General features: G+C 44.9%; 2 protein-coding genes across 3 annotated transcripts; both read right to left on the bottom strand.

Moving 5' to 3' along the window:
- Positions 1 to 20,818: 20,818 nt before the first annotated feature.
- On the bottom strand, positions 20,819 to 23,560 carry LOC127347480 (uncharacterized). Its single transcript, XM_071829207.1, has 3 exons — positions 23,172 to 23,560; positions 22,694 to 23,094; positions 20,819 to 20,933 (listed from the first exon to the last, which is right to left on the bottom strand). The coding sequence occupies exons 1-3, from the start codon at positions 23,421 to 23,423 to the stop codon at positions 20,819 to 20,821; spliced, it is 768 nt and encodes a 255-aa protein (XP_071685308.1). The 5' UTR covers positions 23,424 to 23,560.
- Positions 23,561 to 57,736: 34,176 nt separating this feature from the next.
- LOC127294848 (probable magnesium transporter NIPA4) lies at positions 57,737 to 63,196 on the bottom strand. Of its 2 annotated transcripts, none has more exons than XM_051324745.2 (9): positions 62,904 to 63,196; positions 61,482 to 61,538; positions 60,738 to 60,828; positions 60,483 to 60,643; positions 60,285 to 60,412; positions 60,037 to 60,174; positions 59,077 to 59,169; positions 58,565 to 58,670; positions 57,737 to 58,477 (listed from the first exon to the last, which is right to left on the bottom strand). In XM_051324745.2, the coding sequence occupies exons 1-9, from the start codon at positions 63,058 to 63,060 to the stop codon at positions 58,287 to 58,289; spliced, it is 1,122 nt and encodes a 373-aa protein (XP_051180705.1). In that variant the 5' UTR covers positions 63,061 to 63,196; the 3' UTR covers positions 57,737 to 58,286. The 2 variants fall into 2 exon arrangements, with proteins under 2 accessions (XP_051180705.1, XP_051180706.1); XM_051324746.2 differs by lacking the exon at positions 62,904 to 63,196 and adding an exon at positions 61,699 to 61,717.
- Between the last annotated feature and the right edge of the window lie 8,893 nt (positions 63,197 to 72,089).

The raw sequence follows: 72,089 nt of genomic DNA, 5'->3' as shown, positions 1-72,089 counted from the left end.
ATCAGCTTCTGAACCTTTTGGCTCGAAGGGTGTATAACTGTCCCTACATCCACTCCACTCTTGATGAACCCGCCCAGAATCCTTGATCCAGAGAGGTAGCCTTGCGATGATTCAGAGTCCAGCAAGTCGGCCGCGTACTTGATCAATGACGTAGTCTTGATGGATTTAGGGTTCGTCCAGCAGTTTGACCGGCTGACGTAGAGGTATGATGAAACTAATCTTCTCCTAAACTTCTCTGGCAACTCAAATACTCCTACCTTATTGAATGAAGCGACTAGGTGTGGTCCCGCAAAGGTTGATATGAGCCATAAAAAGTATAACGCACCCTGGAAGATAACTAGAGAATAAAATATGTCAATTGCTGGCATCAGGTTTGTTTTGGTGCTGTCTCCGTGTATGCCAAAATCACGTTGTCTCATGCGCCACAAAGAAATCCCGGCACATATTAAAGATCCAGCCAAGAATATTGTTGAAATGGCATATAAGACAGGATACACCAAGACTATAAGTGGGAGATACGCAATAATGGGTACGTTCATTTCAAATATAGTCTCAACGGAAATCTTCAGAATTTCTGAAGAGAAATTAAGTATCGGCCCTCCGTTCCCCCATTCGTTTAACATCCTGTGAACACGTGGCATAGCAAATCAATAATCAATTTCGTAATAGGCCCCTCGCTAGAAAATTACCGTAGTTAAACATTGCACACCGCCACATAATTTGTAGGTATTTACTGTCTTGTCTTATCTTTTAATAGGCCTGTGATGAAGTTAAGTTCATTTTTTGCAGATTGATTTTTATTTTCAAACCTTGAAAGCACTGCACTAGGATAGTGTAAGTCACTACAGGAATGGCGACGTACGCCGAGGGCCGTGGCATACGCCGACGGCCAAATGTCGGGGCCGTCGGCGTATGGCCCGGCACGGCCAGCCAGCGAGTCTCACCCTCGGCGTATCGTTGCCGTCGGCGTAGCGAAGTCTACGCCGAGGGCAGCCCTCGGCATATGTTTGGCCCTAGGCGTAGACAGGGCTACGCCGACGGCCACCCTCGGCGTAGATTATTTGTCAAATTTGTCTAATTTTGTAAAAATCATAACTAATTCATATGATGTCAGAAAAATGCGTATAAGGTATCAAAATGTTCAGAAAAACATCCTCTATCCGTTTATGTCAAAATCATGCATATTTGAATCATGTATATCATGTTAATATAGTAACAATTCAAACACTTTCTTATATGTCATCGGGTTCCCGTTTTGGCCAGATGGCGATTTAAATGAAGTCAGAAAATCCCGCGGAGCCGCATGGCGTCATTTTATGTGTCCTAGTAACCACTCCAAAAGACGGAATTGGGATACGGCAGTTATTTTGGAACACCCTTCACAAACAGGGCTATCAAGTCCGGAGTTCTATGACTTTTAGGGGAAATGAGTAGGAAACGGTCTGTGACACCGCATAGTTTGTCGGAACGAGGCCATATTTGGCACGTGCGTGGTCCCTGGGATTGGAAGCAATGCCCCGGAAGCGGATTTCCAATCCGACCCATGGCCGATGGTTTTTTCATTTTCGGGGTGCCGAAACGGGTTTTTTTTGTGAACCAGCTACATGAGGCGTATTTTTGTATTGCGCGAGACCTCCGCGTAGTAGTAGGACACCGCCTCCGCACCACATATCACATGTCATATGTGCGTGCTAGCTATCTGGGAATCTCTGCGGCTTCCTGCTGTGTCCCGCTGAATCCGCTGGAAAGTGACCGGATTTGAACTAGGGGTACACTTTCCGTCGCTCAATAAATTCTGGGAAAAATGTTTTTAGGTCTACAACTCATCACTTTATGTGCTAAATTTTTTTCCGTTTAGCACGATGGTGAACGGGTGCACCAGCGCGCCCGGTACGGCCATACCGCATCTCCGTGGGGGCCCGTTTTGGCCAGATGGCGATTTAAATGAAGTCAGAAAATCCCTTGGAGCCGCATGGCGTCATTTTATGTGTCCTAGTAACCACTCCAAAAGACGGAATTGGGATACGGCAGTTATTTTGGAACACCCTTCACAAACAGGGCTATCAAGTCCGGAGTTCTATGGCTTTTAGGGCAAATGAGTAGGAAACGGTCCGTGACACCGCATAGTTTGTCGGAACGAGGCCATATTTGGCATGTGCGTGGTCCCTGGGATGGGAAGCAATGCCCCGGAAGCGGATTTCCAATCCGACCCATGGCCGATGGTTTTTTCATTTTCGGGGTGCCGAAACGGGTTTTTTTTGTGAACCAGCTACATGAGGCGTATTTTTGTATTGCGCGAGACCTCCGCGTAGTAGTAGGACACCGCCTCCGCACCACATATCACATGTCATATGTGCGTGCTAGCTATCTGGGAATTTCTGCGGCTTCCTGCTGTGTCCCGCTGAATCCGCTGGAAAGTGACCGGATTTGAACTAGGGGTACACTTTCCGTCGCTCAATAAATTCCGGGAAAAATATTTTTAGGTCTACAACACATCAATTTATGTGCTAAATTTTTTCCGTTTAGCGCGATGGTGAACGGGTGCACCAGCGCGCCCGGTACAGCCATACCGCATCTCCGTGGGGCCCGTTTTGGCCAGATGGCAATTTAAACTAAGTTAGAAAATCCCTTGGAGCCACATGGCGTCATTTTATGTGTCCTAGTAACCACTCCAAAAATTGGAATTAGGATACGACAATTATTTTGGAAAACTCTTCACAAACAGAGCTATCACGTCCGGAGTTCTATGGCTTTTAGGGCAAATGAGTAGGAAACGGCCTGTGACACCGCATAGTTTGTCGGAACGACGCCATATTTGGCACATGCGTGGTCCCTGGGAAGGAAGGCATGGCCCCGGGAGCGGATTTCCAATCCAACCCATGGGCGGTGGTTTTTTTCATTTTCGGGGTGCCAAAACGAGTTTTTTTGTGAAGCAGCTACATGAGGCGTATTTTAGTATTGCGCGAGACCTCCGTGTAGTGGTAGGACACCGCCTCCGCACCACATATCACATGCCATATGTGCGTGCTAGCTATCTGGAAATCCCTGCGGCTTCCTGCGGTGTCCCGCCGAATCCGCTGGAAACTGACCGGATTTGAACTAGGGGTACACTTTCCGTCGCTCAATAAATTCCGCGAAAAATGTTTTTAGGTCTATAACACATCACTTTATGTGCTAATTTTTTTCCGTTTAGCATGTTGGCGAACGGTGCACCAGCGCGTCCGGTATGGCCATTTCGCATCTCCCGAGGGGGCCGTTTTGGCCAGATGGCAAGCTGGACGTCATATTTGGATTACTCTAATTTTTAGGTTCAAATTATGATATGGATGTTATATTTAGATTCCTCTCATTTTTCTGATCGATTTAGACATATTATTTGTGGAATTTCAATTTTTCGATTTAAAGATACTAATTATTCCATATTAAATAGAAAAAACCAAAAAATAAAATTATTTTATTGTTATTTGAATTCAATATTATTATTCATTTTTACTTATATATTCATTGTTGTTTACTTAAGTAATTTTTTGGAATTCAAAAATAAAGAGTTGTGACATCACGGTCCAAGGGTTAATAGGGTTGATAGACTATTATTATCAGTAAGGTGTCAATTCTTTAAGGGAAGCTCATCCGAATGGAACCAAGAAGTTAAGCGTGCTGAGGTTGGAGTAGTGTGAGGATGGGTGACCGGCTGAGAAGTTAAACCATGATTGTAATTTGACCTAGGATTAAGTGTACTTAGAGCTAAAAGTGTATGGGTGAAAGATAAACAAGTAAAAAAAAGAAAAAAAAATGGTGTAAAAAAAATCAAAATTGGAAAAAATTTAAAACTCTATGTCGACGGCAAAGCCCTCGGCATATAAAAAAAAATATTTTTTTTTCGAATTTGTTTTTTAAATTTTTTTTGGAAAAATGAAAATTCAAATTTTTAAAATTTGTATGCCGATGGTTTTGCCATCGGCGTAGCGTGCTACGCCGAGGGCCGGGCTACGCCGACGGTAATATTGTCTATGCCGAGGGACCTAAACGCCGACGCCATACGTCGAGGGCTGCCGTCGGCGTAGCCTACGCCGAGGGCCAGACGTGGCTACGCCGAGGGCAGCTGGCTGTCGGCGTATGCGTCCATTCCTATAGTGAGTGTTCCTCAGATATTTTAGAAAGAAGTCCAAATAACCCGGAAATCTATTTTAGCTCATAAGTGTAGATGCACCTATTACTGAAAAAACATATTTCAAAATATCTAAAAAAATTGAAAATAAATCCGGGGTGTACTTCCACATATTCTATGCATGTACACAAAGTGTCACGAAAAAAGATTATTTTCTATGGCCTGTGCAAAGAAGACAATTTCCGATGCTACAAAAAAGTTTTTTACGAGACATTTATTTGTCTTTTTTTACATAGGCCACATAAAATATTTTTTTCATGCAAAGCTTTTATGAGGTAACATAGGATGTTCGGATGCACGATTAGGAATTTTATTAGATTTTTTTAACATGTTGAAATAAATTTAAATTTTACTTTTGCTAATAGTTGTAGCTACACCTATGAGCCAAAACGCCTTGTCCCCGAATAACCCCCTAAGTATTGGGTTTGGGATAGAGAACCTCTCTAAGTTTAAAATAGAACATTTAACCCCCTAGTTATGCAATACCAGCCAATTAACCCCTTCACACGATGAGAGCAGTTTCGTTCTGCGGTATCGCTGACGTGGACAGTTGTTTGAGCCACGATTAGAGAATTACTTAGACACCTAAAAAATGTGGAGGTCAAACAAAAATGACCGTACATGCGGGCTTTCTGTCTTGGATTCTTGATCAGCAATCCTTGTTTACTCTTGTAGATGTGACGTGGGATCAAGTTTTGAAATAGTGCGCCATTTCTTCGGTAGTAGCCCTATAGCATATTTTGATAGTCTACCCTAATTTTGCTCGCTATTACGGTATTTGCGAAATAGCACGTTACATCGCGCTAAAACATCATAGCGTTAGCTCGCTATGTTTTACATCCTATTGGTATAAGGGTTTGAGTTTTCCTTGTTAAGAGAAGAAGAAATTTATTTTTATTTGTTGTGGTGATAAACGCCAATCTATTGATTCATGTTCTGAATCGAAAGATAATACCGATAATACTGAGAATTCTTAATAAATAATGTATAGTATGTTGTTACCTCGTGAAATAATGATGTAAGGCTTTAAAAAATTGGAGAACTATTTTTGGACAGAAATATGTCGTTTTTGGACTGTGATCATTTATTTTCTGGTGCTTTTTCTGAAAACACTAGAAATATAGCACCATATTAACACGATAATATAGCTTACATAGCATTTGAAGGATGCCTCCGCTATTTCTTTAGCACGTTATTTTAAACCTTATGTTGGATACAGCTGCAACTGGTTCACACCATGTTCAGGCGGCATGGAGGTCATCGACGTCAAGAACAAGCCCACCATGTTCCCCAACGGCTCGGTCAAGAAGGTGAAGCTTGGGGCGGTCTGAGTTGGTGCCGTCTGCAGTGGTGGTGGTGCCCAGGTACCGGAAGAGAACCATGTGGCCAGCATGGGCAGGCAACGCCCTCAACGGCTTCGGGGAGTTCATGCCGTCGCTGGAGGTCAACCTCGCCGACCCGTCCTCTTTCAAATGCGCTGCCTGCGGCTGCCACCGCAACTCCAACTGCCGCCTGATGGTGGAGGAGTCGTCGCCCGCATAGTCGGCGCAGCCCCTGGTCGCTAGAGTGCGTCACGCGGCAGATCGGGCGTCGACTTCTTTGACGGTGCTTGGCTCGAGGCGACCAAAAGATGGCGATGCCAGTGCTTGGCTGGAGTTGCAGGCGTGCAGATCCGGCGGAGGATCCGATTAATTTTTTTCATCTTACTTTAGGGTGTTTTGTCGAAATGTGCGTTGCTAAGTTGCAATTTTGTTTTGTTCTCAACTGCTCTCTGTAAAGGCCTTGTTTTGTTTTGAACAAGTCTCTGACAAGTTGGAGTAGATCCTGACCACGACCACGCTCACGGGTCGAGTCGACCGGCCCTGCTTTTTTTCTAGAAAAATGCAAAATTTTATTTATTTAGTTTTTTGAGGGAAAAAATTCAAAAAAGTTCAGTAACAGCTTGCATACTGGTACATACGCGACTCCCACTGTTAGCAAGCGCGCGTTTGCATATGCGATAGGTACTTTCAGTCCTGGGCACGCGAGCCGTAGGTTTTTCCAACTAGCGTCGGTGATGTCTTTGGCAGTTTTTTTTTTTTGTTACAATAGCATAAATTGTTGTTGCGTGGTCCCCGGCGAATCTCTGGCAAAGGCAATCTTTTGTTTGTTTCATGGGCAACCGATTTTTTTACTACACTGAAGCGAAAAAGCGAGATGTTTTTTTTTTTGCTACATAAAGGCAAATCCGGGTTTGAGGCAAAACTGAAACAAATAAACTAATCTAATAGCTTAGAATGTTTAATCGAACGGCTGAGGATCCAAGGGCTGGGGAATCTAATCCACCAAAGAGGACGGACGCTCAGGAGTGTCCATCCAAAAAAATTATAATTTGGAAGAGAGGAAGTAACTGTTTTCATAATTACTTCATCCGTTTACCTAAATATAAACGTTTTAGAAACTATTTAGTTTGCAAAAAGGTCTCATGTTAGGATAGAGAGGAAGTATTATTTACGCATTGAAAGCGGTTTTCGATTTCATAATTTGATGCTACAAGATGGTTTTTTTTTTTTTTTTGACACGGAACAAGATGGTATTTCAATCGCGTCTAATGTATCCTGTCATCTGAGAACAGCAACATATTGTTTTAAAAATCGTTTGTTACTTTATTCAATTCTATTACTCACTCTGCCTAAAAATAGATACCTCATTTTTATCCAGATAGTGTACTTAGGTAGAACTAAAATGTGTCTATATATATATATCCACATCAGCTATGGGTTAATATATATGGATAGGAGGGAGTAAAAATTTCCACTCCTATGTGAGGGTCTGACTGAGAAGTATTTGGTACCGCCGTGTCCGTCAACGAGTTAAACATTATAGAGCGAAAACGGGATAAAAAAACGCACGAAAGAACTTGCAGACAAGAGACCGTCCACCAGATGGAGATAATATGGAGATAGGACATTACTGACCTTGCTGCTTGCATCATGCTAATGACTGTGATGCACCAAAAATCCTTCTTCCGCAACGTGGTGACGAAACCACCCAGGAGGACTACCGTCGACCACATAAGCGCCAGGTAGCCTATGCCGGTTACAGCCATCAGAAGGTATGCCTGCATGAAAGCACATCGATTGAGCGATCTCTCTTTCCGCTGTAGCTCTTTCCGCCATAGCTCTTTCTCCTGCGTCATTATTGGACCCTCGCCGCTGTTCCTCTGACTATCGGCAGCTCGGGCGCCGCTGGCCATCCTCCTCTGCGGTCCACCCAACAAATAACAACTGGCGAATCTTGATCTGTAATCGACAGTGAGTGGTCTTGCGGCCTAGTTAGGGCATCTCCAACCGGGCGACCCAAACGGACGCGCTGGGCCGTCCGTTGGGGTCGCCGCCAGGACACGCGGACAGCGCCCCGCGTCCGCGTGTCCGTTTGGGTCGCGCGCTACGCCCAACGCGGCGACCCAAAGAGACGCCACGTGGTTCGTCTTCCTTGCGCTGACGGCTGCGCCATGGCGAGCCTCGACGGACGACCATGGTGGACGGTGGAACGCGCGGGAAAGATCCCGCGCGCAACAAGGTTCCCGCGCGCGCGAAAACGACATTGGCGCGCGCTCGCGCCCAAGTTTCCCGCCAGACCGCCGGCTTTAAAAGACGGCGGCGGTCTCACACAGACCGCCAGACCTTCCTCTCCCACTCCACCTTCTCCGGCGGCCACTCCACCTTCTCCGTCGCCATGCCGCGCACCCTGCAGGCCACATGGGCCAAGCTCTCCCTCGCCGCCGGGCCGGGTTCCCGCGGACGGTGGAGGAGGAGCGCGCGGACTCGCGGTGGGTCGCCGACGACGAGGCGCTCCGCGTCGGCTGCGAGGCGGCGGCACGAAGGCCGGTGACGCGGAGATGGTGGAGGCGGCCGCGGAGGGCGGCACGAGACCGCGGACGGGCGGTACGAGGCCGCGGAGGAGGGGCGGCCGCCGCGGAGGAGCCCGTCAACGAGGAGGACCTCGCGGCGGCGAACATCAACGCCGCCATCGAGGAGCGACTCGCCGACCTCACGCGCGTGACGAAGGAGCACGAGGGCATCCGGCGGGCCGGCCGCCGCCGCTTGGGCGACCTCCTCGGCCGGAAGAACGAGCTGCTCGCTATGCGAGCAGCCCGTCACCTCATCCAGATGCCGTCCCCGAGCGGCGCGCCCGGGAGGATGCCGAGTCGGCGGAGCGCGGCCGGCAAGAGCGCATGCGCCGGCGGCAGGAGAACCACGAGGCCCGGGGCCCCGCCCGCGTCCGCATTGAGGCGCGCACCGCCGTGGAACGCGCCGCTCTGCGGGGAGGTGGAGCTATGCGGGAAGCGGATGATTCCGCCGCAGAGGCGGAGCGCGAGCGCGCCGAGGTGCGCGGACGGAAAGGAGGAGGATGACGGCCTCCTTCCAAGCTGCCGCCGCCCGCGCCGCCGCCGACGCGCCACCCAGCCCGTAGTAAGCTGGAGTGGAATCCTCACGCGTACAGGCCGCCCGCGTCGAGTGAAATCCACGGCCCCGACGGCGAGCCGGCGAGGAGTCGCCGGCGAGGCCGCCGGCCCCGTACGTATTTAGAATAGAAGTAGTAGCTAAAAAAAATGTAATGAGTTCTTTTTAATGAAAAATATTATTTATTCCTATGACACGCGGGCCGGGCGGACAAGGGCGGACGCGAGCGACCAGCCTTTCGCGTCATGCGACGCAAACCCGGCCAAGATTTGGGCCGGGTTTGCGTCGATCCGGACGCCGCGGGCATCCGTTTTAGGGATGGGTCCGCGCGCTGGGCCGGGTTTTTGTCCGGTTGGACCCATCCGGACGCGCGGGCGCGGGATGGGTCGCCCGGTTGGAGATGCCCTTAGGATGCCATAGCTTCCGCGGGTGCAGAGCTGCCCGCCATGAACATTTAGGCAGGACGGGATCTAATCATGCATGCTCTGGGAGATCCAAAGGCAGCGCCTTCTCAGATGGTGCTGCTGGTTTGTTTTATTATTAGTACAGCTGGCATTGTGATTTATATAATGGCGACGACTACCCATCCCTTCTATGACTAGTAAGATTGCACTTGCAACGCACGACTAACAAAAAATATAGCCATATAAGAAAAAAATTGGGAGTATTTCCTCAAAACATCCTAAAAGGAAATGTGGTCTGCATGGCAAGACATGGAAGAATCACAATAATTTAAACGAAAAATGTTTTATCAAGAGTACGTGTGTCCTATTTTCGTTTTTTGACGATTTTGAATTTTCGTTTTGAAAATCGTCAAAAAATTTAAAATAAAAAATATACATGTTGCCAACGAATCATGTTGTAAGTTCGAAAAAATTTCAATCAAAAATACTTTGTATTTTGGACGCAACGAAAAAGACAAATTTGACAAAATTTTCAAATCACTTGATTGAAGCCGTTGGATGGAGAATGTCCGGCGGATGCGAGTCCAGTCACGACGTGACCGGCCTACAGCCAGTCAGTGAATCCCCGTCCACGGAACTGGATCCGTTTGACGAAAGGAAATGACCAAAAATCCGTGGAAAAAGATTCCAGACCTTAATTTTCTTTTTTGGTTTGCTACTTCTCAGTGATCAAAAATTATCTTAGAGCTCGGCTCACTTCAAAGACATATGTAAGAGCAAGATTAATAGTGTAGCCGGCAGTCGGCTATAACAGTTTGCCACATTATCTATAGTTAACTTATATAGCTAGTATGTACAATAGTAAGCTATAAAAGTGTACTATTTTTATAATACATGGTCTACCTTTTAGTCCAATATAGTGTCTAGGAGCACGTGCTAGAGCTGACTATTGCATAAGAGCCCACTTTTCCTTCTCTCTCTTAATCTCTCCCCTCCAACTGAGCAAATATATAATATTTTATCTCTTATAGCTAGCTGACTAGACCTTATTGTACTTGCTCTAAGTTGCAAGTTGGTTAGAGCATCTCCACCGGCGCGCCCCTGATAGTCGCCGGCAGAGGCGCCGACACTGCGGTTTGGGGGCGCGGGCATTGCATGCTCTATTTGGGCCGGGTGTTGTTCCAACACCGGCGCTCCCAAACGGACGGCCCCGATGGATGATTTGAATTAAAATCTCAAATAAAAGCATAGAGATTCAAATAAAGATGAGGAACTTTCCACAAACTAATACATAATTCGGAACATGGTTTACACAAACTAAGACATAGTTTGGAACATGGTTTCCACAAACTAATACATAGTTTGAACCATGGTTAACACAAATTAAAACATTGGAAAATGAGAAAAACTAACTAGTGTTGGTATCGTAGATTTCGTGTGTTTGCTGCCAAGAAAGAACACTCCCAGGTGCTCCCTGTCATCCATACACCTTGACGCTCTTTAACGCCGGCACGGAGAGCTAGGCGCGATGAGACGGTTCGATGCGCGTCTACGGAAATTACACTGCCGCTGCGTGTCAATAACTTCCATCGCGAGGTAGGCGACGGTTAGGTTAAAATTGCATGTGCCGCTAACGCGTTGGTCCCACCACTCCCCGCTTGATGGGATTCGTAGCATAGAAAATAAAAAATTTCCTACCGCAAGAACGAAAACCAAGCCAAGATCTAATCTAGTAGACGGTAGCAACGAGGAGATGATGAGACTAACCCTCGAAGATTCGCAAAGCTTAACGAGATTAGATCTCGGGGTGGATGTAGACGATCACTTGCCGCTTGCAAAAGCGCGTAGAAGATCTTGATCTCGACGGTGCCACAATCGGGCAGCACCTCCGTACTCGGTCACACGTTCGGTGTTGATGAAGACGACGTCCTTCTCCCCGTTCCAGCGGGCAGCGGAAGTAGTAGATCCTCCTCGGAATCCCGGCAGCACGGCGGCGTGGTGGCGGTGGTGGTGGAGAACTCCGGCAGGGCTTCGCCTAAGCGTATGCGGGAGTTGTGGTGGAGGAGGAGGCGGCTAGGGTTTGGGCGCCGGCCAAAGGGGGCGGCCAGCTTGTGGTCTTGGGGTGGCCGGCCCCCTCCCCTTGCCCCTCCTTATATAGGTGGAAGCCCCAATCCTTGTCTCCCAAGTCTTCGAATAAGACCCCAACACCAAAGCTACCTTTGGTGGGAAACCTACCTAAGGAGGGAGTCCTACTCAAGGTGGGACTCCCACCTTTCCATGAGGTGGGGTGGCCGGCCACCTATGGTGGAGCCCACCTGGGACTCCTTCCCTTAGGGTTTGGCCGGCCAGGGTTGTGGAGTCCCTCCGCCTTCCATAGTGCGTTTCTTCCGGACTCTTCTAGAACCTTCCATAAATGCACCGGATCATTTCCAAACTTGGAATATGACTTCCTATATATGAATCTCATTCTCCGGACCATTCCGGAACTCCTCGTGATATCCTGGATCTCATCCGAGACTCCGAACAAAACTTCGAACTCCATTCCATATTCCATATCTACTCAAACGACATCAAACCTTAAGTGTGTCACCCTACGGTTCGCGAACTATGCGGACATGGTTTAGACTTATCTCCAACCAATAACCAATAGCGGGATCTGGAGATCCATAATGGCTCCCACATATTCAACGATGACTTAGTGATCGAATGAACCATTTACATACGATACCGATTCCCTTTGTCACGCGATATTTTACTTGTCCGAGGTATGATCATCGGTATCTCTATACCTCGTTCAACCTCGTCTCATGACAAGTACTCTTTACTCGTACCGTGGTATGTAGTCTCTTATGAACCATTCATATGTTTGCAAACTAATTAGACGACATTCCATCGAGAGGGCCCAGAGTATATCTATCCGTCATCGGGATGGACAAATCCCACTGTTGATCCATATGCCTCAACTCATACTTTCCGGATACCTAATCCCACCTTTATAACCACCCATTTACGCAGTGACGTTTGATGTAATCAAAGTACCCTTCCGGCATAAGTGATTTACATGATCTCATGGTCGAAAGGACTTGGTAACTATGTATCGAAAGCTTATAGCAAATGAACTTAATGACGTGATCTTATGCTACGCTTAATTGGGTGTGTCCATTACATCATTCACATAATGGCATAACCTTGTTATTAATAACATCCAATGTTCATGATCATGAAATGATGATCATCTATTAATCAACAAGCTAGTTATACAAGAGGCTTACTAGGGACTTCTTGTTGTTTACATAACACACATGTATCAATGTTTCGGTTAATACAATTATAGCAAGGTATATAAACATTAATCATAAACACAAAGATATATAATAACCAATTTATTATTGCCTCTTGGGCATATCTCCAACAGTCTCTCACTTGCACTAGAGTCAATAATCTAGATTACATTGTAAGGTACCTAACACCCATGGCATTCTGGTGTTGGTCATGCTTTGCCCTAGGGAGAGCTTTAGTCAACGGATCTGCTACATTCAGATCAGTGTGTACTTTGCAAATCTTTACTTCTCCATCTTCGATGTACTCGCGAATCGAATGAAAACGCAGCTTGATATGCTTCAACTTCTTGTGTGACCTTGGTTCTTGTGCATTGGCGATGGCACCCATGTTGTCACAATAAATGACTAGTGGGTCCAATGCACTAGGAACCACAACAACCTCGACAATGAACCTCTTCATCCATACCGCTTCCGATGAAGCCTCCGAAGCCGCTATGTATTCTGATTCTGTTGAAGACTTCGCCACCGTGCACTGCTTGGAGCTGCACCAGCTTACCGCAGCATCATTCAATATAAACACATAACCAGACTGAGACTTAGAGTCATCAGGATCAGTGTTCCAACTTGCATCGGTGTAACTGGTTACAACGAGCTCTTGGTCACTGCCATAACAAAGAAACATATCCTTAGTTCTTTTCAAATACTTCAGGATATTCTTGACCGTTGTCCAGTGTTCCATTCCTGGATCACTTTGATATCTGCTAGTCAAACTAACAACATGTGCTATATCCGGTCTAGTACACAGCATGGCATACATGATAGAGCCTACTGCCGAGGCATAGGGGATCTGATTCATCCTCTCTCTTTCTTCTGCTGTAGCCGGACCTTGAGTCTTACTCAAGACCTTACCTGGCAACATCGGTAAGAATCCTTTCTTACTTTCATCCATTCTAAACTTCTTTAAAATCTTGTCCAGGTATGTACTTTGTGAAAGCCCTATTAGGCGTCTTGATCTATCTCTATAAATCTTGATGCCTAAAATGTACGCTGCTTCACCGAGGTCCTTCATTGAAAAACACTTATTCAAATAACCTTTTACACTGCTTAATAGTTCTATATCATTCCCAATCAATAATATGTCATCTACATATAATATCAGGAATGCTACAGAGCTCCCACTCACTTTCTTGTAAATACATGCCTCTCCATGGCACTGTATAAACCCGAAGTCTTTGATCACTTTATCAAAGCGTCGGTTCCAACTGCTGGATGCTTGCTTCAGTCCATAAATGGAACGGTGAAGTTTGCATACCATGTTAGCATTTTTAGGATCGACAAAACCTTTGGGTTGTACCATATACAACTCTTCCTCAGTGTCACCATTAAGGAACTCCGTTTTGACATCCATCTGCCAAATCTCATAATCGAAAAATGCAGCTATTGCTAACAAAATCCTCACAGACTTTAGTTTCGCTACAGGTGAGAAAGTCTCATCGTAGTCAACACCTTGAATTTGTCGGAAACCCTTTGCGACAAGTCGAGCTTTATAGACAGTAACATTACCATCAGCATCTGTTTTTCTCTTGAAGATCCATTTATTCTCGACAGCCTTTCGAATTTCATACATGGATCCCATTTCGAATTTCATGGCTTCTTGCCATTTGTTGGAATATTTGCTCATCATCGCTTCTTCATACGTCGCAGGGTCCTCATCATTGTTGTCCACAATCATGACATTTAGACAAGGATCATACCAGTCTGGAGTGGTACGTTCCCTTGTTGATCTGCGAGGTTCAGTAGCTACCTCGCTCGAAGTTTCATGATCATTATCATTAGCTTCCTCTGTTACCGGTGCGGGCGGCACATGAACATCTTCCGGTACTGCGCTACTCTGATCAACGAGAGAAGGTTCAGTAACCTCGTCGAGTTCTACTTTTCTTCCAGTCACTTCTTTAGTGAGAAACTCTTTTTCAAGAAAAGTTCCGTTCTTGGCAACAAAGATTTTGCCTTCGGATCTGTGATAGAAAGTATACCCTATAGTTTCCTTAGGGTATCCTATGAAGACGCATTTCTCCGCTTTGGGTTCTAGCTTGTCCGGTTGTAACTTTTTTACATAGGCTTCGCAACCCCAAACTTTAAGGAACGACAGCTTAGGTTTCTTATTAAACCACAATTCATACGGTGTCGTTGCAACGGATTTCGATGGTGCCCTATTTAAAGTGAATGCAGCTGTCTCTAATGCATAACCCCAAAACGATAATGGCAAATCAGTAAGAGACATCATAGAACGAACCATATCTAAGAGAGTTCGATTACGACGTTCGGACACACCATTGCGTTGTGGTGTTCCCGGCGGTGTCAACTGTGAAAGTATTTCGCATTTCTTTAAATGCATGCCAAACTCATAACTCAGATATTCGCCTCCGCGATCAGAACGCAGAAACTTGATCTTCTTGTTACGTTGATTTTCTACTTCACTTTGGATTTCCTTAAACTTCTGGAAAGTTTTGGATTTATGTTTCATGAAATAGATATACCCATATCTACTCAGGTCATCTGTGAAGGTTAGAACATAACGATAACCACCGCGCGAGGCTACACTCATTGGTCCGCACACATCGGTATGTATGATTTCCAATAAGTCTGTAGCTCACTCCATAATACCAGAGAATGGAGTCTTAGTCATTTTTCCCATTAGACATGCTTCGCATCTGTCAAGTGACTCAAAGTCAAGTGACTCAAGTAGTCCATCGGAATGGAGTTTCTTCATGCGTTTCACTCCAATATGACCAAGACGACAGTGCCACATATAAGTAGAATTATCATTCAATTTAATTCGCTTAGCATCAATGTTATGAACATGTGTATCACTACTATCGAGACTTAATAGAAATATACCATTCTTCTCAGGCGCATGACCATAAAAGATATTATTCATAAAAATAGAACAACCATTATTCTCAGACTTAAATGAATAACCGTCTTGCATTAAACACGATCCAGATATAATGTTCATGCTCAACGCAGGCACCAAATAACAATTATTGAGGTCTAAAACTAATCCCGATGGTAGATGTAGAGGGAGCGTGCCGACAGCGATCACATCGACCTTGGATCCATTTCCAGCGCGCATCGTCACTTCATCCCTCGATAGGCTTCATTTATTCCGTAGTTCCTGTTTCGAGTTACAAATGTGAGCAACCGAACCAGTATCAAATACCCAGGCACTAGTACGAGAACCAGTGAGATAAACATCTATAACATGTATATCAGATATACCTTTCTTCTTCTTGACAAGGCCGCTCTTCAGATCAGTCAAGTACTTGGGGCAATTCCGCTTCCAGTGCCCCTTCCCATTGTAGTAATAGCAGTCAGTATCAGGTTTAGGGCCACCCTTAGGCTTCTCAGGAGGAGCGGCAGGTTTCTTGCCGCCCTTCTTGAGGTCCTTCTTAGGTTTGCCCTGCTTCTTGAACTTGGTGGTCTTATTGACCATCAACACTTGGTGCTCTTTCTGTATCTCAATCTCAGCAGATTTTAGCATGGAGAAGAGTTCAGGTAACTCCTTATTCATGTTCTGCATATTGTAGTTCATCACGAAGTTCTTGTAACTTGGTGGCAGTGATTGGAGAACACGATGAATACCCAGCTGGTTGGGGATGATAATCCCCAAGTCGCTGAGCTTCTTCGCGTGTCCGGACATAGCGAACACGTGCTCACTAACGGAGCTTCCCTCTTCCATCATGCAGCCAAAGAACTGCTTCGAGGCCTCATAGCTCTCCACAGCCGCATGAGTTTCAAAGATAACTTTGAGCTCATTGATCATATCACAGGGGTCATGGTGCTCAAAACGCTTTTGGAGCTCTGCCTCTAGGCTGCATAGGATGGCACACTGAACTTGAGAGTACACTTTAGTCCGATTCTCGAAAGCATTCCTTTCTTCCTCGGACACTGCAGGAGGTGGTGGGGGACCTAGCGGTGCATCAAGCACATATTGCAGATTTCCGCCATTGAGGAAGATCCTCACATGACGGAACCAGTCGGTGAAGTTGCTACCATTGCTTTTAAGCTTTTCTTTCTCTAGGAACTGGTTAAAATTGATTGATGGGGACGCCATGATCTACAACATATATTTGCAATAGTTTAGACTAAGTTTATGACAAATTGAGTTCAAATTTTAATTCAACAAAATTAAAAACTAGGTGAACTCCCACTCAAAACAATATCCCTCGCATTGTCTTAGTGATCACACGAACCAAATCCACCACACCAAGCCCGATCATCACGAACAAGATGTAATTTCAATGGCGAACACCCAAGTGTTCATCATATCAATCATATGACTCATGCTCTACCTTTCGGTATCCCGTGTTCCGAGACCATGTCTGTACATGCTAGGCTCGTCAAGGCAACCTTAGTACCCGCGTGTACAAAACTGGCTTGTACCCGTTGTATGCACATGTTGAATCTATCACACCCGATCATCACGAGATGCTTCGAAACGACAAGTCTTAGCAACGGTGCATACTAAGGATGAACACTTTATTATCTTGATATTTAGTGAGAGGGATCATCTTATAATGCTACCGTCACGATCTAAGCAATATAAGATGCATAAAAGGATTAACATCACATGCAATTCATATGTGATATGATATGGCCCTTTTGTCTTTGCGCCTTTGATCTTCATCTCCAAAGCACGGACATGATCCTTCATCATCAACGGGCATGATCTCCATCATCGTCGGCGTAGCACCAAGGTCAATGGCGCCGTCTTCATGATTGTCCTCCATGTAGCAACTATTACAACTACTTTGAAATACTACTCAACATGAAATTTAAAGACAACCATAAGGCTCCTGTCGGTTGCCATAATACAATAATGATCATCTCATACATATTCATCATCACATTATGGCCATATCACATCACCAAAACCTGCAAAAACAAGTTAGACGGTTCTAATTTGGTTTGCATATTTTACGTGGTTTAGGGTTTTCGCATAAGATCCAATCTACCTACGAACATGAACCACAACGGTGATACTAATGTTGTCAATAGAAAGAGTAAGTTGGATCTTTACTATAGTAGGAGAGACAGACACCCGCAAAGCCACTTATGCAATACAAGTTGCACGTCGAGCGTGGAGCAAATCTCATGAACGCGATCATGTAAAGTTAGCCCGAGCCGCTTCATCCCACTATGCCACAAAGATGCAAAGTACTCGAGCTAAAGACAACAAAGCATCAACGCCCACAAACAATTGTGTTCTACTCGTGCAACCAATCTATGCATAGACACGGCTCTGATACCACTGATGGGATTCGTAGCATAGAAAACAAAAAATTTCCTACCGCAAGAACGAAAACCAAGCCAAGATGTAATCTAGTAGACGGTAGCAACGAGGAGATGATGAGACTAACCCTCGAAGATTCGCAAAGCTTAACGAGATTAGATCTCGGGTGGATGTAGACGATCACTTGCTGCTTGCAAAAGCGCGTAGAAGATCTTGATATCGACGGTGCCACAATCAGGCAGCACATCCGTACTCAGTCACACGTTCGGTGTTGATGAAGACGACGTCCTTCTCCCCGTTCCAGCGGGCAGCGGAAGTAGTAGATCCTCCTCGGTATCCCGGCAGCACGACGGCGTGGTGGCGGTGGTGGTGGAGAACTCCGGCAGGGCTTCGCCTAAGCGTATGCGGGAGTTGTGGTGGAGGAGGAGGCGGCTAGGGTTTGGGCGCCGGACAAAGGGGGCGGCCAGCTTGTGGTCTTGGGGTGGCCGGCCCCCTCCCCTTGCCCCTCCTTATATAGGTGGAAGCCCCAATCCTTGTCTCCCAAGTCTTCGAATAAGACCCCAACACCAAACCTACCTTTGGTGGGAAACCTACCTAAGGAGGGAGTCCTACTCAAGGTGGGACTCCCACCTTTCCATGAGGTGGGGTGGCCGGCCACCTATGGTGGAGCCCACCTGGGACTTCTTCCCTTAGGGTTTGGCCGGCCAGGGTTGTGGAGTCCCTCCGGGAGTCCACCTTCCATAGTGCGTTTCTTCCGGAGTTTTCTAGAACCTTCTAGAACCTTCCATAAATGCACCGGATCATTTCCAAACTTGGAATATGACCTCCTATATATGAATCTCATTCTTCGGACCATTCCGGAACTCCTCGTGATATCCTGGATCCCATCCGAGACTCCGAACAATACTTCGAACTCCATTCTATATTCCATATCTACTCAAACGACATCAAACCTTAAGTGTGTCACCCTACGGTTCACGAACTATGCGGACATGGTTTAGACTTCTCTCCAACCAATAACCAATAGCGGGATCTGGAGATCCATAATGGCTCCCACATATTCAACAATGACTTAGTGATCGAATGAACAATTTACATACGATACCGATTCTCTTTGTCACGCGATATTTTACTTGTCCGAGGTTTGATCATCGGTATCTCTATACCTCATTCAACCTCGTCTCATGACAAGTACTCTTTACTCGTACCGTGGTATGTAGTCTCTTATGAATCATTCATATGTTTGCAAACTAATTAGACGACATTCCACCGAGAGGGCCCAGAGTATATCTATCCGTCATCGGGATGGATAAATCCCACTGTTGATCCATATGCCTCAACTCATACTTTCCGGATACCTAATCCCACCTTTATAACCACCTATTTACGCAGTGGCGTTTGATGTAATCAAAGTACCCTTCCGGCATAAGTGATTTACATGATCTCATGGTGAAAAGGACTTGGTAACTATGTATCGAAAGCTTATAGCAAATAAACTTAATGACGTGATCTTATGCTACGCTTAATTGGGTGTGTCCATTACATCATTCACATAATGACATAACCTTGTTATTAATAACATCCAATGTTCATGATCATGAAACGATGATCATCTATTAATCAACAAGCTAGTTATACAAGAGGTTTACTAGGGACTTCTTGTTGTTTACATAACACACATGTATCAATGTTTCGGTTAATACAATTATAGCATGGTATGTAAACATTCATCATAAACACAAAGATATATAATAACCAATTTATTATTGCCTCTTGGGTATATCTCCAACACCGCTGGCGTCGACTTTTCGGAGTGTGGCTGACAGGCGGCTCTCACGCCTAAATTTTTTTGCCTCGCGAGGCGCGGCGCCGGCGGCCGATTCGCACCCTTCGTAAAGGAGCCGTCACGGGGTTGCCGACGCTTCTGTTGGGCTTGAAAAAGCGCCGACGCTCTTTAGAGCGCGCCGGTGTGAGCTTATTTTCACTGCCGGGCCCAAAACGCTATCAGGGCGCTATGGAGCGCACCGGTGGAGATGCTCTTACAACGAGATACCGAGTGCTAAACTTTCGTCATGCTATGCTGGCTAGGAGTTTGCAAGTGAATTACACTGATCGAGAATTAAGTTCACTACTAGGAAAACTACCCGTGCGTTGCATCAGGAGAAACAAAAATTCTGATATGGCTATGAAATGATATGGTTAATTTTCAATAAATATTTCATAATGCATGTGTAATTTGATTTTCTCAGTCATTTGCCTGTCAGACTATTAAATTTTGGATCTTTTGATTAGAGCGAAATCTGGTCATTCCTTTGTTTTTTGAGGGTCTACTTATTTCGCATGTATATAGACATTTAATGTTCGCAGACATATTTTCAACAAAACGAACTTTTTTTTGTGTTCCGACAGGAGGTATGCTTTCAAAATGCCATCGTTCATGTCATCCAGCGACTAACTATGATCATGGACAGAAAAATCAGACATTTCCATCCAACAACAACAGCTTCAAGAACATAAGGTTTTTGTTGCAAAACCACAAACATCGTACTGAGTAACATGTGGCGAGCGAGCAGATGGAAGGATTTAGTTTTCTGTACAGAAACTCAATTCGGCTCCCGGGTGCGTATGATCCCTCTACCGTAAAAACATATTTCCAAGTGTTAAAAAAATTTGACATGTACATCTCTATAATATATGTGTGTTCGTCAAGTTTCACGAAAAAATGATAATTTTTTTAGTCTACGTGAAAAAGAGAAAATTTATGTTCTGAAAGTCTTTTTTTAGCACCAAACTTTTGTCTTTTTTACACACGTCACATGACAAGTCGTTTTTTCATGAAACGACTTTGTGAGCGTGTAGCACATGAAGATGTACGTGCGAAATTTTTATTTTAAATTTTTTAACATTTCAAAATATGTCTAACATGTATTTTAAAATAAAGGGAGCATACGCTCCCATGTGTCGAAACACCACTCCCTTTTCTGTAAACAAATTTATGAGCAGCTGTACAGTATCTCAGTTCCAAAGGAAAATTAATGGATGAAATTCGCGTCTGACATAGTAGTGCACATGCAGCTTGATCGAGCGTCGGGGTGTAGCTTCCTAGCATAGAAAGTGCCTAGATAATCTGCACGCCATTGCCGCCTCCTGCATCTACACCGCCCATGCGTCCTCGAGCTGCTCAGCGCCCCGCACCTGTCGGCAAGCAGAGCGCGTCCATGATGGACTCAGTTGTCGGGGCCATGAGGCAACCACAATGTTAATTCGAATTCTACGTACAAGAAGCTGGCCGCGAGCAGCTTCGCACCATTGCAGTTAGTCTCCCGTAGTTTGGAGTTTCGACTGTAGGGAGGAATAAAAATTCAGAAAAGAAGTTCAGCACCATCAGTTCAGTGTAGATAGACCACGATTCATCTCCCAGAGACCACGCGATGCGCTGTTGCTCCAATAGATAAGCTCACCAACGCGTTGATCAAGCCGCGCGCGGCCGGCACAGCACGTCAGCACGCCGCCGGATCTGCCCGCATCAGGCTCCCACGCCGCCAGCTTCACCTGTGGCGGCTGGTTCCCCGTATGCTCCGAACTGCTCGATGTTGCTTTCCTGCTCCCCGCATCCGGTATATCACGTCAGCACGCTGCCGGATCTGCCCGCAGCAGGCTCCCCACACCACGCCAGCTTCACCTGCGGCCGGTTCATCGTATCGTCCGATCTGCTCGATGTCGCCGCCCTCCACCAAGCATCCGGCACAGCACGTCAGCGCGCCGCCGGTTCTCCCCGCCGCAGGCTCCTCACGCCGCCAGCTTCACCTGTGGCCGGTTCCCCACATCCTCCGAACTGGTCGCGGTCCACGCACGCCCATCACCCCAAAGCACTGCGGGGAAGAGGGAAGGGGCAGGGACGCAGGGTGCTCAGTCGACGAACCGGTACCTTCATGGCAGATGCAGTAGCATGTAAATTGGTGGGAGGGCAAAACGGTCCGAAAAAAACGTTGACGAAAAAAACCAGCCAAGGTTACCGCGTCCAAAATGTGCTTCGTGGTCAAGCGTGCCAGCACTTCCTACTCCGTCCGCCCATTCAGCCATGCCACCCTATTTTTGTATTTCATCGTCTCAATAATCTAGGTAGTATTTTTGCATAATTATGGAAAAAATCTAGATTAAAGATAACAGGATGCAGCTAGGTGATATTCATTGGACAGCCTGCTTAGCTTGAAAGAAATAGCCAAGGCCGCAACTTTATCATGGTAAAGCAAGTCAAGACTACACCTATACCTTCAGTAGACAACACAGACAACTATCATGTCTAAGTCACACAATATTTTGGTCTATAATCACCAGAGGTTAACTGATCGATCATATTGCTATCCTGCATGCACCTTGGCCCTCTTTGAAACTTGCATAATTGGGTTAGACTATGATTAATAGTTTAAATATTAATTAAATCCCATGCAAATAACGAAATACATGGAACCTGGGAACACATATACTACATGAACAGCTGGTCCAATCATAAGAGGACACTCGTTTTCAGATTGTTGAGGCGAAAGACCACAAGTGCAGCTGGTAGCTAGTTTCAGCAGACCTTAGAGCATCCCCACTCGTTTGGGCTCCCCACGCCCAAATCCGGACGAAACTACCTCCGGATTGGACGAAATTAAGGCGTGGGGAGTACCGTATTTCCAGTCGTCCACCCGGAGTTCGGCGGATAGAGTTTAAATTCAAACAAACCGCCGTCCCGCGCTACAAGTACGGCCAGTTGATCGGCAAAAGGAGCAAAAGGATCAGCCACAGATCGGCGATCGGAGGGAAATTACACGGAAACAGGCTCGTCGGCAGTCCCGGCCGGCACGGCTTCGTCCGACGGACCAGTTTCCTCACACGTCGTGGCCGAAGCGGCTGCGGCGGCGGATGATGAACCAGCGGCAGTGGACGTCGAAGCAGCCGCAGTCGACGAGGTAGATGGTGAGGCAGACGAGGTAGGAGCCGGCGGAGACGACGAAGGACTGGCCGGAGTGGCTCGGAGGATGTCGTTGCGGTGGCCCTGGTACCAATTCCTCGTCTCCTCGTCCATCAGTTCCATGTCGCCGCCGCCCATGAGGAACGCCAAGTCTGTGTTCCTCTTCTTCGCCGCCGCCGTCGTCTTCGACGAGGCGATCCGGACGCCTTGGTTGGCGAGCATCTCCCGCCACCTGCCGTCGAACTTGTCGTTCCTCCCGTCGGCGTGCGTCCTCAAGTCGGCCCAGCACTTGTCGATCGACGCCTGCATCCTGTCGGCGGGATTGCCCGTCTTTTTGAGCTCTTTGAGCTTCTTCTGGCCGAGTTCAGGGCGCCCTTCCGCCGCGCTTGCCGCCGGAGCGTCGGGGTTGTACTGCTCGGTCTTGCTCTTCGAGAGGGTCGTGCGGACTTCCTTCCACTTCTCGCAGTTCTCGAGGCGGGCGTAGACGTTGAGGAACTTAAACTGCAGGCCGGTGTCGTCCGTGTACATGTCCAAAGCTCGGCGCAGCTGGGGAAAAAAGAACACGGCGATACGGGTCAGCTAACGACGATGTACCTCGGTGATGCAGGGTCGACGGAGCATACCTTTTGCTCCAAGTCGTGGCCGCTGATCGGCCGTTTCTCGCACTCCTCCTGTATGCCGTGCCATTTGCTGCACGCCGTCTGCATGAGCCCCCAATGGGTGGCCATTGCCTTGTCTCCCCGGAACACGTTCATGTTCGTCTTCTTGAAGTAGGGATCGACGAGTTTGCGCTCCTCGTACGCCTGCTTCACTCGAAGCCAATATGTGTCGAACGACTGATTGGCCCCGATTATGCCGTTCGTGGACACGGTCATCCAAGCTTCGGCGAGGCACTCCTCTTCCTTCGGCGTCCATTTGATACGCGGTTCGGCAGGCGGCGAGTCCTTCTTCCTCTTCTTCTTCCCCTTCGACAGGTTGGCGGCGGATTGAGTTGGCTCTTCTTCTTCCTCGCCTTCTTCTTCGATGGCTTGGCTTCCGTCGGCAACATCCTCCCGATGCTCGTTGTGTGCCGCCACAGCTGCCGTCGCCCTCGTCTCCTCTTGCGTGAAGAACCCCGGGCACGCAGCGGCGGCGGTCATGAAGAACCCCGGGCTCGCAGCGGCGGCGGTGGTGCCGGAGGTGATCATCTCGTGGATCTCCTCTTCGTTCGGCGCCGCCATCGCACCGAACGTGAGCGGCCCTCGTCGCAGGGCCGGCGAGGTGCCCTCGAACAGGCCGCCGCCGCCGACGTCAACCTCGGGCGGCGACGGTGTGGGCTTGGACGGTTGGACGTAGGCGCCCTCTTGGAACACGGCAGTCGGCGACGGCGAGTACAGCGAAGGCGAGAAGGAAGACGGGGAACTTGTTGTACCTTGCGTCGGCCATTGGCCGGGGAACATGCCGCCGCTATAGGCCATGCTGATCAGCCTCGCTTGTTCCTCCTGGGCCGCCTCCGCCGACCTCTTGGCGGCGGCTCTTTTCACCCTCTCCGCCCTGGCGCTTGTTTCCACGTCGCGCCGTTGCTCGTCCGCCGCCCACTCGGCGTTCGACATGCCCGGCGGCTTCGTCTTCTTCGCCCGCATCTTCCTCGCCGGCGCCTTCGGCGGCATTGTGGTGGACGAGAAGACGAGGAGGAGAGTGGTGGTGGACGAGAAGACGCCGCCAGGAACTGGAGCTGGAAGACGAGGAGATTGGGGGATTTCGGCGGGAGCGAATGGGGATATGCAAGCAAATTGGAGGGAATGGGGATATGCAAGCAAATTGGAGGGAAAATCGACAGGATTTGGTTTTCCAGTCGCCGACTACGCGGGTCCACACGCCGTTTCGCGCCAAAATCTTTCGTCCGGAGTCCCCGAGCGCGCCCCGGGGGGCCGGGGGTGGCGTGGGCTCGCCGGATGGATTAAGGGCCAAATCCGGACGAAAACGAGGAACCGGGGGCGCGACTGGGCCGAATTTCGCCGTCCGGATGGAAAAAACGTCGCTCGGGGGCCTCGTCGGGGGGACGAGTGGAGATGCTCTTAGTTCTCTCGATCTCATCATGGACTGCACTTGTGGCCTGCGGCAAGAAGATGCACGGTGGCCTACGGCAGCCCGACCGATCGAGAATCTCTAACCTGTAGTCATCCGCCACACCCTGCATGAGGCTGTTCCGATGTTGACACTGCTAGCGGCTGGCCGACAAAGAATCGCAAGTCTGTATAGTAGTCATCTACGACCTGCTGCATGAGGTTGTTGTACTTAGTAGCTCCGTCTCGGGCGTGGTTAGCGAGGTGGAACCGGCCGTAGCGCTCTCCATGAACTCAGTCTGGACATCCATGTTGATGAACTACCGCTCAAAGTTGTCCATGGTTTCAGACACATCTAGGTTGCCCGTGGGGAGGGATCAATCGAGGGTGCTGCCCAAGGACTTGCCGATATCTTGGCCTTGGTGGCGAGATGTGACGGCATCGAGGCAGGAGGCGAGGCAGTTCATGTACTCGGTGCGCTTGCAGATGGCCTTTTCTTAACTTCTGCTCCTTCTCGCACGTGGTTGTAGCGACTTACGGGAACTTGAGGCCGAAGATCTGCCACGCCATTAGCTTTCTCCCGGTTGCCTATGATCCCGATTTGCGCCAAACTTGAGGCCGAAGATCTCTGCCGTGCCATTAGCTTCTCCCGTTTGCCAAAGGTTCCGATCTGCGGCGAATATTTTTGCGCTGAAGTTGTCGTGGAGATCGGGTTGGGGCGAGAGGGCTGGGATATTTATATGGGAGAGTCACGGTGGTTTGCCTCATTATATTTAGGAAAGAGTCGCGGCAGTTGAAAAAGAATCGAGACGAAGTTGGTGCGCTTCTAGGTTCGTTTTATCTCGCGTCGCGATGGTTGCCAATTTGAATGGGGATCGGTTTCCTTTTATCTCGCGTCTCACCGTAAACCGGTTCCGTACTGTTTGCGTGTTGCGGCCAAGTCAACGCGCTACGATCAAAGCACAAGCAACGGACGAAGCAAACGTGATGGACGACAGAAACATACGGACCAAACCACGGAAACACTTCTCCCTTTATTATTAGGTATAGATATAGATATAGATTGAGTTATGGAGCCCTTATTCAGCTATTCTGGCAGATTGTTTTCAAATTGCGCGAAGAATTGGAAGAATATCATTTCAGCATTGTCCCAGAGAAGCAAACAAGACGGCGCATAATCAAGCTAGATTGAGTTTTGAGTCTAATAGTTTTTCTATTTGGGATAGTGATCCACCCTCATCTGTTTTGACAGATGTGCTAAATGATGTAACTGTACTGAATTTGTGAAGCATCAAGTACCAGACGCACTCTTTTCCTTACCAGGGTACCGAAGGGGACTGGAAGGTTTTTAATGAGGCGGCTTGCTTGCTTAATATATTGGTTATTTCAAAAAAAAAGGTATAGATATAGATTAGTCACATAGTCTTTTGCCCTCCATGTATTGAACTTATATCAAAATCCAATTGCATGGTGAATCTCAACTTTCTTTGGGGTGTTCATACTATAATTCTCTCGCCGAGATGTAATCAGCGGGTACGGAAAGTTTTAGAGCTGATAAATCGATGAGCAGGGAATTGGAAGGTAGACTTATCCTTGCCTACTTTTGGCTGATTAATGCTGGAGCTGTTTTGCGCATCAAACCCTATCGTTGCTTGGAGGAAGATATATATGTTTTGCCTGACAGCTTAAACCGTCTATGTAGTGCGTACAAACTAGGCCTAATTAATGAATTGCCAGAGCAACACGGTTTTACGGAACGAGATCCTCTGACGTTGTGAGAAAAACTGCAGAGGGACGTTGATCTCTTTGGTCCGTTCATTGTGGATCTGACCGCAGTATGGCAATCCCATGGAAACAAAGCGAGGAGTCAGACCCAAAGCTAGTATGACGAAGTGAACACGGCGGGCTCCAGCCGTCGCTGTCACTGCTCGCCGCCACGCCTAGCTCCGGCGGTCCTGGTCGGCTCACCACACCATCGAGGGCCACTCTCAACCAGCTCTTGTGTTTTCATGGTCGCCGCGCTCTAGTCCTGCGTTGCCGCTGCTGGGCGCACTCGCTCGCCGTTCCAAGGATGTGGTCGGATGCACCACGCCGTCAAGGAAGTTGCGGTGACGCTGCCCGACGCACTCGCTCACCGGCATGTGCTCAGCTTCACAGTCATCACTAGTAGAAAAATGGTCTTTTGCACCGGTTCGAAAGGCTCATATTCACCGGATTGTGAACCGGTGCTAGCCGTCCGGTGCAAAAGACCCCCCCCCTTTGCACCGGTTCAATTACAAACCGGTGCAAAAGGGTGCACCACGTGGCGGCCACCGGGCGTCCGAGCGGGAGGACCTTTTGCACCGGTTCGTAATACGAACCGGTGTAAAAGGGTCTGCCGCGGCAGAAAAATCCCCAAAACGCTGCCGCGGCAGAAAAATGCCCGTAAATTTTTTTTCGAATTATTTTCCACTCCCTCCTTTTTTCCTTTTTTTCAGAATTTCTAATATTTTAGTTATTTCACAAGTTTAGTCTCTAACTACCCTTATCTCTAGTCCAATTACTTACTCGTGCTCAAACTTCCCGCTCGGTCACCCATCCTACCACTACTCTAGCACTAGCACGCTTAACTTCCAAGTTCCTTTCCATCCCACATCCAAGTGCTTCGCGCGTATGTATGTGATAATAGTATCATATCAATCCTATTAACATATGGGTCGATGTCATATTTTTTTATTGTTCGAATTTCAAATAACTATTTTAATTTACAAAAGTAATGTTGTAATAGTAATCTTGAATAAATAAGTAAACATTAACTTTATAATTTGTATTATTTTTAATTATTTTCAATTTTTTTAATTTTTTTAATTTTTTTTTGCCAAACCTAAAACCTGAAAATTTGAAAATCTTATAATTTGCTAAAAGGAATAGTAATCTTTATGCAGGATGCAATTATTAATTTTAATTTTAAAAAAATAAAAAATATATATAAAATCTTAAATTTCTGGAAAAAAAACTAAAATCTTCCTGCTTTCATATTTTCATTTGGAATTTTGAGAATCTAAAAATTAGCTAACCGGGTAAACCCTGGTGAATTCGGATGTAACTTTTTCCCAGGATTATTTGATATATTATACGTTTTTTTTCGACGATGCAAAAGTTGTTGCGGTTTTACCATTTTTTAAACATTTTTTTGCAAAAAAAGTGAAAATTCAAGTTTATTAATTTTCCCTAATAGTAGGTTGCATAACATACAGGAATCTCAAAATATTTTATTTTTTGAATTTTATATCATTTTCTTTTCTATTTTACAGTGTTAAAAAAGGCGATCGGGGGGTGGAGGTGCGTGGGGAGCAGAAAAACCTTTAGCACCGGTTCGTGTTCGTGTCAGCCACGAACCCTTTTGCACCGGTTCGTGTTACGAACCGGTGCAAAAGGTCCCGTACGAACCGGTGCAAAAGGTCCCTGGACGTCCAGACCGCACGAACCGGTGCTAATGACCTCTTTAGCACCGGTTCGTGCCAAATCCGGTGCAAAAGCTATTTTGAGAAAGGTGCAAAAGCCCTTGTTTCTACTAGTGCATGTTCGGCTGCCACACAACGTTCGAGATAGAGCTGCTGCGGCTGACCAGAGAACGCGCTGGCATGGTAACTCAATGGACTTGGTCCGCTGCACTCGCTCGCCGGCATCGTCAGCTTCACGGAGGTGTTCGGTTGCAGCACCCCGTCGAGGTAGAGCTGGCGCCGCTGCTCGGGGAACGCGCACGCTGTTGAGGTATAGAGCTGATGTCGATGCAGGGCGCAATCGCTCGCCGGCAAGCTTCATGGACGCGTTCGGCTGCACCACGCCGTCGCACTCGCTCGCCGGTAAGCTTCACGGACGTGTTCGGCTACACCACACCGTCGAGGTAGAGCTGCTGCCGGCTGCACGGACGTTGTCGGCACCACACCGTTGAGGTCGAGCTGCGCTGTGCTGCTGCCTCTGCCCGGCTGCACCACGCCGTGGATGTTGAACTTGGCTTTGGGCCTAACTCAGGGGATTCCACCTGCTGCCTGGATGGATCAAATACATCAACGTCCCTCTGCAGTTTTTCCAACAACGTCAGAGGATCTAGTTCCGGTTTTACAGCCTCAAGCAATTCGTCCTGATAGTGATCATCCGTGTTTTTTTTTTGCGGGCGAAAGAGATTAAAATTAACCAGACCTAGGATTGCGATCCAACTCCACTGCCTGGGCCAGTGGCGGAGCCAGCATATCAACTCTGTGTTGTCAGCATGAAACTATGTAGTCAAATACACATATTTGTATAATTTTAAATTAATTTTTGCAATTTTCAGCTCATATTGACAAAAAAATGTGTAGACAATTGACTACACAGCTAAGGCATGGCTCCGCCACTGGCCTGGGCGATCTCAGCCGGATGTCCTCGCATCCAAAACTCCGTGCGACGCTGAGTCCTGCCTAATTTAGCTAGCCCATGACTGGCCTGGTTGATAACCCGGCTAATCTTGACTACTGTAGTGTCTGTTTCCTTCAAAAGTTCACGTATGCTCCTGATACGGAAAGCATAAGGTGATATATTGGGTGTGCCTTCTTTGATGAGATCGGTGGCTTATGCACAGTCCGTTTCGACTACGAAAGGGAGAGCAGTCCACTGTAAAGCCAGCTTCAGTCCCTCCTCAATAGCCATCGGCTCTACTTCAGTTGCATCTGTGCAGAAAGCTACCGCCCGGCAAGCCGAGAAAATCACCTCACCCTCATGATCCCTTAGGACCATGCCGAGGCCAGCCTCCTCTCCTGGCTTAAACGCGCCATCAGTATTCAGTTTAGCTTGGCCTTGACCAGGTTTCATCCATTTCCTGACGTGTTGGTCTTGATCCGTTCTATGTTACTTCTTCTTCTGGAATCCAAACTCCCCCTCGATAACCATCTTCCCCTTCTCCAAATCTCCATCAGGGTATTGTTTGATCATAAGTAAGGAATTCAGGTAGCTTACTAGAAATATGCGGGATCCTTCAATCGAAGGCAGCAGCTTATCATGGGTGATCTCATTGTGGTCATGCCAAATACGCCATAAGGTCATGAGAGTGGTAGCTCGCTGGTTAACAGAGATTGCAGTCAGCAAATGAAGGAGCCACTCCCTGCCTATATGTTTTAGTTTTATATCAGGTGGCATATCCCACACTTCTTTCATTGCACACCACAGGTCACGGGCATGTGGGTAGCGCATAAAAGCATGGAACGTGTCCTCATCCTCGTGGCCACATATCTGGCATGTTCGAGATGTCGCCATTCCCCTACACGCCATATTAGCTTGAGTTCCCAATGCGTTGCAGCACACCTTCCAGGCCAGAATTTGGACCGGGTTTGGGTCGTCCCGGACACCGCGGCCATCCGCACTTGCGATGCGTGGCCGCGTTGGGCCGCGGATTTGTCCGGTTCGACCCATCCGGACGCGCGGGTGCGGGATGGGTCGTCGCGTTGAAGATGGCCTGAGGACGTAGCTCATGCCCTATGACGTTTCCCGCATGATCACAACTTGTGTGATTGTATGAGAGGCCGGGTCATGGAGCTTTCCCTCGGACATGGCCTCTCTGCGCCATCGGATCATTAATTGGTTTCAATCAGCAATTGGCCAACTCCCAGCTCATATGATCGACACAACCTTTATTGGTGGCAATGGACCCGACCGCTATCTCCTTCGTCCTCCCTGTCCGCCCCCATCCACTCTTCTGCCCGTTGACCGAAGGAGACTGGGCCGAACCCGACCCTTCTCCGGCGGCGCTGCCGGCCGGAGATGGGGAGGGGGACGCGCCGGTGCTGTAGATAGGTTTAGGTCTAGAGTTTTCGGCGGGATGCCGTGGTCTGGAAGTCTAGCACCAAATCTTCTGGGCAAGATCTGGTGTGTATGGTGGTGGAGGCGGCGCGGCAAGGAGCTCCGGCGGTCGGAGATGGCGGCGCTCGACCTTCCCCCATGGATCTTCGTCAATAAGCCCAAGGTTTGCTCTCCCTCTTCGATCTCCATGTTTGCTTTGTTCGTCCTCCTCCCACTGGCCGGCCGTGGTGGTGAAGGGTGGGGAAGACGGACGGAGGATGGTGGAACGATGGAGATGAGCAGGGACTCTCTTTCCCTGGTGTCTTGGTGCGGCACCGGTGGATGGCCGAGCAGCTGCGCTGTCAAGTCCCCAAGGTGGGCGATGGAATCGTATGCTACTTCTGCCAAGCCCCTCAACAATAAGCACTGTTGGTTGCAAAGATGCGCCCTTGACATCCTCGACATCGACCTGGCCGGCCGTGGAGGCGGGGAGGAAGATGAAGATGGCGACGACGGTGTTACCTTTGGTGGCCATTTTGTGTTGAGTTCTTGCTGCTCCTATCATCTCTGCCTGCCTTCTCCCACCCGTGGTAGGAGTGTCGTGATTGAGGGCGGGCTAATCGACATCGAAGGAGCTGGTGAGAGTTCATCCGTTTGGGCTTTCCGAAGCTTGAAAGCAATTTCGGCGAGCTTCATCTCGGCGGTTGCGTGCCGTTTGTTAACGCCGGTGAGCTCCGACATCTTATCAACCTCCATCGGAGGCCTTCTTCCAGGTCAGCGGCCGCGCTCAACGTTGGCAGTGCAGCAAGTGGTTTCGTCCCCGCGGCGGTGCTTGACGGCGGTGCAGCTGACCTCTAGCTCGGCAGAGGAGAGAGGGAGGGACCTGATTGCTTTTTATATATCTTTCAGCGAGGTTTCCTCCATTTATATTGAGGACTCATGTGTTACTTTACCTTTCTTATGGGGTCCTCTGTGTACACCTCCACACCTCCACTGTTTGGATATTAATATAAGCTTCCAGGCCCTTCGAGGCTCTTCTTGTTCAAAAACAAATTGGTGGCAATGGCATGTCCTGTGCATGGTATGCTCGCAACGAGGTTATTCATGACAAGGCACTACCTACAGTTCTTGGGTAGCAGCGATTTCAAAGTGGGTATTTCAAGCGGATTTGTGTTGTTAAAGTCACCCCGGCCGGTGAAGAGAGCGTGATTGAAGGAAAACAATCAGCTGTGCTTGCTAGAAATATCCCCGACCCATGCAAACGAACGGCAACATCGACGAAGCCCTGGAGCAAGCTACCACCTGGGTGGATTAAACTTTTGGTTGATGGGTCATTTAGTTCTCATAACAAAATTGCTAGAATCTGACTTACAAAACTTTAATGAATTGAATCTGTTAGTCAAACCTGGGATGGCTCCCAACTTAGACAGACTTTTTAAAATAACTTTAGCCAAACTTTTATGAACTATTGGTATGAGTTAGAGGGTTTAGCCTTCAGGTATCTGTTTCAGCGAGGCCGAAGACTGTGATGCCCTCGTCTGGCAATACTACACTGAAAGTATGGTCTATTCCACTAGTACTACCTTGTACAAAACCATTAATTTTGGTGAAGTGCTGTCTCTAGCTAGTCATGCTGTTTGGCAGCCCCACATCCCACGAAGGGTCCATATTAGAGCATCTCTAACGGAGCTCGTAAATTCCGCCGGAACTGAACTTTTCCGGCGAATTTACGGGTTCGGGCCGAAACGTGCGCAGATCAGAGACCGAATACGTTGGCCGGCCCGAATATGAAGTTCAGGGGCCCGAGAAACTCCCCGCACGGCCCCTATTAAAAGGGTTCGTGGAGGGGAGTTTGGTTCGCAAACCCTACTCCCCTCCGCCGTCTCCTCTCCCTCCGCCGCCGCCAGTCGCGCGCTCCGACGAGCAATCCACGCTTAGCCAGACATCGATCCTCCGCCCGCCGCCGCGCGATGGCCTCCCGTGGAGGTTCGGAGGGCCGTGCCGCGGGATTGGGCGGCGGCGATTCGCCGCCGCGTCCGCCCGTCTTCCGCACCGAGGCGAAGCGGCGGAAGTGGAAGCGGAGCGAGGGCGCGCGCAAGAGGAGCGCAAGAGGAGCGCGCGCCGAGGAGGAGCGCTCGTCCCCGCGCGGTCTCCTACCTTCTCCGCCGGGGACTACGTCCACGGCAGCGACGAGGAGGAGGCCATCATGGCGCTGACCTGCGCCATCAGCGAGGCGGAGGCGAGGGCGCGCTTCCGCAGGGAGGAGGCCGACGCCGTCCGCCAGGTGAGGGAATACGAGGCGGCCCGCCAGGAGGCCCGCGCCCGCCTGGTCAAGCTCGAAATAGTCGAGGTTGACAAGGACGACGCGTGAAGACTTCCACGCCGCCGACCATCTCCGCCAGCACCGGCACCGCCGCGCGCGCCATAACTCGAAATAGGCCGCATTTTGCTTATTAGCTAGGTTAAGGTTGCCGATGTACCAATATTTATGTCAATTGCAAGAACTATGTAAGTATCGATGCTCAATCGGAGCATCTATGTCATCTATAAACTATGATCATCGCCTCAAATTACACGCGCCAATTCGAATTCCTTTTTTCAGTTTCATTTTACGGGTTCTATTCTACGTCACTGCGAATTTCGTCAAAACTCGCGTTTTCGGTGAACTGAACTCGGCGTTTTCAGTTTGCGTTTTTTCGGGCTCTACTAGAGATGCTCTTATATTTTACTTCCAAAAGAGAAATGTTGGAGTGGTTATGAGGTTGTTGGTAAATGGTAATTTGTCCTGATCGCTGCTGCACACACGACCTTCCTCCACATCACATGTGAACTCGCTTAAAGACCGGGAGACCTGAGCTATCTCGTGGAGTCGCGGTCCTTTAGAAAAAAAAATGGAATATATATATGTGCCCTCGCTTTACAAAAAAGGGAAGACCTAGGGAGTTGGGGTCTGGGGGTCTTGGAAAAATATCTATATCTATATCTATACCACTATATAGTACACGAGTTTTTGAATTTGGATTTACCACTCAGTTCCCGCCAATGCACCCTAGAAGTAATCTAGACCGTTGATTTGCCCACTGGAGCTTCTATATGCCGTTCATCGGGCCAAAACTCCTTTGATCCGACGGTTATCAGCGCTTGGATTCGCTACCCTGTATTCGCGCCGTCCCGCGGTCGTGACTCCCGCTGCTGTTGTTTCTGGAGGCTTCGGGACTAATCTCCACCGCTTGGGCAGAAAAGCTGGACTTCCTTTGGACAGCCGTTGTGGGTCCCATATGTGCATGTGTCCACTCCGTTGTCTCGCTTCGTGGTCAGCACGCGAACTGCAACCATTAACTAAAGTGAGCATTCTGCAGGTAAGCACGTCAGGATAAATCATCCATCCATCAATTAGTTGTTGTACAATTAACGTGTTAAAGTCCTCCCACCTGACACATGATTTTTTAGACACCAGCTAGCCCCTAGAACGCTAATTTTTAGAATGTTAATTATGGACTGTACGATGTAGTCCACTGACATAGAAATACAACAAATCCTACTATGTACTCCGATAGCTCTTTTGGTATGGATATTTTAGCAAAACTTATAAAAACGTGACAATGTAAAATCCCCCGTTCTTATATGAGATATACTTAATATTATTAGTTGTTATGACAAAAGAAATTGCGCCATGTGATCTTCCGCCATATGAAAATGTACTAAATATTTTTAGATATTTTTAGATACGACATAAATGGTCACAACTCTTTCCAGGTCGTTCCATTACAAATAATGGTCGTTTAATGCAGCTTTTTGCAGTATAAGTAGATAAAAGACTGAAACAAACTTAGACTAGCTACAACCAAAGCAACATAAGTAATAATATCATGCATGCTAGAGTAGCAAAAACCCGATAATTCAAAACAATTAATAAAGAGAAAGATGATAGTGGTACCTAATATGATACCATATCATAAAACGTAGGCCTTGAAAATAAATAAAAAATCATACACACAAATTTAAATTAAGATTCTGCAAACCAATAAATATGATGAGACCATGATATCACAGGATGATGCAATACCGGCAAATTAGTGCTGAAATCCATGTTCGTTGAGAGATATATGTGTGTTCTTTGCCTGGACCACAAATGTGATTAGTACGAAAACAAAATTCCAAAGGCCGACAGTCAGAGTCGTTGCTACCTATATTTTATAAGGGGGGCAACCATGGTCTCCGCCTCAATGATGTATATGACTTTTATTTAATTACTAAACAGTAGTGTTTACATATAATGGGTGACAGATCGAATAGTCAGAGTAGTTGAAACTTCTAAATACCATAGAAATATTTGTTTTGTTTGTAAATTGACGACATGTTGTGCCCAGCATCTGAATTACACGGGTTATTGTTATCATGTTATAGTAATGCAAGATAATGTCTTTCGCCAAAAATACATATTGACGTGCAAAGCACGTGCAGTTTACTAGTACCTTTGACGCGCAGCTTCATGTCATCCTGTGCATGTGACGCGCAGCTTCATGTCATCCTGTGCATGTGCTATGTGGCCAACCAAAGATAGTGAACTAACTTTGACGCGTCCACGGACTTCGTGTATATATTTATATCTCCACGAGCATTTACGGGGTCTTTGGAGTTTTAGATGGCTTCCTCCATACCTCCACCACCATTTATACTACATCTATTCAAAAAAGGATATTACAAATTTATCTAGATTTAGATGTATTTAGATATTATTTAGTGTATAGGGATACTTTTTCCCTACATGGGTGGCAGCATAGTCTACGGATTGCAGCACCACCCACACCTTAGGCGTTATATGATTCATCGCTCCAATATGTATTCCGCCTAGTTTTATATACTTTGAATCCAGACACTTTGAACGGCTGTGTGCATCCTGGTTATACAGAGGCTGGATGTAATTGCTTTCCCAAAAGTAATAAAGCATCCTTTATCGAAAAATCTAAATTTAGATAAATTTCTGACATTTTTTTATGGACAGAAGAATGACCATCTTAAAGCATCTATATCGGTGCATCCTATAGCGACTCCAGTACATGAATGGGCACATGTAGTATATTGGGTATTTAGCTGAATACCCGTAATTTTGCAAAAAATTAAATCCTAGTGCTAGATTCATTAATTTGGTAGTCCCTCTTGTCTATAATGGCCTCAATTTTATCTAAATTCGTATGTGCTCCCTCCATAGATAATTAGGCATATTGAAAGAAGTTCGACTACAAATTTAGTCAACAAAATGTAAGATATATGTCACAAAAATTATATCATTGGATTCATATTCAAAAGAAGTTTCTGATAGTATATTTTTATGATCTATATCTTATATTTTATTTACCAAATTAGTAGTCAATGTTTTTTTCTCAAAATAGCGTAATAGCCTTGTAAATCGGTATGGAGGGAGTATCAATTAAGTTAAGTGTTTAGACAAGATGCGTGCGTATCTAGATAAAATTGAGTCCACTAATACCAACTGGAGGGACTATGTTTTGTTTCAAATACCAGTGCATGTCATGACATGAGTGCTCACTTGTGTTGTTGGGTAGTGCACTAGTAGAAAACAAGCTTTTTGTCCCGGTTTGGGACGACCTTTAGTCCTGATTTGCAATTGAGTAGCACAGGAGCATAAGAGCATCTCTAACAGAGCCCGTAAATTGTGCCGGAACTGAATTTTTTCGGCGGATTTACGGGTTCGGGTCGAAAGTGGCGCAGAACAGCACCCGAATCGGTGGGTCGGCCCGTATCGGAAGTTCGGGGGCCCGAGAAACTGGACCGTCGACCCGTATATATACAGGCCGCGGAGGGGAGTAGGGTTCCAAAACCCTACTCCCTCCGCCGCGTCCTCCCACTCCGCCGCGCGCAGGGTTGGACTTCCGGCGAGCAATCGCGGAGCCACCACCGCCGTTTCTCCTCTCTCTCCACCACCACCGTGACTGCATGGCCGGGGCGAACAGCGGAGGCAGGGGACGCGGGCGGATTGGCGGGAGCAACTCTCTCCCCCCCCCCCCCCCCCGTCTTCCAGTCGGAGGCCGAGCGGCGCAAATGGAACCACAGCGAAGGCGCTCGGAAGCGGAGCGTGCGGTGTTGGACCAACTGGGGTCTGACGCCGCCGGGGAAGCTCGCGCGCTATGTAAATAGCGGCGAGGGGTGGTCCTCGGCCGCGTCCGGCCGTGCGCTGTGGCAGCCCGCCTCGGACAGCATCGACGAGGAGGAGGAGGAGGAGGAGGAGGAGGAGGAGGAGGAGGAGGAGGTGCCGGTGCGCACCCTCCAGCTGCAGTCCGGGGACTTCGTCCTCAACGATGAAGAGGAGGCGACGGCGGTGCAGCAGGTGGCCGTCATCTCCGCCGCCGAGGCACGCGCGCGCTTCCGCCGCGAGGAAGCGGAAGCCGTCCGTGCCGTGCGTGAGTAATACGCCGCGCAGAAGGAGGCGGCCGTCCGCCGTGTAAAGCAGGAGGTCATCGACCTCGACTCCGAGTAGGCCGCCGAGGGCGTAGTCTTCCGCGGTGCGCATAGTAGCTCGCCGCTGGCGAAATTAGTTTAGTTTTGGAGGTGGTCGCCGATGACCACCTCAAATGCAATGTATCTATCGATCGTATCTATCAAATTATGCCTAAATATTTTGAATTTCAATCAAATTATGCCTAAATATTTTTGAATTTCAGTTCTACTGCTTGTTTGCGATGATCACTTTACCGGCAAATTTGAAATCGACGTTTTTCGGTTCCGAATACGGGTGTTGTTCTGCGCCACGTTAAAAACGCTCGCTTTTTGTTTTTCGGGAGACTGAACTCACTTTTTTCGGTTCGGTAGAATAAGGGCTCTGCTAGAGATGCTCTAAGCAGATAGGATAGGACTAACACAAGCCACCAGTGAGCATTTGAGCAGCACCAAAGCATGAACGGATAGGATAAGCCTAGCTCAATCGACCAGTAGGAATCAAACAAGCATAAGCATAGCACCAGTAGGCATAGATAAGCAAGAGCATGACTGCAGTAGGCATAGGTAGGGCATCAAGGGAGCATAGCAAGCGCAATAGCAGCACCATCACAAGCATGAGATGAATCAGTAGGTAGAGCTCGAGCAGATGGAGGAGATGGAGTAGAGAGAGGAGTAGAAGATGAAGCAATAGTACCTGGCGATGTCCATGGCAGCGTCCATGGTGGCACGGTGGTACAGGCAAGCCACGGCGGCGCCAAACCGCGGCCAGGCCGGTGCCAGCCACGGCGGCGCCAAACCGCGGCCAGGCCAGTGCCAGCCACGCACCACCATCGGAGGAGGCGACGAGCACACGAGCGTGTCCAGGAGGCGCAGATCGACGGAGTTCGTCGATGAACTCGTCAACGCCTGGCACGGGCGAGAGTGCGCATGGCCAGTAGAAGAGGGGAAGATCAGATCGACGTGGATAGGAGGGAGCACCGTCGCGCACTGCGTCGAACGCGGTCGATGGCGAGCCCTAGGGCCACCGAAGACGGCCAGAGAGTGGCGGCGACCGTGGCGGCGATGCCATCGCCACGGGATCGCCAGACGATTAGGGTTAGGGTTCGCGAGTGAGAGAGAGAGGGGAGTGGCCGGTGGGCCGACCGACCGACCTGGGCCGGTCTAGTTCAACTAGTTGGTTGACCTAACTGGTGGGGCCAGGGGCATTTTAGTCATTTCACAAATTGAAATAACCCTTGAACTTTATAAAATTCCAAATAATTATAAATACCTCTAAAAGTTCAAGAAAAATTGGATTAGTATATTAAAAATAATTCTTAACCAAAATTAATAAGAAATGAAATGAACAACACAAGTTCAAATTTTGAAAGTTTTGAATTTAATTATGAACTTGGAATTTGAAATTTGCAATTTTCCTTTGATATAAAAATCAAGGAAAATTCCAAATGAATCCAAATATTTGTTTATCAAATATTTTTAAAATAAAATTCTATTATTCCAAGTCATTTCTTTTAAAGAGTAAATATTTTCCAAAAAGGAAATATTCTAATATTCCAAAGCCTTTCTTTTATTTCCAAAAGGGAAAAACTCTATTATTGAGGAGGTTGATCCATGACATCACGAAGAAGTTGATCCACAACACCATGAAGAGCTCTTCATTTTGCTTTCTTCAGTCTAAAGGAAAGAGGGAATGACACTGGACGGTGGATCTTTACAAAGATCGAGTATCTCATGGTCAACTCATGGAAGGAGTGCTTACAAACAACTCTTGAGCCGACTAACATGAAACACGTCAAGGTGATGGAGGAGATGAAAGAAGTTTCAAATTTTGGTAGAAAATTGCTCCACGCTTTACAAGAATACGAAGGGACAAGGTAGCGAGGAGTTAAACTGCCTTTGATACCATAACAAGACACTCTTAGGGAGGGGGCCTCGTAGAAGCACGGATGATTATCCAACGAGAGCAACTTTGGATTTAAAAACCGTAGTCACTCTTTTGGTATATATGGGTATATAAAATGATTGTTGCCTACTCAAAAGGCTGAGGCCCTAGATGGCTGACGAATTCACACAACGTGTGAATTGATTAGATCTTCAGGTACAAACCAAAGAAACTGAAAGAGCACTGGCTAGTGAAGTGCCAAGGATCATGAATTACTTCATGCTACTTGAACGAATAGACAACGGGTATTTGGCACCCTAAGAAGAGATACTTCTCTGAGGCTTTGATCTTTGAATATGATAAGAGGAGTGTCATCTGGTTAAAGCTTGTTCAAAAGTACTGGGGTCACATATGACTGACGAATTCACACAACGTGTGAACTAAAAAGAACTTCAAGTAAAACCCAAAGGAAAGGGAAAAGCATTGTCGAACGACGTAGCAAGGATCACCGGGGAGTGAAATTTTCTCCTTATGGAGTTGTTGTCACGGGAGAAATGGTTTCGAGGGATTGACCGAGAGACATTTAGCAACTCTGCTTTTAATGTTCTCCTTGATATTCTAGACACCAATATTGGGATATTGAGTAGCCTTCAATAGGTCATCAATGGAAGGTCGGACTTTGGGATTAGAAAGACATCATAAGGGCAACTTCTAGAATAAATCACATAAGATCCTTATGGAGAGTGGTTATTCTTGCTGTTTCAAGAGATTATGACATTAGATCTTCCAGCTAATTGTGTTAACCACAACATCAATCTTGTCAGATTTACAAAGAGACCTATGTCAAAAATCCTTGAGAAACACTAACCATCATTGCCGCTTGAGATTCATCTTAGGTTAGGTGTAAAGATATTTCAGACTCAGAATGTACGAATAGAATTTTTTTTTTCAATAGTTACCACCAAGGTAAAGTTGCTAGATTCTCAAGTTATAGACTTTAAAGTCAAGCTCCCAAAATATTGAGCCAGATTGCGTAATACATGTGGTTGCGACTGTCGAAGACAGTTGCGTGCATATGAACTTGCAATGTAACACAATTGAGTCCTGGTGAGGACGTCAAAGAAGATAATGAAGTCATTAAGCTTCTTCTCTTCTGGAACAAACCAGTCAGTGGCTTAGTGTGCATAGAGGAACGTTTCAAGGAATGGAGGTAACAACCTTCCATCTCAAGAATATTCCGCACAAGCATGACCGACTTGTGATGATTCCCAAGGAGAGAAAAGGGAACTCTACTTAGATCCATAGCGACATCTTTCAGCAAACGCACGTGAACCAGAGAACATCACTTCTAACATCCATAACACATGCATACTTCGTGATAACACAAAGATGGTTCTTAAAAGTTTCCAACATTAGTGCCAACTGTTCAGTATGAACCTCTTTAGACATGGAGGAAATAAGAATGTTATTGATGGACTCAACAACAAACTTATCAAAACACTCCAATGAGAAACTCATATATCGCATGAGCGAGGCAAAAGTATTGGTCGGACCAAAGGACATGAAGATGTATTCATGGTAAAACACCATGAGTAGAAACATCATCAATATAGTCTTCGGGACTGAGTTTGATTTGACGATAGCCCCAAATTCAAATCAAAGATTTGGGAAGATAGCATATCCATCAAGGATATACTTCCTGATTTCAACACGAACAAAACTAGACATCCCTTTTAAAAGAAACAAGTTAGATATAACTTTTGTCTTTCAACTCTCCAAGTTGTTGTTTAAGTTTAACCAACTAGTCCAGGATATCCAATATGGTTTATTGGAGTAGGAGTGATTCAGAGAACCAACATACTCACGAACCTGACATCACGGTCATGTGGCAACATGGCGATACTTCTAGAAAGACATCTAGAATATCACGAACCGTCGATATATCACTGAGTTCGAGAGGGAAGCTTGCTTTACAAAGCAACTGATGTGGTCTTATGAGCTTTGGTATGAACCTAACTCTTTGACCGAAGAAGGTGCACATGAAAAATGGACTTGGGAGGATAGTAAAACTTTGCTTAGTGATTGGTTAACAATCATGCTAAGAATGACACAAACATCCTTGGATTTCAAAGCAATGAGAACTGCTAAGAATCTCGGATGGCCACATCAGTACAAACACCCCAACATTCCCTAGCACGGACAGCTCGGAGGAAGGGCGAGTAAAGATATGTAAGAGAATCAATTCATAAATAAAGCCATGAGAATTAGCACGACCTATAGATATAGAAGAGTGTGATACTCTAAGGTAGAACAGACTAGAAGCTACATAAGCCTTTTAATCTGCGGATTACGACACTTTGACCAAGTCCTAAAAATGGATGAGGTAATGGAGTTCGTTTCTCCTGACATCCTAGAGCGGAATGTCTTGATGGACCACAAGAGTAACATGCACTGGAAGATTCCAATGCACAATTACCACATGGCTGCTAACTAGCAGACAAAGGTCGCAAAGTAACTAAGAGGAGGAACATGATCAGAATTAGAAATCCTGAGATGTAGATGCACAAGATAACACTCTTGCAAAACTCATGCTAAAAAAGGGAGGTGTGGCAGATTCACAGACATAGATATGAGACTCACAAAGAGCACTCTTGTCGTGATCCATTTGGTTCTAGGGAAGAACCTCTGCAAAAACCTAATGGTAGGAAAGATCATTTGTTGCCGCAATTCAATCACGACTACAACCAAAGATTTGAGGGCTAGGTGGATTTGAAGTTAGCCATCCTGATGTATGGTTTGACCAAGGACAACAGGGGTCAACGAAATGGATCTTGGGTTAAAGGCCAGCATCATGTACTAAGTTCACGCTGAGAGAACCCAGCACAATCTGGGACCTTCAGTTCAAGTCCAAGGTTAAAACACGAAGAAAAGAGTAGCTACTAACTGAGTGACATGATGTCTACGCCCCCTCCTTTTCCTGTAGACAGTGTTGGGCCTCCAAGAGCAGAGGTTTGTAGAACAGCAGCAAGTTTTCCCTTAAGTGGATCACCCAAGGTTTATCGAACTCAGGGAGGAAGAGGTCAAAGATATCCCTCTCATGCAACCCTGCAACCACAAAGCAAGAAGTCTCTTGTGTCCCCAACACACCTAATAGGTGCACTAGTTCGGCGAAGAGATAGTGAAATACAGGTGGTATGAATATATATGAGCAGTAGCAACGGTGCCAGAAAATAACTTGCTGGCGTGTAGTTGATGGTGGTAGTATTGCAGCAGTAGTAACGCAAAGAAACAAGAAACAAGCAGCGATAGCAGTATTTAGGAACAAGGCCTAGGGATTACACTTTCACTAGTGGACACTCTCAACATTGATCGCATAATAAATAACTCTTTCTCATATGTGCTACATACACTCTTTTGTTGGATGATGAACACATTGCGTAGGATTACACGAACCCTCAATGCCGGAGTTAACAAGCTCCACAATTCAATGTTCATATTTAAATAACCTTAGAGCATAATAGATCATTGCAAAATAAACCAAGAACTAACATAGTGCACACACTGTCCACATTACACTATGAAGGAGGAATAGATCACATCAATACTATCATAATGATAATTAACTCCACAATCTACAAGAGATCATGATCATAGCCTACGACAAGAACCACATGGACACTAGTCACCTTTACACCATGCAGGAGGAATAGACTACTTTAATAACATCACATGAGTAGCACACAACTAGTAGCGATACAAAGCTCATATGAATCTCAATCATGTAAAGCAGCTCATGAGATCATTGTATTGAAGTACATAGGAGAGAGATTAACCACATAGCTACCGGTACAGCCCCGAGCCTCGATGGAGAACTACTCCCTCCTCATGGGAGCAGCAGCGGTGATGAAGATGGCGGTGGAGATGGCAGCGGTGTCGATGGAGAAGCCTTTCGGGGGCACTTCCCCGTCCCGGCGGCGTGCCGGAACAGAGACTCCTGTCCCCCAGATCTTGGCTTCGCGATGGCGGCGGCTCTGGAAGGTTTCTGTGGGTTTCGTCGATCGTATCAGGGTTTTAGCGACGGAGGCTTTAAATAGGCGGAAGGGCAGCCTCGGAGGGGGCCTGGGGCCACCACACCATAGGGCGGCGCGGCCCCCCCTCTGGCCGCGCCAGGGTGTAGTGTGGGGCCCCCAGGGCTTCCCTCTGGCGGTTCTCGGGTGTTCTGGATGCTTCCGGTGAAAATAGGAACCTGGGCGTTGATTTCGTCCAATTCCGAGAATATTTCGTTACTAGGATTTCTGAAACCAAAAACAGCAGAAAACAGCAACTGGCCTTTCGGCATCTCGTCAATAGGTTAGTTCCGGAAAAACGCATAAATATGACATAAAATGTGCATATAACATGTAGATATCATCAATAATGTGGCATGGAACATAAGAAATTATCGATACGTCGGAGACGTATCAGCATCCCCAAGCTTAGTTCTGCTCGTCCCGAGCAGGTAAAACGATAACAAAGATAATTTCTGGAGTGACATGCCATCATAAACTTGATCATATTGTAAACATATGTAATGAATGCAGCGATCAAAACAATGTATATGACATGAGTAAACAAGTGAATCATAAAGCAAAGACTTTTCATGAATAGCACTTCAAGACAAGCATCAATAAGTCTTGCATAAGAGTTAACTCATAAAGCAATAAATCAAAGTAAAGGTATTGAAGCAACACAATGGAAGATTAAGTTTCAGTGGTTGCTTTCAACTTATAACATGCATATCTCATGGATAGTTGTCAATGCAAAGCAATATAACAAGTGCAATAAGCAAGTATGTAGGGATCAATGCACAGTTCACACAAGTGTTTGCTTCTTGAGGTGGAGAGAGATAGGTGAACTGACTCAACAATAAAAGTAAAAGAAAGGTCCTTCAAAGAGGAAAGCATCGATTGCTATATTTGTGCTAGAGCTTTGATTTTGAAAACAAGAAACAATTTTGTCAACGGTAGTAATAAAGCATATGTATCATGTAAATTATATCTTACAAGTTGCAAGCCTCATGCATAGTATACTAATAGTGCCCGCACCTTGTCCTAATTAGCTTGGACTACCGGGATCATCGCAATGCACATGTTTTAACCAAGTGTCACAAAGGGGTACCTCTATGCCGCCTGTACAAAGGTCTAAGGAGAAAGCTCGCATTGGATTTCTCGCTATTGATTATTCTCAACTTAGACATCCATACCGGGACAACATAGACAACAGATAATGGACTCCTGTTTTATGCATAAGCATGTAGCAACAGTTATTTTTCTCATTTGAGATTGAGGATATATGTCCAAAACTGAAACTTCCACCATGGATCATGGCTTTAGTTAGCGGCCCAATGTTCTTCTCTAACAATATGCATGCTCCAACCATAAGGTGGTAGATCGCTCTTACTTCAGACAAGACGAACATGCATAGCAACTCACATGAAATTCAACAAAAGGTAGTTGATGGCGTCCCCAGGAACATGGTTATCGCACAACAAGCAACTTAATAAGAGATAAAGTGCATAAGTACATATTCAATACCACAATAGTTTTTAGGCTATTTGTCCCATGAGCTATATACTGTAAAGGTGAAGAATGGAAATTTAAAGGTAGCACTCAAGCAATTTACTTTGAAATGGCGGAGAAATACCATGTAGTAGGTAGGTATGGTGGACACAAATGGCATAGTGTTTGGCTCAAGTATTTTGGATGCATGAGAAGTATTCCCTCTCGATACAAGGCTTAGGCTAGAAAGGTTGTTTGAAGCAAACACAAGCATAAACTAGTACATCAAAACTTACATAAAAGACATATTACAAGCATTATAAGACTATACATCGTCTTCCTTGTTGTTCAAACACCTCTCTAGAAAATATCTAGACTCTAGAGAAACCACTCATGCAAACCAAATTTTAACAAGCTCTATGTATTTCTTCACTAATAGGTGCAAAGTATATGATGCAAGAGCTTAAACATGAGCACAACAATTGCCAAGTATCACATCACCCAAGACATTATAGCAATTACTACATGTATCATTTTCCAATTCCAACCATATAACAATTTAATGAAGAAGAAACTTCGCCATGAATACTAAAAGCTAAGAACACATGTGTTCATACGAACCAGCGGAGCGTGTCTCTCTCCCACACAAGCATTTATTCAAACAAAAACAAAAATAGAAACAAACAAACAGACGCTCCAAGTAAAGTACATAAGATGTGACCGAATAAAAATATAGTTTCAAGAGAAGGAACCTGATAATTTGTCGATGAAAAAGGGGATGCCTTGGGCATCCCCAAGCTTAGATGCTTGAGTCTTCTTGAAATATGCAGGGATGAACCACCGGGGCATCCCCAAGCTTAGACTTTTCACTCTTCTTCATCGTAGTATATCATCCTCCTCTCTTGACCCTTGAAAACTTCCTCCACACCAAACTCGAAACAAACTCATTAGAGGGTTAGTGCATAATAAAAAAAACTCACATGTTCAGAGGTGACACAATCATTCTTAACACTTCTGGACATTGCCCAAAGCTACTGGAAGTTAATGGAACAAAGAAATCCATCCCACATAGCAAAAGAGGCAATGCGAAATAAAAGGCAGAATCTGTCAAAACAGAACAGTCCGTAAAGACGAATTTTAAAAGGACACCAGACTTGCTCAAATGAAAATGCTCAAATTGAATGAAAGTTGCGTACATATCTGAGGATCACTCACGTAAATTGGCATAATTTTCTGAGTTACCTACAGAGAATTTTTCCCAGATTCGTGACAGCAAAGAAATCTGTTTCTGCGCAGTAATCCAAATCTAGTATGAACCTTACTATCAACGACTTTACTTGGCACAACAAAACACTAAACTAAGATAAGGAGAGGTTGCTACAGTAGTAAATAACTTCCAAGACACAAATATAAAACAAAGTACTGTAGCAAAATAACACATGGGTTATCTCCCAAGAAGTTCTTTCTTTATAGCCATTAAGATGGGCTCAGCAGTTTTAATGATGCACTCGCAAGAAATAGTAGTTGAAGCAAAAGAGAGCATCAAGAAGCAAATTCAAAACAAATTTAAGCCTAACATGCTTCCTATGAAAAGGAATCTTGTAAATAAACAAGTTCATGAAGAGCAAAGTAACAAGCATAGGAAGATAAAACAAGTATAGCTTCAAAAATTTCAGCACATAGAGAGGTGTTTTAGTAACATGAAAATTTCTACAACCATATTTTCCTCTCTCATAATAACTTTCAGTAGCAACATGAGCAAACTCAATAATATAACTATCACATAAAGCATTCTTATCATGGGTCTCATGCATAAAATTATTACTCTCCACATAAGCATAATCAATTTTATTAGATGTAGTGGGAGCAAATTCAACAAAGTAGCTATCATTATTATTCTCATCAAGTGTTGGAGGCGTAGTATAATCACAACAAAATTTACTCTCCATAGTAGGTGGCACCAAAAGACCACTATCATTATAATCATCATATATGGGAGGCAAAGTATCATCAAAGAAAATTTTCTCCTCAATGCTTGGGGGACTAAAAAGATCATGAAAACCAGCTTCCCCAAGCTTAGAACTTTCTATATCATTATCAACAATGGTGTTCAAAGCGTTCATACTAATATTACTACCAGCATGCAAATAAGATTCCATAGGTTTTTTAATTTTCGCATCAAACAATCCATGTTTTAAATCAGGAAATAGAATAAGAAGCTCATTCTTGTCCATTATGCCAAACTAGTGTAAACAAGAAACAAAAAGATGCAATTGCAGGATCTAAAGGAAATAGCTTCGAGTACTTACAACGGCGCCGGAAAATAGCTTAGTAGCCGAGATCCGGAGTGTGAGTACCTTTTACCTTTCCTCCCCGGCAACGGCGCCAGAAAATAGCTTGATGTCTACGCCCTCCTTTTCTCGTAGACAGTGTTGGGCCTCCAAGAGCAGAGGTTTGTAGAACAGCAGCAAGTTTTCCCTTAAGTGGATCACCCAAGGTTTATCGAACTCGGGGAGGAAGAGGTCAAAGATATCCCTCTCATGCAACCCCTGCAACCACAAAGCAAGAAGTCTCTTGTGTCCCCAACACACCTAATAGGTGCACTAGTTCGCGAAGAGATAGTGAAATACAGGTGGTATGAATATATATGAGCAAGAGCAACGGTGCGTAAAAATAACTTGTCGGCGTGTAGTTGATGGTGGTAGTATTGCAGCAGTAGTAACGCAAAGAAAACAAGAAACAAGCAAATATAGCGATATTTAGGAACAAGGCCTAGGGATTACACTTTCACTAGTGGACACTCTCAACATTGATCGCATAATAAATAACTCTTTCTCATATGTGCTACATACACTCTTTTGTTGGATGATGAACACATTGCGTAGGATTACACGAACCCTCAATGCCGGAGTTAACAAGCTCCACAATTCAATGTTCATATTTAAATAACCTTAGAGCATAATAGATCATTGCAAAATAAACCAAGAACTAACATAGTGCACACACTGTCCACATTACACTATGAAGGAGGAATAGATCACATCAATACTATCATAATGATAATTAACTCCACAATCTACAAGAGATCATGATCATAGCCTACGACAAGAACCACATGGTGCACACACTAGTCACCTTTACACCATGCAGGAGGAATAGACTACTTTAATAACATCACATGAGTAGCACACAACTAGTAGCGATACAAAGCTCATATGAATCTCAATCATGTAAAGCAGCTCATGAGATCATTGTATTGAAGTACATAGGAGAGAGATTAACCACATAGCTACCGGTACAGCCCCGAGCCTCGATGGAGAACTACTCCCTCCTCATGGGAGCAGCAGCGGTGATGAAGATGGCGGTGGAGATGGCAGCGGTGTCGATGGAGAAGCCTCCCGGGGGCACTTCCCCGTCCCGGCGGCGTGCCGGAACAGAGACTCCTGTCCCCCAGATCTTGGCTTCGCGATGGCGGCGGCTCTGGAAGGTTTCTGTGGGTTTCGTCGATCGTATCAGGGTTTTCGCGACGGAGGCTTTAAATAGGCGGAAGGGCAGCCTCGGAGGGGCACAGGGCCACCACACCATAGGGCGGCGCGGCCCCCCCTCTGGCCGCGCCAGGGTGTAGTGTGGGGCCCCCAGGGCTTCCCTCTGGCGGTTCTCGGGTGTTCTGGATGCTTCCGGTGAAAATAGGAACCTGGGCGTTGATTTCGTCCAATTCCGAGAATATTTCGTTACTAGGATTTCTGAAACCAAAAACAGCAGAAAACAGCAACTGGCCTCTCGGCATCTCGTCAATAGGTTAGTTCCGGAAAACGCATAAATATGACATAAAATGTGCATATAACATGTAGATATCATCAATAATGTGGCATGGAACATAAGAAATTATCGATACGTCGGAGACGTATCATGACACAAAGGACACTACGAGGTAGTAAGCACGAGGTAACTTTCAGAAAGCCATACCTAGCTTCAGAAGTACCCAAGCAAATAAAAAGGAGACATCCGAGGTGAAAGAAAACCTCGAAGCCTAGAACAGAATTATGTGGAACCCACAAAGTAGAGAGATCATGATGGAAGGAAAATCTCTCTGTTGAAACGAAACAAAGAGAGAACAAAGAACACACAAGACTTTAGAAAACTCAACCCTAGGTCAACTGGTCAAGAAACGACCTGCCATTCAAGCACCTAAGTTTTGAAAGACCAGAAGAGATGGTAAAACTTTTCCAAATCAACACAAGGTAAGGTGTGACACTGAATTAGAGTGATACCAGATAAGGAGTAAAAAGAATCCTAATCAGATTTTCGTAAATATTTTTAGCTTTCAAATAGTTTTCACAAACACTAGACTCAACATCGACCAATAGAAAGGTTTTTCTACAGGCAGTCCTGCTCTGATACCAAAACCTGTGGGGTCCCCCGGAGGTCTTAGGCTAGACAAACCTAGATCTCCATCTGGCATAAGCCTAACCTAGATCTCTAGGGCCTACAGGGTGAGAATCGGTAACACAACAATGACTCTATGACTCAAAAAGTAATACAAGCTCATAACTGAGCGAAAAACCAAAGTAATACAAGCAGAGATCACTGACCTGACATTTCATCAATCAACGTAAGCGAAGTTATGCTATTCTAAATAGCAAGATAGCAAAAGGCCTAAGAGGCCAGGAGCATAACGGCGACGTCCCAGCCCATAGATTCCAGGATGTCACCTGGGAATCCCAAGCTACTCGTCGATGTCGACCTAGAAACCACCATTTGTTGGAGCGACTTCGTCTGAAACAAAGCATGCAAAGCTGAGTACAGGGACTCAGCAAGACTTAGTACAACCTGTTAGCAAAGCTGGTATGCGAGGCTTTATGTGGAGCTTATTTTGCGGAAAGCCAGTTTTCCTTTATAAACAAGAGGGAGCTGAAGCTCGACTATTCAGATCATTTTAAAAAGGGATAAGAGAGCGATATCACTAGCTCTACTGATCATCATATTGAATCCACCGAGATCTTCATCATATGCTGAACCTATCAACTAGGATCACCCCCTCGATACCCAAAGAAGGGATCCTTATCACACATTGATTCCAAGTTTTACGATTAGGTTAAAGTTCTCTATGATCAACACGTCCTTCCCCAAGTCGTCCATAACCGTGGACACGGCTTTTCGAAAAGATTTACCCTGCAGGGTTGTACAACTTTACCCACACGCGCCGACCGACTCTTAGTGCCGTCATGTACACGCTTCCTTGGCGTGCCGGCAGAGGGTGGTCGACCAAAACCTTTCCCTTACTTCGCCTATTCCATGAGTCAATCTAACTGGGGAACTCCGTCATCGTAGGTAGCCATTCTCCGAGGCGGTCCCGGTCATTGTGTGCAGGGGGTCCAATTCAATGCCTCCAGCATCCTTCACCCTAGCCACGTCCCTGTATGATGCACCTTTGAAAACCTTTTCCACGCCTTCGCCATGCAGAATGCCAAATGGAACTCGCAAACTAATTGACTCATGGGTAAGCTAGGCAAGTTCGGGCCATGGGGTTCCCATGGGCCCCATGTGGCTGTACGCTCGGTCTTGGTTCCGAAGGCGAGAACTCAGGTCCTAGTATCAGCGAGAACGAATAAAATCACCACATCCCCAGGTGGCGGCACATCCAAGCCTTTAAGCATGTTTAATTATCATCATTGATCTTACCACATCATCCTGCCATACTAGGTTCAATCGCAGTTCTGATTCATCAACCGGATGGATCAGAATTCGTCATCCAAGCATGGCTAAGCATATCCGAGATAATGGCTCTAGCGGTGCACACAAGCTCAAACCTAGTTTTGATGGGAGCAGTGTATCAGAGTATTTAGGCTACAAGGATGGTAAATGCAATACACATAGGATAACTATACATGCCGATAAAACATATTGGAATCGTATGCAATATGTAGGAACCAGAAGTAAAAGCATTTCGAAACCATAATATGAACTAGGCTAGGGCTTGCCTTTGTCCCTGACAAACCAATGTGGATCTTTGGAGATCCCATGCTTGACTTGTTCGTCGATGGACAAGTATTGACCTTCGTCGTTGTCGATCTTCATCGTCTCAGGCACTTGCTCTATCGATCGCGAAGAAGCAAACACCGGAAAGGTAGAACAACAATCAACACATGGCATTTATGCAATGCGAATACAAGAATGATGATATGCCATGTTAATTAGGTACTGAAACTAACCTTAAGACATCATCAAATTAATTGAGGTTCGACGGGACTAGGGTTACTAGTTCCTGAGCCTCAGAGGGGTTGATTCAGTTCTTCTAAAACAACTAGGTTCAAAGTTGTTTAACAATGCATGATTTTGTAACCAAGTTGTAGATCTCATTTTTCTGAAATTATTCATATATTATACATATTTTCTGATTTAAAATGAATAAGTTATGAATTTTACAAGTTTTATTCATTTTAAATCATTTCTGGAAATTCTGGAAAATTATTAAAAATCTGACAGACCTGGACCCACATGTCAGGGTTTTATTCATTATGTAAATATTTATGAAAAGATTAAAAACCTGCCAAGGGGCCCCACCTGTCATGGATTTAACAATTTCTAAAACATTTATAAAAATAAAGAAAAAGGGGGCGGGTCCCACGGCGGTCAACCGCCGGTGGTCAATTCCGGCGGCCGGCGCAGGTGACCATAGCGCGGCGGCGCTGTGGCGCGCCCCTGGACGCGCGGAAGGGCGCGCTAGAACCGTGCGAGGACGGCGGACTCAAAGGTGTTGGCGGCGCTGGCTGGGGGTGGCCGGAACCACGCCGGCGGCGAGCTGCTGCGGCGGAGCTCGCAGGTGTGTGGCGCGGCGGCATTACAGGGGCAGAGGGAGAAAGGCAAGAGGCCCTGGAGGACCGGTGGCTCACCAGCAAGCTCGTGGGAGGGTTGCTGAGGCCGTGGAAGCTCCAACGGCGTCGATTCAACGGCGGCCGGGGTCGAGGAAGAATGGCTCGGTGGCGGCGATTGCGGCTGCCCCGGGTCGATTCGCTTGACGGGGAGAACGGGGGAGACACGTTGACGACGATGGCGTGGACGACGGAGCTCGTCGGGGCTTCAAACGACGGCGATAGCCGGAGGCCGAGCGGCCAGGGTTAGGGTTTCGTGGCGCGGTTACACACAGAGAGAGAGAGAACGAGAGGGGAACTGGGCGGCTAGGGTTCGTCCGAGGCGACTCAGGGTACTTGTAGGCAACGGGAACCGGCGGCGAGGATCTTGGCGCCGGCGACGACGGTGCGGGCGACACGCACCTGCTTCCAGGAACGAAGGTAGGGGATGGTCTTGGCGATTTTGCAGATAACCCCCTGGGGTGGAGTTGGGCCAAACTGGGCTGCTGGTGGGTTGGGCAGAGAGAAAAGAAGAGAGGCAAGAGTTGGGCTGCGGCCCAATAGAGAAGAGGGAGGTTTCTCTATTTTTCCAAATCTATTTTCAAATTCCTTTTGGTGTTTTGGAATCTGTTTGAAAATGCAAATGTTTTTGAAACTTAAAAATATCCATGGGCTTCATAACATCTATAGAAGTTCCATGTATTTTGGTTTGATACAAATTTTCAAAGCATTTGAGATTAGAGAGAGGTTTAAACAAACCTTAGGGTTTTCAAATTATTTCTTAATGCAATTTTCTTAGGAAAATTCTGATGCAAATGAAATGATGCACAATCAAACCGTAATCTAGGTTTTGTAAAAACAGGGATGTTACACTTCATGAAGATCATATCAATGATTTGTATACTACAACATACAGTGGTATGCTAGATCACCGCATAGTCCGTATTAAAAATATCTAAAATATCTTATAACTTAACACAGTGGGTATTTCTGTCATATGCATTGCGCAGGTTTCTTTACTGTGAAAGCTCAACTTCCCTTAGAGAACCGTAAATACACATCCCATGTGATCAAAAGACAAGTACGCGAAGAATACTCCATTTTGTTAGTTGCCCCTATCCACACACACAAAAGGAGAGCAACATAATGACACGTTTTTCTTGATCACTGGGTTCATCACTAAACACTCAGGAAGTCTTAGGATTCCAACTATTTCTTTGTGACCTCACTTCTAACTTGTCCTTGAAATTAACATTTCCTAAGTCCCAAAAGAAACGGGTTGTCGACCACTTGCTTCAACGATGATGAGGAGTTTGGATTGCTTCAACCTTTAAATATTACAAATAGGTTTGAGAATTGGTTAAAAGGGGTGGCTAAAAAAAATAAAGGATACATTAGAGTTGGTGTGTGCGCTGTTCTTTGGGCGATATGGAAGGTTAGGAATGACTTTGTGTTTAACAGGAAAAGTTTCCCATCATTTTTGCAGGTTATCCCTATGGCTACTCATTGGATCCATATGTAGTCCTATCTATAGCCGGCGGAAGAGCGACAAGCTATAGATATTGGGTGCAACCGACTGGCAACGGCAGCACGGGATTTCTACAGCCAATGCAGTTGGTGTGCTGATAGACGGCTGACATGTTGATGCAGAGGTGCTCCATCTTGCTGGTTTTTTTAGATGGCTCATTTTTTTGAGACCTTATGTGATCCATGATTTAGTAATAATGCTCTGAGATAATATAATGTACCGCTGAGTTATTAATAAAATAAAGCTATATGCATTAATTGATGCAGAGGTTGGGATGCTTCATTTCGAAAAAAACAAAGGTAGGAACAGATGTGCCCGCGGCATCCTTTCCTACAGGACAATATAGAATGCCCGCGGACCTAGGTAGTTACAAACAATCCAAACAATCCTTCTCCCTCCACGAAGATTCACATGACTAGTATTTCTTTTCCTGAATAGAACTAAATAAACACAAACAATCAATGATAAGGATGAGCATGTGGGCTGGTGGTGCATGCGAAGCGGTGTGATCTTCACACCAAATGGGCCCTTTTGTCTTCAGAACCAACATTTCTTTTTGACCATCCAACGGCCGGCCGGCTGAACAAGAACCCCAATGTAGTACCATGCTTCCAGGAATTTCTGCAAGGGTAGTGGAGCACAATTCCATCGTTGGAGGAGATGCTCGAACGTGTTTAAAATCGAACAGTGGTCACATGCTTGTAGAAAATATAGAACCCTAGTTTTTTGTGGTTGTATATAGAGGTACAATGAGGGGAGAAGATTTGAACTAAAGAAGATCTAATCCTAGTCTAACCTCAACCATACATTTATTTTCGAGCTTTGTTTAGTCCGTATATAGCGGAAACCACAAGTGTAGCTCGAGCTACACGTCGTTTTTTGAAAAAATTGAAAACAACATTTTAAAGATTCAAAAAAAATCTGAAATTAAATGAATATGTAGCTAATACTGTGATCTACAAACATGGAAAATTTCGACCTCAAATACATTATATTCGGAGCTGTGCAAAAGTAACAAATTCTCATATCAATATTAGTGAACAGTGGCAGATTTCAAAATCTCAAAATCTGCCCGATTTTGTCATTTTTTTGCAGTCCAGAATATGAGGTATTTCGAGTTCAAATTTCACACATTGGTAGAACCCATCATTGTCTACATCTAGATTTTTTTTGTTAGATTTTTTTGAAACTTTAAAATTCCATTTTCAAATTTTGCAAAAAAAGGAGCTACATGTGAGCTACAAAAATTCACTCTCCCGTCTATAGTCTGTATTGAAATATCTATAACATCTCATATAATATAAAGCCGAGGGAATTTATGTCTTGTGCATTGGGTAAATGCTCGGTTTCTTTGCAATGCGCACTAAGAAGTGCAGTGAATCATACCTCTTATTGTATCGCTCCTTCTAAATTATAAGATAATCTGGCTTTTTAATATCTAGGTACTTTTTAGTGTGTTTGGTCACCGGAAATTCGTTTCTGATCTCGAGCTTAGATGCTCCCGAACTCTAGACCAATCACGTTTAGCACACTTCAAATCTGTCAGAGTATTCAGCTCCGTATTCACTTCGTAGCTCTGTTTTTTAACGGTGACTGAGCCAGCCGTAATCAATACCGGCTGCTACTGTGATCACGTGCACAGTCGCGCGTGTGGCTATAGTAGGAAAATACAGCCCACACTAGTCGAAGTTGACGGAGACCAGTTTGCCTGAAATGAAGGACACGACGACAAATCTGTAGCCTGTAGCCGAGCTTTCTTGTGCTTCAGCCATGGATTAGGGATTCTGTTCACACACAACCTCGCCGCCGACGTCTCTAACCGGGTCAACAATTCCGAGCACCACGTTACCGCCGGAGCGCACCATCAACCAACAAATTCAATGGAGACACCGGATCGATGCCGGCAAGCCGTCCGTCCGCCGGAGACTTTTGTTTTGAACAAGGCCGGAGACTAGGAATAAACAACAAGATCCAAATTCTCCGGGCATCACTGTGTATAGCAACGCCGGTGGCAGATAGAGCCGTGTTTTCCAGCGAGTTAGCTGCCCTGCCGGTCAGAGCAGAAAATTAGAGAAGAAGGCGAGGGGGAGTTCGTGTTATACCTGTACTGGTGGGATCACTCAAAGGTGTATTTTTCTTTGTAACTTGCTTCGTATATCCTGTAGAACTAAAAAAGTGGCACATGTCCCGATAGATTTGCGTGGCCCAGAAAACGAGCTCATCTGAGCTCGGGAGCAAAAACGGTTTGGTCACTTACTTTAGTCTATGTGTAGTCCATATTAAAATACCTAAAATATCTTATAACTTAACACTGACGGGATTTCTGTCATATGCATTGCGTAGGTTTCTTTACACGGAGAAAGTTCAATTTCCCCTTAGAGAACCGTAAATACATGTCCCATGTGATCAAAAGACAAGTGCGCGAGGAATACTCCATTTTGTTAGTTGCCCCCTATCCACACCCAAAAGGAGAGCAACATAATGACACGTTTTTCTTGATCACTGGGTTCGTCACTAAACACTCAGGAAGTATTGGTGTTCTAACTATTTTCTGTGACCTCGCTTCTAGCTGGCCTTGAAATTAACATTTCCTGAGTCCCAAAAGAAACGGTTTGTCGACCACTTGCTTCGCCGATGATGAGGAAGTTTGGCTGTCACACAAAGGTAGCAACAGATGTGCCCGCGGTATCCTTTCCTACAGGAAAATATAGAATGCCTGCGGACCTAGGTAGTTACAAACAATCCTTCTCCCTCCACGAAGATTCGCATGACTCGAATTTTTTTTCCTGAATTCAACTAAATAAACAGAAACAAGCAGTGATAAGGATGAGCATGTGGGCTGGTGGTGCAGACGAGGCGGTGTGATCTTCAAACGAAATGGGCACTTTTGTCTTCAGAACCAACATTTCTTTTTGACCATCCAACGGCCCGGCCGCCAAGCCTGCTCAGCACTAGGGGAGTGGTGTTTTGGCTCAGCACTAGCTATTCAAGTGCCAAAAGATTGTAATGTACTTAGCTTTGACTAGGCGTGGATCCACATTAGTTTACAATGGTTCGAGTTGAATCCAAAACGCTACTGCAAAACCAAATGTTCGTCTCGTAATGCTAGTTTCTACAACTAATAAGGTTGCATAGCAGAATATCTACAACCTGCAACGTAAGTTAACCTCAGAACCTTCCGATCATCGGCAATTGGCAATATGCCATTCAGCGTTTGGTGTAGCGAACTCGCCTACATAGATGAGCTACCGTCACCATTCACACAGAGATCGACCTGGATAGAGTTAAATTCAGGTGAGGCAATTACAGGGCACGTGAGAGCCGCAGGGCCGTGCTAGCGTTCCGGGCACACCAACCACTTGTAAGGCAATGCTCTTCCTCGAGGTAATTATTTGCCACCGCTTTGGCTGAGGGCAGCTTGATAAAGCAAGTTCAGCTTTTCACAGACAGCCTATCGATTTGTTTGGACACAGAAATGTTACGTACATCGTTCAACCGGAGCCAGAACAATCTAACCAGCATCCAGGATGAACTGGTAATGCCAACAGCTATATTTATCTGGTCTCAGATGACAATCAGATTTTTTTTTGAAATGGAGGGCGTACCCCCAGCCTTTCCATTGAAAAGATGCATACAACCTTTTTATTGATAGATGACAATCAGATGGTGGGACACTAATGGTGCTTCAAATGGCTATTTGCAATGCAACCAAAAAATGAATTAATAGATTTATTAATTCATCCATAGTCTACTTACTTGAGCACATAAAGATGGCAAATGAACTACTCTGAAAACAACCAACACTCTTCCAGCAAACATTACAGCAAGCATCCTGAGAGAACCAATTTACATGATAAACTTGAAAGCCATGAACACATGCTTTCTGCAATGGTAACCCTCTTACAGTACAAACTTCTGAGATAATGTTTTAATGAAAATTGCTATCAAGTACCATTCGTTGTTAATTCATTATGTTTTCTGAAAGAATTGTTTCAAAAGAAAAGAAAAAAGATAATGTGTTTCATTCATGGCTATCAAGTTTCAGATTCATTATGTTTTCTGAAAGAATCCTTACATAATGTGTTATTTAATTATGTAGTTCGTTGTTGAACCTTTTCTATGTTATAGTATGTAAAGGCAAAGGTCATCTGACAGATTTAATCAGGTATATATATTCTTTCAATTTTCTATTCTTTGCAAACTGCCTTGCTAATTTTATTATGATGGGGCAGACATAAGTGTTGCCCCTGGCGCTCTGCATAGCCACAGCCTAGTTTAGGTAGTATTCCTATAGATAACAACAATACAAGATGGAGCCACATTGGGTAATCCTCATTCCTCAAGATTAGAGAAAAGTACGAGTAAGTAGGATTCCTATTCATAAGGGAATTGCAACTGCAATCAGCATCCTAGTTTAGGTAGTATTCCTATAGATAATATGGAGTCCAGCTCCCACTAATCATGCTGTGACAAATTTTATGTTTGGTTTTTTCTTCTACATGAGCAGTATGGTATACCCCCAGTTCATCGGGAAATTAAATCTAATCTAAAAAAATATGGAAACTAAGAGATAATGACATACATAGAACGCTAGATGGAACTGACTTCGGTTTATTATAAGTTTCATGATACAAAATATTGTTGGCAATACAGCGCTTCTTTTAGTTGTATTTGCTAAATTTTAGAGAAGGCATTGTTAATGGTCTGACCTTGACAGAATAAAGTTTGTGAACATGTACACAACCTAACAAGAAGTGATCTTGGAAAGATAACAAAAAAAATGTGATGTTGCAAAGAGAAAAAACAAAACTTGTTAAACCAGTTCACAGAAGAATATATTCCTTACCTTCTTTACATGGCAAAAATAGTCAACAGATGTTTGGGATGGAACTATATGTTCTTGCACCAGCCATTTCTATTTATTTTGGTAATCATCTTGGATCATAATGCACAACTTCCTGTAAACTTGCAAAGTATGGCAAACAGATGAACTAAACCAAAATTACGAAACTCATGCAAAGCTAGCTGCTTTATTAATTATCTGCCCACTGTATTGCATTTTTTAATGCATGAGAAGGAATTGGCATAATGACTCATTCTCAACAAATATTTACGATAAAGCATGAGACTTAGGTTCATCAATTGACTACTAAAAAGTATGAATCGATACTTACACAGAAAACAATTGGCCCCTAACTAGACAGCAATTTATGAGATAGATACAGGTAAAATAATAAAAATGAAGCTTTGATTTTCCTATGTAGCATGTTCCTAAAAAATCAGATAAGCTCAAATTGCAGTGTAGCTGCATGACTGTCTAAAAGTGAAAAAAAAATGGTATACTAAATGATGCCACCTGTATGTAAGTACACTTCATCCGGTTTTCCAGAACTGGTATTTCATAAGTATCATTTAATTGCCCTGGCAGTTGACATCATCCCTCGTTTGCCCTTATAATAGATGAAACCATCATCCAAGGAGGGGCAAGGATAATATCTATAACTTCCATAACCTCATTCTATCCAACGCCAAAGATTAGGTAAAACCTCCAAGTCCGGTTCCTCGTCAACCAATCCTGTCTGAAATTGTGGGCAGCAAATTCTGCCATGAGGTTCCTAGCACATGTGGGCAAAGGAACATTCATCAGGCCATATTCAAGTCTTTGTATCTAAGAGGAAGATCTTCCATTAGGTAGCGATTGTCAGCCTTGGGAAGTGATAATGGTAAGGTCTCATCATCCGCAACATCTTGATATTTTAGTGGAAGAATCTCGATGGCAAACGCATTCTGGCTAGCATGCTTTGGGCGCCGTGTGGACAAAGTTGGCCCAGTACCTATTTAGAACAAAATTTCATTACTGTAGATATAATGGGATTGTGTTTCTCATAAAGATACGTAAAATGGCTAAATTCATGACATACTGTCATTCATGTCCTTCGTCTTGTGAAGGAGAAATGTCCCTGAAAGGATGGTCACAAAACCACACATCTCTGTGACAATTTGTGTTGGATTCTGCCGATCCCAATCCTGCATGTCAAATAGCTAAAAAACTGAGGAGATAAATCTGACATTATGTAGGTATGTTAAAAAAAAGTAACATCATCAATGAAAAAAAAGGTACATTGATCAAGATAAAAATCAAGTCATCATGCTAAATTGTAATAAATATTAGGCACAACTGAATACTACAGTGGTCCAAATTACAAAAAAAAATCATGTGGCTTGCATTCAGGAAAGCTATAATCCTAAACCAAAAGTATAATGGAACTATATGCCCACATGTCCTTGTCATGGTGAGAGCTATTCCAGACAATATATAAGCAAAAATAGAATCACAGTGCAATCCGGCAGCAAGATTAATAACATTTTGCGTAAAGAAGTTCAGTTGATAGTGAGGATGCATGTTTGCCATGAACACAATGCGAAAGGATACCTTGAACATTATCACACTCGCTATAATTGTTAGGGAAGTAAACATCACATAATATATTGGTGAAACAACTGCTGTATTAAACGTGTCCAATGCCTGCAATTTATAGATGAAAACAAATTAACACACATAACCTTGTCGTAGCAAATTCAACAGAAAGAACCCCGATCTGCGTGTGCAAACTGAAAACATATAGTAATATAAAAAAACAGCATGATTATAAGGACAAATAATATTCTAATTATAAGGAAAAATAATATTATAATTATTATTACTAACTAAAAGTCCAGTTTCGTCTCATATACTAAAACTTATTCCATATTTAGGGGTCGCAGTCAATAGGTAACTGCCTTTACTTTGCAAGGACCGAATGCTACTACATTTAGTATATATATACTTTGAGGCCATATGCATCACTTTGATGTAGAGGCTGGGGTATGCCCCCATTTCGGAAAAAAAAATTAGTATATACTCCATAATATTGTAATGTAGATCAACAAAATGAGAAATAGATACAACCGAAGCAAAATACTACAAGAAAACATATCGATTAAATTAAGCATATATCCTAACAAGAAAGCCTTCCATATGCCAAGGAAAACGTAAGGTGGTGACCCACAGCACTGATGATGTGGTGATATTAATGTGGTATCCCTTGGCACCAAATGTGCATGTGATATGTTTTTTGAGAAAGGCCAGAGATATGCATCAATAGTCTTGGGTGATGTACTTTTGTTCCTTCGAAATTTCCTATCCAGGTTGATTCACTAATACTCAACTCTATGTCATAAGTAATAGTACAGAAACTGATGTGCATGTGATATGTTTTTTGAGAAAGGCCAGAGACATGCATCAATAGTCTTGGGTGATGTACTTTTGTTCCTTCGAAATTTCCTATCCAGGTTGATTCACTAATGCTCAACTCTATGTCATAAGTAATAGTACAGAAACTGAAACTTGTACCTTGTTTAGGTAGTTTATCTGTGTGCTTACGCAGGTGGCAACAATTAGAGCAAAAGCCCATGTCTGAGGATAGTATAATTGGTTCACTCCAGAGAATGTCAGCTTCAGTGCAATTCCGAGAGCCTTTACACTCATAACCTGTTAAATTCTTACTATCAGATGGAGAATGGGATTCAGTGGGAAAAAATCCAGAGAAACATCAAGATGTATTCTAGAGCCAAGAGTTGTCGGTTCAGAAGAAGCCATACGGTGAGAGATCCTAGAAGAGAGCAGACTCCAATGTACACCATGATGTTTGTTTGTCCATGTTGAGGGACAACAAAATATATAAGCACCAAGGCTGCCACAACTACAATAGCCGCATATGAAAGAAAAGCTGGGAACAAGGAAAACAATAATGAGCTCATGAAAAATAAATAAAGTTAATGATGACAATTAGTAAATACCTGGCTCAGTTGCAAGATCCCAAACTTCCTTCACAGAATCAATATCACGCTCTTGTGGAGCATGGAGGGCAATTGTGATCGATCCAACTACACAAAGAGCACACCCAAGTATACCAAAGGTGTGCAGTTTCTCCTGTAGAATGGAATGAGCAAGTGCAGCACTGCAGACATTTAGAATGGACTGTGATTTCAGTTTAATAACCAACAAGCTCAAACACATTTTTAAGAGTTTTCTACGAATTATCATGACTGTACCTGATGATTATACTAAGTGCTCCAAGAGGAGTGACAAGAATAGCGGGAGCAAATGCATAAGCAGCAAAATTAGCGATTTCACCAACAATCACTGCCCAAAAGAGAACATGTAAGCGAACATTAGTCAAGTTTCTTTTCTCACAGAGTATTAGTAACATATTTAAATGAAAAAATGAGATAGCAACTTTGCTAGTATCAAAAGAGCGGTAGGCAAACTTATAATACTCTGAAGTCGAACTCTTTTCAGCTTCCACTCAATAAAATTCAACACATATTTAGTTGACAAAAAATCTTGAAGAAAGAACTTAATCTATATTCCCTAAGAACAGCAGACAGCATTAGATGATATGAATACTGAAGTATCACATTCAGATGACATGAATTGATTTGCTCTCTGGAGCCACTTTTCATGACATCTAGTCAAACCTTGTCAAAAAAAAAAAATTACACTATACTCACTTCTGCTCAGTTACAAATTGTAAGTTTCTCCTATTACAATATCAATCTCAGGCACTTAACAAAATCATCTTAGTGTATGTAGCTTCTCTGAAGAAAACAAACATCACAACATACGTGAGGTCACAAGGTGAGAGCCATCAAGAATATCATCATGGTCAGCAGGGCGTCTAACAAGAACCATGATAGTGGGAAAATGCAGGCTCATATATATGTGATAAAGCAAAGAAAGAAACATATTAAAAAGTAAAGGGACATAAAGTATAAAAAGAATGGACAGAGACTCACTAGAAATCATGCCTATCCACCAAAGTGGCTCCACTAAGTAAGAATACCCTCCATAACCTGTTTCATGTAAATTAAAATAATCTTAATTAGATTCTGCACTAAAATTTGTAGAAAGTATAATTATATATGAATGACATAGGTTCTCATGCTTCAAGGTAACTAAACTGAAATAACAAGAAGACTTTGTTGTAAGGAACAAACAAATCCAATCATGTACCTAATAGTAAGATGGGAAACTGATCATTTTGATTTAAGTTCAACCTGAGCACCGGACAGACTAAACAGCCACACTGATAAAAAAAAAAACAAGAGATATACAAACACAGGCTGCTCCGAGATTTACTGGTTCCTATTCATTCTCGAAAAGTTTCAGTCATGGTGTCCTGAAAAGAATCTGCCAGTAAACTACTTCAATCGAACCAAATGATCTGAACTAACTAAGATCTATCCATGATTAGGGAAGCCATAGGCAAGTAACAACGCCAAAATTTGACTTGACTCGGTCCAAAACAGCCGAACATCTTTGAAATCCAAGGAAATCAAACCGTTCCAAAATACAAATATACATCTACAAGTAACCATCACAGTTATTCCACCAGATAGCTTTGATTTGCAGGTTTGTGGAAGACAGCAAGAAAATATGTAAGACAATTGCGAATGGCCAAACATACCAGACCAAGAAACCACTATCGCAGACTCACTGAGCTCAATTCCAACAAGAGGAGCTGGCAACATGAAACAAATGTCGCCGCGAAAAGGAAAGCAAAACAAATATCATTCGGGTCAACTAAAAAAAACAAAGATTTGGACAGCATTTTCAACTAATTTCCCGCAGCAGAAGCTTTCCACAACTAAACCAAATCATTGCGACCCTTTTCACAGCGCGGAAAGAGGAGAGAATCAGGGCATCCAATTGCGACAGAATGAAGCGCGTCTTCGTGCTGGACTCAGCTGGACTTCCCACGGCGTCAAATCTACCGCGAAAAACGCGTCTCCCTGTCCGAAATTTAACCCTTTTTTTCCAGCGTCAACTCGACTCTTGTGTTCTGACCAACCAGAGCAAGAAAAGTTTCCAGGAAGTTGCAATAGCAAGCAAGCACAGTAGTTCCGATGAGTTCATTTGATTCAGCTGGTCTGGAGTCTGGACTGCCAATCTACCGGAGAAGAAGAAGAAAGAACATACCGCGCTACTATTTTTTTACCACAAGCAGATCCCTCCCACCAACCAAACAGAGAACAGCAAAACCAAAAGCAAACCCCGCCCGATTCCGCTACCCACCGCTCCAAATCAACGACGCTAGTCGACCCCCCTCGCCGACCAACCAACCCACCCACCCGCCAACGGCGAGATCCAAACGCCAGTGGGAGCAAAGCAAGGCACAGCCGCGCGCGGGGCCTCGGCCACCGACACTGGCAACTCACCCGCGCGGACGCCGGAGTCAGCGGCCCTCCTGAGTCCCATCTTCTTGACGATGAAGCTGGCGCCGATGAAGGCGCTGGACGACACCGCGAGGGCCAGGCCCTTGGCGTTGTCCGACGACATGCCCCCGAACCCGGCCGAGGAAGCGGGCGCCGCCATCTCAGTGGCGCCTCCGAACCCACCAGTGGCAGTGCGTCTCCGCCGCCGGCTCCGTCGTGTGCGCCTACGCCGCCGACATGAGGAGCGGTGGAGGTGGAAGGGGAGTAATCGGAAGCGGGAGGGAAAAGGCCAAGCCGGAGGAACATGTGGGAATTTTAACAGGATGGGAGTCTATGCATCCGGGCCCTTGAGGAATCTTCTATTAGTGTCTTCTGTTTTGGTTTAAGAGACCTGTAATCAAATTATTTAGTGAGAGCTTTGCCTGTTCTAGCTGTCCAAGTCGATTCTTTTTTTAGAGCACCCACATGTATAGGAGTGGTGTTTTGGAACATGGGAGCATATGCTTCCTTTATTTTGAAATGCATCTTACACATATTTTGAATTTTAAAAAAATTAAAACCTAAAATTCGCATGTAAATCTTCTCATACTACACGCTTACAAAGTTGTTTCGTAAAAAATCGACTTATCATGTGACGTGTGTAAAAAAGACAAAACTCAGTGCTAAAAATAATGCTTTTCACAAGATAAGTTTTCTTTTTTTTATATAGACCACAAAAAATATTAGTTTTTTGTGAAACTTGACGAACGAACATATATTATGAAGATGTACATGTAAATTTTTTTTTAACATTTTTCGACATTTTGAAATATGATTTTTTGGTACAGGGTGCATATGCACCCGGGAGCCGAATTGAATTTCCGCACATGTTTCATTAATCGAAAAACAACTTATCTGGAGCAACACACATGGAAATTAAAAGACAAACCGAGATAAAATGATTATATAGAATTGGTAGATAAAACACACATGAAGTACAAAGCTTATTTATAAACTTATGGGTACTTATTTTGTGATATCTATAAATCTATTATACCAAAATGATTTTCTCAGCAAACGATATAATCGGTTTGTTTGGAAAATTCTACACTTCTCGCCTCCGGTGATTCTTATGCTTTGTGCTTCTTCATAACTTCCTTTGCAATTTCCTTCTTATACCTCCACCAGTTTCTCCGATGCCACTCATACTCGCTCGCCACCCCTCCTCCGCCACTTCACTTCAATGAATGTGTTTATTTTGGGTTCATGGGGAGCTCGAGTTTGAGCCCGAAATGGTAGTTCTCTACATGTCATCGGGCTTGAGGAAGGTGGTTCTAAGAGATTGATGGGTTTGTGTCGCCAGATTGGCTTGGGCGAGGGCGAGCCGAATTGGGTGGGGAAGTAGAATAGCCTCAAAACGTAGGGAAGAGGATCGCGAATTTATGAATTTTTCGTGTTGTGTGCGATGTTTTTGACATGTTGCAAGCCTTTATAATGTGTATTGTGTACACGCATGGCATGTTGCAATGGTTCTGATGCATTCATTTTTCTTTATCATGATGTGTGTATGGGGGGTACATCTTAAATACTTTTAGGTGACATAATTTGTTGCATACATATAAATCTTTACAAGACGAGCATGTTTGAATGTTGCAACGATCTTGGATTATTTCTGTTACGATTTGCGGGCAGGAAATGTTGCATATGAAGAAGAATGTTACGTGCAAGAGTCTCCGTTGTAATGATAAAATATCATAGCTAGGTTTGTTTTTCTTACAGAGATCTAACAACAAGGGAGGCATGCAATTTGGGTACAAAAAACTAAATAAACTAGCCTATGCTTAGAGGGTTTCCAACATGTTGAAGTTGAATTTGGTTCTCGTCCAAAGGAATCACTTTTTATATTGTTCCTAGAACTATAGTTGGCTCATGGAGAAATACTAGAAAGAGCTGTTTACTGAACTTGGTTTAACTAGATACATTTTATTTGACGCTAGAACTCGTATTGCTGTCAAAAGATTGCCAGATAACTCCATTTTTGCCTTGTTACTAAGAGCTTTTGGCAAAATAGTTCTTTTATTCGAGTATGAACTTTTTGCAGAATATTGTCACCAATGGTTTTACGATCAGCTAAATGCTAGTAGTAGTAGTACCACAAATATGTTTTAGTAGGATGCAAATTGATACCCACAAAAGATGAATTGGACGCGTCAAAAAGCAGACACCAACACGCACCCACCGAGTGGCATTTTCCTTTCCGAATGCGGCATATGGAGAGGAATCAACAGCTAAATATCATGCCAAGTTCTAATTAGTAATTACCCAAACCCCTCGAGGCCCAAGGCGCAAAACTCCCCGAAACTGCGGGCAACTCAAAATAAATAAACGAGTTTCCACCCAAATCACGCGGCTTTGCCCGCACAGCTTGAGGCCGACGCGATCCGCCGTCCATCTCCGCATCGGACGGCTGTTGAGTTACATGGTGCATGGACCGAGCCTATGCGTGCGTGACGTCATGTGTGTGGGGCCGGCGAGGTCGGGTGCACGTGGAATATGCGGCAGTGGAGGGGAGAGAAAAGGTATCTGACACGCTGGCATCTTCTTTGCTTCTCTGACTTCTCCCGTGGTCTACGCTTCAGCCTCTTTTTATTTTATTTTTATTTTGCACAAACAACATCTTTCCTGTCAAATTATTACGTTCCGAATTAGTCCTGAATGAAAAACAGAAAACAGAGAAAGGAAGACTAGTAGTAGTAGTACTATTCAGTTTCAGTGCCAACGTTTAAGTCTGGCCGAAAAAAGTTGCTGCTGACATTTCGAGTGATGGAGACATGTTGGTTTAATAATATTTAAGCAAAAAATGTCAACAGGATAACAGCGATCATGCTGACCTACTTAATACTGTTGCCCAACGGATACTTTGCCGTTGCCAATAGAGATGTCAAATCTAATGTTCAAACTTCAAACCCAAATTTATTTGGAAGGTGCGAGGAAACAAACCTGAAAATAAATAGCGGGCAATAGTGAGACATCACCATTCTCCAAATGTCCGATTATGAAGATGGAATTTTACAGACATCTTTCAGACTGTGGTTATTTGAGAATTTGCACACCTGCTAAAGTGCTAAACGTGATTGTACAAAAGTTACAAGTTCTTAGAAACCAGTCGATGTGTTCATTTTGTCTAAAAAGATGATAGTTCTAGTCCGAGCTGACACAGTGCAGGCAACATTTATCCAATGTTGCAGCACAAGAAAAAATAACCGAAACGGAAATAACCCAAAAGAGTAATTAAAAAATATCCTTTTACCGTCATCGAAAGGGCCAGGCCTGCAACATACCGACGAACATGAAAACCAGCCAAATCCAAGAATTATGCTGGACACATAAATTCCACATGCCCTTCGCCGATGTTACACATACCATAGAGCGAGGATAAGACAGGAAAAACATTTTGTGAACCCTCGCGCTGGCAAGAGGCTGGGTTCCACCGCACCTCCAAGGCTTGAAGGGACATTGGAGGCGGAGCTAGCCGGTACCGTCGCAAGCAAGGGGGCTAAAACCCTAGACACCTTTGGGTGCCTTTCTTTTCTTCTCTGATGTCCGAACTTATAGAGATGAGCTCAATCTTTCAAGTGTGTACTCCCTCCATATCTCCATATCACAAATAATTTATCTTTTGGACATGTCTTCACTCAAAATTTTGTAACTTTGACTACATATATAATTTAATTATTAAGATTGAAAATTTTATATGTAAACTTGTCTCAAAAAGTATTTAAGCATATATAATTCTTTTAATGTTTCATAATGCAGAGATTAACTCTTCACCACTTAAATTACACACATCCATTCTTCCTCTCTATTTGCAGATTCACGATATAATTTATATCTAGTTGTGCTTTTAACCAATCATTACTCCATGATGATAGAGAAGGAGTCACCTTAATTAGTAGAAGTAGCACCTGGTTACAGCCGAGGTTAAAATTCTTTAATTAGTTTGGGGACCAGCTCGTTACAGTACAATTTTGTCTTTTGGAACTTGTTGCAAGATGTGACAAAAGTACTAGGGTGAAGAGCGTCTATGCCTTCCATGTTAATACGGCCATACTCAAACTCAGCCAACTGGAATTAACAATCATAATATGCAGTGAGCTCCAAAGGGGCTGACAGAGCATCACGATGTAATCATTAGTCTTGCTAGACTACCTGGATTTATGTTAATAAATTACCAAACGATAGGTAGCATTATTGCCTGACCATGGCAAACAGCTAACTTTTCGGCTTCCATTGACCCGCTTGCCAAACTGTGTATTTAGAGACTTGTGAACAAGCAATGGAGCCGATGAGCAGTGTTTAGTACTCCCTTCGAGGTCCTAGAAAAAATGTCACATATCTATATAAATTCGGATGTATGTTAAATCGCATCTAGATACATTTTAAATTTAGATAAATCTGCAACATCTTTTTTAAGCGGAGGAAGTAATAATTGATTAGTGGATAGGTGTGTCAGTGTGTCTTGTTCCATCTCCACTCAATGATATCTTAGTTATATATTCTCCATTCAGCGTAAGTTCATTCGACGATCACCTCTCGAGGTTATTCCTATGTTCTTAAAATACTGGACATGTTAACAACTACCTTGGGACAATCTTAGGACAAGATAGAGCTTACCGGTTGGTCTAGAGAAAGGTTTAAACTAAAGGGAGGGAGCCCATGTATTTTCTGATCAGTTTCATTATGATATTCTACAATTAAATTTTATCTTTACGAACTTGTTAGTTTTTTATTTTTTGGTGGGAAATCACCTATGACTCGATAAGGCCTATACATATGACTCGATAAGGCCTATCCCAATATGATTTCCCATCTTAACCGAGAATGGGTGCAGCCCACCGGATCTGATGTAGCCCGAAATTCGTTCCATGAAAAGAGATTGTTCCCAGCAGCCTCACATTCATCATCAAACTCACCTTCATCACACTTGAATAGTAATCACACGTATGACTCGATAGGGCTCATATGACAGGAACAAAGCAAGTGAATTTTTTTACTCCCTCTGATTCATATTACTTGACTCTAATATGGATGTATCTAGAACTAAAATGTGTCTAGATCCATTCATATTAGAGTCAATTAATATGAATCGGAGGAAGTAATAAAATTACAAAAGATGAAACTTGAACCAAAGACATATACTCTGATACCATATTAAATTATGCATTAAAAGCTTCTCCAACAACAATGGTATATTTGTCCCCAATTCCAAAATAGCATTTTTGCTCAAAACTTTGATCCAAGAGCATTTCTATAAATGGTCCCGGACTAAAAATAAATATAGGAAGCTGAGCAAAATGTGCGTTCAACTTTACATATTTGCCAATCCAAAATCAAGTTGCTAATTTTTTAGCAATCTTGTTTTAGTGGTCCTCTTCACCCATTTGTTCCATTGACATGTGGATGTGCGCGCGAGTGAGATGTTTTGTGCATGAGAGTGTCTGTGTGTTTGTTAGAGCATCCCCAGCCGTTGGGGCTCCCCAGGCCGAAATCCGGCGTTATTTAGCGCCGGATGGATGTAGTTTTTGGCCTGGGGAGGCCCATTTTTCCAGCCGCGAGCCCATGGACGCGCACCCACCGCGTGCATAGCGACGGCGCAGTCACCGGGAAGGGCAATCGTCGGAGTTCCCTCGACGCATTGAACCGTCGCGAAGTGGTCTGGAGAGCCGAAACGACTCGTCTGGAACGGTCGAAGTGGCCTCGATGCGAGAACCGCCGTAATGGAGCACGAACTCCGCGGAAGAGCAACGGCCGCTCTCTTCGTCGAGAGACCTACATATACGGTTTCCGACGGCCGACGCCATTCATCTGTTCTCTCGTCACCATCCTCCGTCAACCATGAGCGATCTCTCTTGGCCATCGGACACCGACAGCGAGGGGAAGCCGCCTGGATGGCGCCATTGGTGGGATAAAGCTGCATCGTCCAGCAGCGACGATTCCCCTCCGCCGGCCAGCGATGACGACGAGGAGGACGAGGAGGAGGACGAAGAGGCCAAGGAGCAGGCCGAGGAAGAGGCTGAGGAAAAGGAGGAGGAAGAGGCCGAGGAAAAGGAGGAGGACGACGAAGAGGCTGAGGACACTGACGAGGAGGAGGACTCAACTTCCTCCGACGAGGAGGTGACGAGCCGGAAGCATCGCCGCCACGACGGTGAGGCGGGGCCATGTAGGAAGAAGAAGTAGTTTAAGTTTGTTTTAAAGTTTTTATATGTAATTTTTATGTTTATTCGAATTATATTCGAAATATATATAATCTATCTATGTTGCACCACTTGAGAGTTCAAAGCTTTCGTTCGACGAGGGTATTGCCGTAGATCGGGAAGACGAGGGTATTGCCGTAGATCGGGAAGACGAGGGTATTGCCGTACAAACCCAGGCCATTGTCGCCGACAAGTTGGGGCCACGCGCGCTTTCGTTTCGTCCGGACTCCCCGAGCGCTCCCCGGGGGGCCGGGGATGGCGTGGGATCGCCGGATGAATTTAGTCCCAAATCCGGACGAAAACGAGGAACCGGGGGCGCGACTGGGCCGAATTACGCCGTCCGGATGGAAAAAACGCTCGCCGGGGGCCTGTTCGGGGGGACGAGTGGAGATGCTCTTATGCACACATGTGTGAGCGTGTGTGTCATGTGTGTACTTGGTGTGTGTGTCTTGGGTGTGTGTGTGCACGCGTTGTGGGAACATGTGTGCATTTGTACAAGTGTGTGTGAGTGTGCCTACATGTGTCTCTGTGTGCGCGCGCGTGTGGGTGTGCGTGTACGTGTGCGTGCGCGTGCGCGCCTGCGTGTGTGTGTGTGTGTGACCGTGTGCGTGCGTGTGTCTTCACATCCCGTTGTGTGTGTTTTGCAAATATAGCAATCCAGTTATAGGAAGGCTTGGATTGCTGAACCTTTTATCCTATTGTTTACCTAGTTTTTAGCAATTCAAAATAGCAAAGTTGTTGGAGATTCTCTAAGTAACACAACCAGGAATCCAAACTAATGGAAATAACTATGTTAGTAGTTCGTGAATCCTGATGGTATATGGCTATGGTCGCAGTAATAGGTAGGAGACATCACATCCAACCTTCAGCTAGCGCCACTCCATCCCTTTGTAGACGTGATCCCAGTAAGGCACTCCTCTAGTGGAGATGGTCGAGTTAGTGGATCTCTCTGGCATGTGTGTTCTCATGTTGGCGATGTAGCGGTTAGCCTTTTGTGCTTTCATTTGCATGCATGTCGATGGTGTGCCCCCAAATCCAGTTGGGTCAACGGATATCACCATCTCACCCTCGCCGGTCAGTGTGGCCTCGTCTCATGAGGCGAAAGACCACTACTTGCGTTTGATCCTTGATCACGCTAGCTTGGTGCATGCTCGCGGAAGTTTGGAATGCTTTGCGGCTATGTATGGATGATACCATAAGGGATTCATGCGGAGTATTGGGTGGCACAACCCTCGGGGAATCCAACACCAAGATGGTGATAGAACACATCTTCATTTTTTGGAGTGACAATCCGCGCTTTGGTTAGAATCTACCAGTGACAATCTTGTGTCGTTACCTTGTGCTTCCGGAGTTGAAAATAAGCATAGTTTTGGATATTCTCAAATATGTCAACCTTAAAAATTGCAGTCAAAATCCATGAGCATCGATGTTTGGTTTATAGTCGCTAGCGTATGAGACAATGGCCGGATGAATGCATATGTCCTTCTTTTGAAGGCATTGTTGTGGAAGAAAACAGCTTTGTCGTAGGTGTTAGTTTATTTCTCCTATGGTTTCATTGTACTATAATTGTTGTCTATTTTGTGTAACATATTATTAGTATCTTGGCCTCTCGTTTTCCTACATCAACCTTTGATAAAGTCACAGTTCGGTTGCATCAGCGCAAAGGTATGACCTTTGTTTTCCAAACAAAGGATGTCTAACTTTTTGGAACCTACATCGAGGCCCGGCTCGTGTCCATCCTGCATGCCTAGCTCGATCTTTGCTCATGGTCGATGGAGATAATATAGACGGTCCATGTACTTCTCAAACAAGTAGGCTTCAGGGAGATGAAATATTTGACATAAATTTATTTTGGCGGCAAGAAGAACTTCACATGATGCATACATTTGTACTTTGTAGTAGAAGCAAATTAAACTGGAATTCTGGAGATGATGTCAAAGCAGAGAAGATGGTACAGTCGCTTTCAATTTTTTTGTGGAGCGAAATGATGGGAAACTATGCATGTGAGCATGTGAAGACAGAGGCTGAACAAGATGCTAGCATCTTCCCGCAAATCTCGGTAATCCATGAACCTCTGTGCATGGAAGATACATTTTAGAGGTAGTTGTTTTCCTTCATGAAACTATCCATGAATTTCATAGAAAAAATGGATGTTGTCCTTTTTAAAATAGATTTTGAAAATGTGTATGATAAAGTTAATTGATCATTTTAGTAGTGAACGTTTCCCATGAAAGGATTTGCACCTGAGTGATGTGAATGGGTCGCAAGGTTCGTACAGGGTGGGAGTGTTGGCTTAGAGTTAATGACGATATTAGACACTATTTGTATACGCTTAAAGTTTTGAGGCAATAGTTTTGAGACACTATATCTAGACATTGTGGCTGATATGTTAGCTATTTTAATTTCAAGAGCTTAGGCTAACGGTCAGTAGCCTTATACCCCACCTTGTTGAACAGGGCGGGAACGGCGGGGGGGGGGGGGGGGGCGCCCCCCCCCCCGATCCTCCAGTACGTTGATGGAACTATTCTTTTAATGGAATACGACTTGGAGAAAGTCGTGAATAGGAAGCTCATTTCATGCAGTTTTGAACAACTCCCACATCGTAAAATTAATTTTCATAAAAGTAAAATATTTTGTTTTGGCAAAGCTAAAGAAGTTGAGGAAGAGTACACTGGCTTATTTGCTTGCGAGGCTCGCTCCCTACCTTTTAAGTATCTTGGCATTCCTATTCACTATAGGAGATTGCTTAATAAGGAGTCAAAACCGGTAGAAGGCCGGTTTGAGCGAAAGCTGGCATGTTGGGTAAGGAAGATGCTCTCATGTAGAGATCGTCTTGTTTTCCTTAAATCTATTCTAACCAGCCTACTACCGACATTTCTTTTGTCTTCTTTATAATACCCAAATGGGTAAGAAAAATATTAGACTATTATCAATCACGCTTCTTTTAGCAAAGTGA

The sequence above is a fragment of the Lolium perenne genome, chromosome 4, assembly GCF_019359855.2.
Source record: "Lolium perenne isolate Kyuss_39 chromosome 4, Kyuss_2.0, whole genome shotgun sequence".
Lineage (NCBI taxonomy): Eukaryota > Viridiplantae > Streptophyta > Magnoliopsida > Poales > Poaceae > Lolium > Lolium perenne.
Note: the sequence above shows the minus strand (reverse complement) of the source record. Positions and strands in the feature narration are given on the sequence as shown.

What these genes read in the sequence shown, in the direction of transcription:
- LOC127347480 (XM_071829207.1), bottom strand. Translation starts at nt 23,423, where the DNA reads ATGACCGTGTCCACGAACGGCATAATCGGGGCCAATCAGTCGTTCGAC. An exon ending in GCCACGACTTGGAGCAAAAG is followed by an intron (nt 23,095 to 23,171) that starts GTATGCTCCGTC and finishes TTTTTTCCCCAG; the next exon opens with CTGCGCCGAGCTTTGGACAT. An exon ending in AAGAGGAACACAGACTTGGC is followed by an intron (nt 20,934 to 22,693) that starts GTTCCTCATGGG and finishes TCCTCCCTACAG; the next exon opens with TCGAAACTCCAAACTACGGG.
- LOC127294848 (XM_051324745.2), bottom strand. Translation starts at nt 63,060, where the DNA reads ATGGCGGCGCCCGCTTCCTCGGCCGGGTTCGGGGGCATGTCGTCGGAC. An exon ending in GCACTTAGTATAATCATCAG is followed by an intron (nt 60,644 to 60,737) that starts GTACAGTCATGA and finishes AAATGTCTGCAG; the next exon opens with TGCTGCACTTGCTCATTCCA. An exon ending in CGAGTGTGATAATGTTCAAG is followed by an intron (nt 58,671 to 59,076) that starts GTATCCTTTCGC and finishes TTTGACATGCAG; the next exon opens with GATTGGGATCGGCAGAATCC.